The sequence below is a fragment of the Pelobates fuscus genome, chromosome 3, assembly GCF_036172605.1.
Source record: "Pelobates fuscus isolate aPelFus1 chromosome 3, aPelFus1.pri, whole genome shotgun sequence".
Taxonomy (NCBI): Eukaryota; Metazoa; Chordata; class Amphibia; order Anura; family Pelobatidae; genus Pelobates; species Pelobates fuscus.
The window spans coordinates 123,634,081-123,706,169 of NC_086319.1; the positions used below are offsets into that span (position 1 = coordinate 123,634,081).

At 43.2% G+C, this 72,089-nt stretch overlaps 1 long non-coding RNA gene across 1 annotated transcript; it reads left to right on the forward strand.

Moving 5' to 3' along the window:
* The first annotated feature begins 33,926 nt into the window (after positions 1-33,926).
* On the forward strand, positions 33,927-36,829 carry LOC134600884 (uncharacterized). Its single transcript, XR_010090380.1, has 3 exons — positions 33,927-33,989; positions 34,091-34,253; positions 36,774-36,829. It is a non-coding gene; the product is annotated as an uncharacterized LOC134600884 (long non-coding RNA).
* Positions 36,830-72,089: the final 35,260 nt, after the last annotated feature.

Consider the following 72,089-nt stretch of genomic DNA (forward strand, 5'->3'; position numbering starts at 1 on the left):
TTTGGCTTTTGAGGCCTTGTACCTCCAGTTGCAGAGCAGCTATTTGTGAAGCGTGGCCGGTGGATTCTGTCTCCCGGGCTCCGATTCTCCCTGTTAAGCCATGGATGTCAGCCCTGAGGGAAGCTACGTCCGATTGAAGGGTTCGTTGGAGATTGGCAAGCAGTGATTTGAAAACTGCCGTAGTCACTGGCGAGGTGTCTGCCCTCCGGGTCGCTGGCCCAGGCGCTGGCTCCAGGGGGAGATCTACAGCTTCTTCTCCTGAGGAGAAGTCATCTGAGAGTTCAGAGAAGGTCTCCGGGTAAGCGGCCATTTTAAGTGTTTGGCGTAGCAGTTCAGCTATGTTTGGGCCCTGTCTCGGGTTATCCGGCTTGGGCTTCTTTGATTTACATCCCATTATGTTGGTCCGGTATCGGTTGGCCCAGTAAGCCGATATATTGCCGGTTAGGTGGTGCCAAACTTGTGAATTTGGTAAGTTTGAGTCTGATATTGCAGGAGCTCATGAACCATGCAACTTTCCAGCTTGGCTCCGCCCCTTGAAATCTATTTTCATGTCTCAATCGGTTTATTGATTTAGTTGCCAATGAGAACTATTACAATCAATACACAATATTCTGCTTCTGAAGAAATAAGAGAAAAGAAGAGTTAAAATAGCGACTTGTATGATTACTAGATGAATACTGATGCATGGGCCACACAAGTAACTATAACTAGCTGTAAAGGCTAGAAGAACAGCAAGTCATATAATCCTCTTTCAATATAAGGTCCGGTTGGGGTCAGAAATTGTGTTCGCTGGTGGCTACTATCATCAATGAAGTCTAGATGAAGTTGCTGCCAGTAAGGACAGCTGCCTCTTGCCAAAATATAACCAATAGAACCCCTGTGAGGGTAATAGAATGCTAACTTCCCTATATGGCACATTGAGCTTATATGATAACAAGAATTCCTCTAATATGTATTATATGTAGGAGGGAGTGAAAGTTTGGCTGGAAATACTGTTTGGTACTGTTTGGTATGATCTGTGTTCAGTGTTTCATAATATTTATACAGACTGATTTACTTTCCTATAAATCATTCATAATCCATCTCTTTCCTCAAGTTATTTCTTCAGAACAGTTTCAATCTCAGAAGAAAAACTCACTGTGTTTTGGGATTTAAAAAAAAAACCTCACAATTGTTGGTTTGAAAGTCTGCCATTAATTCTTTTAATTTGTTTTTAGGAATCATTACAGTTTATGTCATGTTCAGATTGATGCAGCTGAGAAGCCAGATAAATAACACCAGCTCATCATGTTCCAACAAGATCCTTCTCGTCTTTGGTTGGCTATGGTGCTTTGGGATATTGATTGTTGGGTGTTTTCAGGTGGGTAATAATGTGGCAAAAATGTTCACTGTTCTTGGAGTAAATTCTAAACATGTAATAATTAAGATTTAACCAAATGGCAAGCTCATTGAATTTAAAATTACAACAACACAAACTCACAAGTAATATTTGGTCATTGATCAACTAATGAGGAATTCAGCTCAGTGTGCAATGACTAAGACCAGAAAATATATTTCCCATAGATTTGTTTGATAAAACCTTATTTATTGCAAAAATGTAATCTATTATTGACCAGTGAACTCAATCTTCATAAAAGGCTGAGAAACATCTTGATCAAAAGCCAAAAAAAAAGATAACTACTTTGAGGAACAACTATGAATAAAGATTGTACCATTCTCAAAAATGGCCACAAGGTGTAGCTACAGTATTGAATAGCTGGAGGAATTCAGTCCTACATGTTATACAAAATGGGTTATCACCTGCATATCTCAATTGGACATTGAGTGGTCTTTCCTGGGCACAGAAAATAATATTTCCACAACTACCCAGAGTACTAAGCTTAAGAATTGTAAGAGCTATTTGCGAGTACACTCAGTGTTTTGCTGATGTGAGGTACTATTGAAGAAGAGTCATAGTTCTGAGATATCAGGTTGTTGCAATAACTCCTGGAGGAACTATTTAGCAGGGAGTCAGAATCCCTAAAACTGGGACTAACCACCTGTATTACACACATACTCTGCAATTCGTTTCGATCCGAATATGAATTCAGACGAATTTCGGACAATTCGGACATTCGGGTACTTCCAAATGTCCGAATTGCTGAAGTGCCGAATTGCCGAAGTGCCGAATTGCCGAGGTCCCGAACTTCCGAAATTACCAAATTTCCAAAGTGTCGAAGTTCCGAAGTGCTGAACTGCTGAAGTTCCGAAGTGTCAAAGTAGCGAAGTTCCAAAGCACAGTAAAGGGGGAACCTATTGCCCCCACCCACCGCTCAGGCCCCCACCTCTGAGCGGCATGGGGGCCCTTAAAAATGTCCCCCCCAGGTGACTAGGGGTCCCCAAACCCCTAGTCACCCCTCCCCCCCAATAAAAAATATCCCCCTACCTACCCCCCTCACCCTAAAAATAATGAGGGGGGACCTTTAACTAAATACCTGTAAAACAAAATAAAACTTACCATTCGATGTTTTCTTTCTTCTAAAATCTTCTTTTTTCAGCCCCAAAAAGGCCAAATAAAAAACAAAATAAACGACGCAATTATAAAAAAAATTAAAAAATTTAAAAATGTAAAAAACGAGCGGCAAAAAAATGAATGTTAAGTTTGGTTATGTTTTGGAGATTTGTAAAGGGTCTCTGTCAATCCCTCCACCACACCCAAAATGAGTTTAAAATTCCCAAAGCTAAAATCCATTCCATCTGTAGATACTTTTTCCACAACACAAAATCCATGAGTACTCCACACTGTCATGTTTTGCTCTATATCGCCTTTCTTTTTCCCTGCTTTGGTTTCTTGTACTGTATTGTGCTGTATTCTCAATAATCGTGAATGATTACAAAATTTATTTAAAAAGGTTATAGCAAAATGCACTGGGTGAGCTGCAGGGTGAGGAATTGGAGGAAATGGGATTGGAGTTTCCTTTCAATTTGTAAAAGTTGCATTCTGTAGGTATGACTTCTGGATGTGTGGTTTTGGTATAAGGTGGGACAATTCACTTTTTTCCAGGTTTTCATATATTTTGTTTTGCCTTGTATAAAATGAGAATCTAACCTATATGTTTAATATTTTGTCTTCCAGTCGCATACATACGTAGTGATCCATCTTATTGGAGGGGCACTTGCATACATGTTTGGTACCATGTATATATTTTGCCTCACTTTAATTGAAAAAAAAAATAATCAAGGCATCAGTAATACCATATGTCTAATAAGAATGGGACTATCTGTCTATAGTCTGTTATTGATGCTGCTTTGTATCCTTTTTAACACGGTTTAATTTGTAATTGATTGTATTCTATATACAATTCAACACAGGAGACATAGGTGGCAAAATAAGGTTAATAGGGTTGTGGACTAAATTTAATTAACCCCTTAACGCCGTTACAGGCTTCTATGCCGTCCCACTTTAAATGGGCTTTAAAGCCGTTGTGGCGGCATAGAACGCCGTAATGGCTTTGAGCCCTGGAGCGCCTGGGATACTTACCTTCCTGGCGCTTCGCTTCGGGAGGACTGCCTGACAGCCCAGACAGCCCTCCCAGGGCAATTCAGGCCCCTGGGGGCCATGTGATCGCGCTCAAAGAACGATCACATGGCAGCAATAGCTATATATATATATATATATATATATACATATATATATATATATCTCATGTATATATACTAAGTCATACTTAGTGTATTTTAATGTTAATATAATTACATATATTAGTATTAAAATACACTTGGAATAAAATTACATATATTTATATATAAGATATATATATATATATATATATATATATATATATATATATATATAGATAGATATATAGATATATATATATATATATATATATATATATAGATAGATATATAGATATATATATATATATATATATATATATATACACATCTAAATATAATTACAATAATAAATAAAATAATAAAATAAATAATTTAAATAATAAAAAATAATTTAAACAAATGATATATACATATATATGTAATCTTATTCTAACTGTACTTTGATATTAATATTTATATAGGTAGTAAAAAATACTTAGAATGAAATTCACATAGAATTTAACATATATATATATATATATATATATATATATATATATATATATATAAAAATTCTATGTGTATATTTATGTAATCTTTTAACATAATTATGTGATTTTAGTAATTAAAATTAAAAAGAAAGTCTAGAGAATTTAATTAGCAAGCACTATATTTAACCCTGCAACTTTCCAAGAGACCATAAAACTTCATGGGGGGTACTGTTTTACTCAGGAGACTTCGCTGAACACAAATATTAGTGTTTTAAAACGGTAAATTGTATTACAACGATGATACTATCAGTGAAAGTGAAGTTGTTTGCCTTTTTCACACACAAATGGCACTCTCACGGATGATATTGTTGTAATACATTTTACTGTTTTGAAACACTCATATTTGTGTTCAGTGAAGTCTCCCGAGTATAACAGTACTCCCGATATACAGGTTTTATACTGTATTGGAAAGTCAGAGAGTCAAATATAAGGCTTGTATTCCAGTTTTTTTCACATTGAAATTTGCCAGATTAGTATGACAACCCAAGGTACAGTATTGCAAGTGGGGTAGTCCAGTTTTTTTGTTTAGTAGCCACTGGCCAAAGTTAGCATTTATATTAGTTTTTTTCTTTTTTCACACAAAAACCAATATGAAAGCTAACTTTGCCTAGTGTTTGTGACTAAGTGGCTACTAAAAAAGACTGAACATACCCCATTTGGGTTGTCTTCTTTTGCAAATGGTATGCCATCATGGTGGCAATTCTCATTCCTGGGCTATGATACAGTCTCAAAGGCAACATAACCAGTCTGGCAAATTTCAATGTGTATAAACTGAAATATGTAACGTGCTATGTTTGAAACACCCAAAAACTTGTTCATAGGGGGTACTGTTGTACTCGTTAGACATCGCTGAATACAAATATGTGTATTTTATTGCTGTAAAAGCTAACAGTATTATGACATTCACAGTTGAGTTTTTTTTTTACAATTTTATTCATATTAAATTATATTTCATATAGAAATATTTGATATGATATGAAAGCCCTGTTTCTCCTGAACAAAATGATATATAAGTGTGGGTGAATTTAATATGAAAAAGGTAAATTACAGTTGAACAGACATATAGCGCAAATTCCAGGTTTTGTTTACGTTTTGTTTTGATCAGAACTTGTACAATTGCCTCCGTCTTCAACCCCTTAAGTACACAGCCTCAGAAGCTTGTCTTACCCTTAAAGACACAAGCAATTTTTTCATTGTTTGCTGTTTGTGTTCAACTGCAATTTGCATCTCTCTCATTTATTGTACCAACACATATTATACACTGTTTTTTAGACGACAAACAGGGCTTTACTTTGATGTGACATATACATATATAAATTCTCATTTATTACGAAAACAAAATGAAAATAATGCAGGGAAAAATTAATTCCCCCCTCCCCCCCCTCCCAAGTTTTGGCAATAATAACATGTGCATAATATGTCCAGATTTGCAAAAGCAATTCAACATCAATTCATTTATGTGTCTTGATTTACAAAATACATAATATGTGTAGGATTTCATTTTATTTTGAAAGTTACAGGTCACAAACTACAAGGTCTAAAATAAAATTTCAATGTGAAACAATTTTAGAAGTTGGTATGTTTGTCTTGGAATTTTAATTCCCATCACAGAAAACAAAATTGCCATACAAAAGTATATATTAATTTAAAGTAGACATCACAGGCTATTTATCTAAGGTTATTTTGACACTTTTTACGTAGTAATTTCACTGCCAATCTCTGCTAAATATTGGAGTAAAATTGTGTTTTTTTTCTCTATTTTGGCATATGCACATATAACAAGGTTTTTGTAATGTGTATTTCGTAAAGCTGGTGTTTGCTATTCCTGTACAGAAACTCATATTGTGTTCAGCTACATCTGCTGTTACAACGATACCCCTTTGCCACTATTCTGTGTCAGCTACAATGCCATAAATGAGACCAAGGTATTTCAGTTTCTATAGTTGGAATTTTCATAGATGGTCCTATATCTGATTTTGTGGCATTATAGCAGTTTGACTGTTCAAATCACCCCACAAAGACCTTCCATTTGAGAAAGCAGACACTCCATGGTATCTTTTTAGGCATATATTATACCTTTACTTGCCACCATTTTTTGGCCAATTTATTTCAAATTATGTGGTGAGAAAAAAACAAAAAAAATTTACATTCATGTTGCAGTTTTTCTGGGAATGTCGCACATTTGATAAGTGCCACTGTCATTAATTCCCCCTAAGTATGCTCACAGTATGTTACAGAGCTGTAAAAGAGACCAGTCAATTTCAGATTTTTAAGTGTGAATTTTCATAGATGGTTTTGATGGGTCCCTATTCTATTTTGAAATATTTTAGCAGGCTGCTTATTCCAAGTACCCCAAAAATACATACTATTTCTTAAAGAAGACATCCAAGGGTATTTCAAAAGGCATATTTTAAACCTTAACGTGGGATCATTTGTTTGCTAGCCTGTACCAAGTGTAGAGGTAATATGCATTTTTCCCCTTTTTAAAATGTCATTTTTACTTTTTAAAAGTTTTTTTTTAACTATTAAACTTTTTTAAAACTTTTAACAACTTTTGTTTTACTATTTTAAAACTTTGTTTAAACTTTTTAAAAGTGTTTTTTACTGCCGCAGTTGTGGCAAACTGAGGTTAATTTTAGTATTGGACAGACATTTTCCGTCCTGGGTCCTTATGGGGAGGACTGCAATGATGAAAAATGTAGGTCTAGCGTCTTTAAGGGGTAAAGAGGCTAATGATGGTTTGTTTTGTTTACTAAACAGCAAACTGTGGTCACTTCATAATCAATTTCTACAAGTTAGGCTACAACAGCTACACAAGTTGCAATTAAATATAGATAGATAGATAGATAGATAGAGATATTTTAAATGTCATAGTTGACTTCCTTAAGATAACATGCTTGCAGTGTTTTCATGCGTCATATATGGGCTCGTGAAAGGTGAAATTGGAAACCCAACTGTAGAGGTAACTTTTACTAGTATTTCACTGAGAATCTACTTAACAATATTTATTTTACTTTATGTAATCCCAGATAATTAAAAGCAAGTTTCTTTATTAAAGGGACATTATAGCCACCAGAAAAACTACAGCTTATTTGTTCTCTTCCGTTTGTTCTGATGAATATAACCATTTCCCTTCAGAGAAAGTGCAGAGTTTACATTACAGCCAGAGGCGGCTCTAGACTTTATGAGGCCTTAGGTGAAACTCAAACATGAGGCCCCACTAACAAAAGAGTAAATAAAATAGAGTTGCAATACATGCATGCTGTTACATATACACATTGATGCACAGTTTACCTGTGTATGTGCCTGAGAGTGTGTCTGACAGAGAGTATCATTGTGTGTGTGTGTGTGTGTGTGTGTGTGTGAATGTATGTCTCTGTGAGCATGTTTGCGTTTTTGCCTGTGAGCATGTATGCGTATGGGGTAGCTGCTTGAAGTGTGTTGTATGTATAGGGGTCTGCCTGTAGCCTTTGTGCATTGTAGACTATGGAGGAAACTATATACTCTTAATACTGGACACTATAATTGTATTGAATTTTAACCACTGGCATATTTTTAAACTATGTATCTCTAACCACTATTTCTTTGTCATTGTATCTTAACTGGGTGTGCTTGTTCTTTAATATATGTATATGTGTGTATATATATATATATATATATATATATATATGTATATATATATATATATATATATATATATACATATATATATATATATATATATATATATATATATATAAAATAAAGATTCAGAGCACTCCAAAGGGCTTGGTGAAAAAATACTTTATCTGTGTAGAAAGATCGACGTTTCGACCCGCAGGTCTTTATCAAGATAACATAACATACAAACAAGTGTTCTTAAATAACCATGGTAATTAGCAGGAAATTACTTACCCCAGTGTGACCGTGGTGCCCCATCGCCATGTGTGGCCGTTGTGTAATGATTAAAATGTGGCGTGTAGCGTGCGTAGCCCAGTGATGACGTAAGCGGTGTGTGTCCAATGAGAATTGTGAAGAGGTATCATGTGTCTATGGTAACAATCGTTGCGGGCGCATGCGTAAAAGCGTGAGGCACGGAGAGTCGCGCCGTGATGACGTAGGTTGTATGTGTCCAATAGAAAATGCGAAGAGAGCGTTGTGTATCTATGACAACCACCTTTTACGTGCGCATGCGTGGAACAATAAAGCACGGAACAATTAAAATCAAGGAAGACATTCTAACAATTATTGATAAGTGAACGCGTAGATACAGAAGTTATTGAATAGTCTAAATTTAGACCACAGATGCATGTATAATGAGTTAACGTGGCATATATGCCGCTGCTAAAAGTTATGAAATAGCGTCCTGTGGCCATGGGAACCAGTTTGGCGTGTGCCTGCATAAAGAGATGAGTGAATCTCAGAGGGATCTAGAGAAATATGATGTGTATGTACGGAATATATGCTAGAGATGTATGATCCTAGATGGATCATAGATATGTGTAAGAGTGGTGATAAATCTAGTGAATGTGACCATAACTTTTAGCAGCAGCATATATGCCACGTTAACTCATTATACATGCATCTGTGGTCTAAATTTAGACTATTCAATAACTTCTGTATCTACGCGTTCATTTATCAATAATTGTTAGAATGTCTTCCTTGATTTTAATTGTTCCGTGCTTTATTGTTCCACGCATGCGCACGTAAAAGGTGGTTGTCATAGATACACAACGCTCTCTTCGCATTTTCTATTGGACACATACAACCTACGTCATCACGGCGCGACTCTCCGTGCCTCACGCTTTTACGCATGCGCCCGCAACGATTGTTACCATAGACACATGATACCTCTTCACAATTCTCATTGGACACACACCGCTTACGTCATCACTGGGCTACGCACGCTACACGCCACATTTTAATCATTACACAACGGCCACACATGGTGATGGGGCACCACGGTCACACTGGGGTAAGTAATTTCCTGCTAATTACCATGGTTATTTAAGAACACTTGTTTGTATGTTATGTTATCTTGATAAAGACCTGCGGGTCGAAACGTCGATCTTTCTACACAGATAAAGTATTTTTTCACCAAGCCCTTTGGAGTGCTCTGAATCTTTATTTTCTACATAACAACGCTCTGCAGCACCAAGGCACTTTTTGAAGAGAAAAGCAAGTAAGGTAGAGTGCCAGACTCCGAATTTGTTTATATATATATATATATATATATATGTATATGTGTGTGTGTGTTTGCTCATACATACATGCATATATTCTGCAGTTTGTCTTGTCCTGCATGCTAAGGCTAGTTGCTTCCTGTCCTGCTCATCACTGGTTTGTTAACTTAAATGTTATTCAACATTCTGCTTATCGCTAAAGACTTTCTCTGTTATTTTTGCTCCCCCCCCCCTTATTTTATTGATACCCACCCAAATGTCTTGCTTGACCAATCCTCACCTCTTCTGTGCATCTCCATTCCATAGCTTTTATTGCAGTCCTGTTTTGACCCTATCATCTCTGTCTTCCACAGTCACAGTTTTAAAAGACCACTTCTATCAAACCTGAACAGTGCAATGCTCTATACTCTCCTCCTCTCCTTCTCTCTTATCTCCCTCAGAATCAAAATATCCCATCCCACCTACTTCCCTCAACCTCACACTCACATTTACATTAATCCCTCTTTGCTACACTCCCCCCTTCTCTCATCTCAAGCCCTGCACTCATTTCTCTATTCTCTCTCTCCTGCTCTAACCCAATTTCACCCTAGTCGCCGCCCATATAAAACCCATTCACACCTCCTGTCACTATCTCTCCTCCTACTTCTGGCAGCTGGTGACGTCTCTCCCAACCCAGGGCCCCACACCTCATCTGCTCACACCAAAATAACTAGAAACCATGCAAGCCTCCTCCAAATACCCTGCAGTTTATCCTCCTCTACCAAAATTCAGTGTGCACTCTGGAACGCTCGCTCCATTTGTAGTAACATCAAATCTACAGCTATACATGACCTCATCATCTCTAACTCACTCACAATACTGGCACTCACTGAGACCTGGCTGTCCCCATCCGATACCGCTACTCCTACTTCTTTATGTTTCGGTGGTCTACAGTTCTCCCATACTCCTAGACTCGACTGTAAAGTAGGTGGTGTAGGCATCCTTCTCTCCCCTCAGTGCACATTTCAACCTATCCTCACTGCCCCTGCCCTATCCTTTACTTCTTTTGAAGTTCACACTATATGCCTTTTTAAGCCCACTCCTTTAAGAATTGCCATCATCTATCGCCCCCCCCTCCGGTCACCCTAAACTAATTATTGAACACTTTTCCTCCTGGTTACCCCACTTTCTTTCCTCTAGCACTCCCTCTCTCATACTTGGGGACTTCAATATCCCTATCAACAAGCTCAACTGCCCTGATGCCTCTCGTCTGCTCTCTGTAACCTCCTCCTTTGGACTCACACAGATTTCTTCCTCAGCAACTCACACTGCAGGAAACACTCTTGACCTCATCTTCACCAATCTCTGTACCACCTCTGATCTCTCCACTGTTCCATTTCGTTTGTCTGACCACCATCAACATTTAACATCTGCATACCCCATACCAAAATTTCACCACCATCAACTCTCCAACCTCGCAGAAACCTCAACTCCCTCGATCTCAAGCACTTCTCCACCACACTCCAAACACTCCTTTTACCCATCTCAATCTCAACTGCCCTAACTCTGCAACCTCACTCTACAACTCCACTCTCTCCTCTCAACTTCACATCATGGCACCTCCTACAGTTAAACGCAGCAAGCACCCCCAACTACAACCCTGGCACACTAAGCTGACCCGTTACCTCCAAAAATGTTCCAGAACTGCTGAACGCTGCTGGAGAAAGTCTCACTTTGCATCTGACTTTATCCACTATAAATTTATGCTGCGCTCCTACAGCATGGCTCTTTCCTCTGCAAAGGTAAACTACTTTAAAACCATCATAAGCACACTGTCCCATCAACCCAAACACCTGTTTCACACTTGTGATGCTCTTCTTCGCCCTGTGACTCCCCCTCCTTCCACCACTTTGTCCGCCACAAACTTTGCATCTCATTTCACTGAGAAGATCTCTACAATCAGGAAAGAGATCTCTAATCTCTCTCCTACCCCTATCATTACATCACCCAACCCCACTCCCCCTGCCATCCTATGCACATTTGCACCTGCTACAGCACAAGAGGTTTCTGCTCTGCTCCTGTCCTCCCGCCCCACCACCTGCTCCCTCGATCCTATTCCCTCGCATCTCATCCGCACTTTGTCTCCCTCTCTTGCTCTTCCTCTCGCTAGCATTTTCAATCTCTCCCTTTCCTCTGGCACATTTCCCTCACCCTTCAAACATGCAACCGTAACCCCGATTCTGAAAAAGCCCAACCTTGATCCTAACTCCCCATCCAACTACCGCCCTATCTCGCTACTGCCATTTGCCTCCAAGATCCTCGAGAGAGAGTTGTGTACGCCAGACTGACAGACTTTCTCGAATCCAACTCTCTGCTTGACCCCCTTCAGTCTGGATTCCGCGCTGGTCACTCTGTCGAAACTGCTGTGACCAAAGTATCCAACGATTTAATTGCTGCAAAATCTCACGGCCAATACTCTATCCTAATCCTCCTTGATCTTTCTGCCGCATTTGACACTGTTGATCATCAACAGCTTCTTCCCATTTTTCGTAACTTTGGTCTACGGGATACTGCTCTCTCCTGGTGCTCCTCCTACCTCTCCCAGCACTCTTTCAGTGTTTCTTTCTCTGGTTCTGCCTCTTCTCCCCAACCCCTCTCTGTCGGCGTCCCCCAAGGATCTGTCCTCGGCCCCCTATTGTTCTCTATCTATACTGCCACCCTTGGTAAACTCATCAGCTCCTTTGGTTTCCAATATCATTTATATGCAGATGACACGCAAATCTACCTGTCCTCCCCTGATCTCTCTCCGCCCACCTTGACTCGGGTTTCTGACTGCCTCTCTGCTATTTCCAACTGGATGGCTGCTCACTTCCTTAAACTCAACCTGTTTTTCCTCCCTCATTTATTATTATTTTCCTGTCCAGTCGCACCTTCCACGCCTCCACGCTCTGTCAGTCCCTGCATTGGCTTCCAGTTAGATAAAGTGCCCAATTCAAAATTCTGGCGCTTGCTTACAAATCCCTACATAATGCTGCTCCAACATACCTATCCTCCCTCATACACAAGTATGTCCCGTCGAGACCCCTGCGCTCATCCCAAGACCTACGCCTATCCACTGCCCGGATCCCCACCTCTGACGCTCGCCTTCAAGACTTCTCTAGGGCTGCACCTATTCTGTGGAACTCCCTTCCCTCCTCAATCAGACTTTCACCCAGCCTCCACTCCTTCAAAAAATCTTTGAAAACTCACTTCTTCATTAAAGCGTATCAATTAAACTGTCAGCAGGCTTCTCATCCCCCACCTCATGACTCCTTTCCTGCAACTGTCAAAAATGACCTACCAAGCACTCAATAAACCCTTCTCTAACAAACTATTTAATTCCCCTACTTTAACCCTTTGTGTCACTATACCCCACTCCCTCTAGCATGTAAGCTCATTGAGCAGGGCAAATGCAGGGCCGGCACTATCCGAGCGCCGGCCCCGCTGTATTCCATGGCGGGCCGGTGGGGAGATCAAAGATCTCCCTCACCGGCCCACTTGAATAGATATGCGGCCGCCGGCGGGGAGAGAGGGAGGGAGCCAGCCTGCCCGGAGAGAGGACCCGGCGGAGCTCTAACTTGCAGCTCCGCCGGGTTCCTCTCGCGAGATCCGGAGCGTTGCCATGGCAACGACCGGATCTCGCGAGAGTGAACTCTAGCCCTCAGGCTAGAGTTCACTCACCACGAGGACCACCAGGGAACACTGCCACTCAGCCTCCCAGTCCCAGGTACCAGTCCCCCCCTCCCAGGCTAAAGGTAAGAAGGGAGGGGGGGGACATAATGCCTGTTATTTTATTTGTTTACCCCCCCTACACACAAAATTCATTCTAACATTTATACATCACTCACACCCATCACAATCAGCACTCTCACACCCATCACACTCACACCCATCACACCCAGCACTCTCACACCCATCACACCCAGCACTCTCACACCCATCACACCCAGCACTCTCACACCCATCACACCCAGCACTCTCACACCCATCACACTCAGCACTCTCACACCCATCACACTCAGCACTCTCACACCCATCACACTCAGCACTCTCACACCCATCACACTCAGCACTCTCGCACCCATCACACTCAGCACTCTCGCACCCATCACACTCAGCACTCTCGCACCCATCACACTCAGCACTCTCGCACCCATCACACTCAGCACTCTCGCACTCTCACACCCAGCACTCTCACACCCAGCACTCTCACACCCAGCACTCTCACACTCAGCACTCTCACACTCAGCACTCTCACACTCAGCACTCTCACACCCATCACCCCCAGCACTCTCACCCCCAGCACTCTCACCCCCAGCACTTTCAACCCCAGCACTCTCACCCACAGCACTCTCACCCACAGCACTCTCACCCACAGCACACACAGCACTCTCACACCCATCACACACAGCACTCTCACCCACATCATACACAGCACTCTCACCCACATCACACACAGCACTCTCACACCCATCGCACACAGCACTCTCACACCCATCGCACACAGCACTCTCACACCTCTCACACCCAGCACTCACACCCATCACACTCAGCACTCACACCCATCACACTCAGCAGTCACACCCACATAACACACAGCACTATCACATCATTCTCACACTCAGCACTCTCACACCCATCACACTCAGCACTCTCGCACCCATCACACTCAGCACTCTCGCACCCATCACACTCAGCACTCTCGCACCCATCACACTCAGCACTCTCGCACTCTCACACCCAGCACTCTCACACCCAGCACTCTCACACTCAGCACTCTCACACTCAGCACTCTCACACTCAGCACTCTCACACCCATCACCCCCATCACTCTCACCCCCAGCACTCTCACCCCCAGCACTCTCACCCCCAGCACTCTCACCCACAGCACTCTCACCCACAGCACTCTCACCCACAGCACACACAGCACTCTCACACCCATCACACACATCACTCTCACCCACATCATACACAGCACTCTCACCCACATCACACACAGCACTCTCACACCCATCGCACACAGCACTCTCACACCTCTCACACCCAGCACTCACACCCATCACACTCAGCACTCACACCCATCACACTCAGCACTCACACCCACATAACACACAGCACTATCACATCATTCTCACACACAGCACTCTCACACACAGCACTCTCACACACAGCACTCTCACACACAGCACATTCAGCACTCTCACACACAGCACTATCACACACAGCACAGTCAGCACTCTCACACACAGCACTATCACACACATCACTCTCACACACATCATACACATCACTCTTACACACAGCACTCTCTAACCCATCACACACAGCACTCTCACACACACACAGCACTCTCACACACATCGTACACAGTACTCTTACACACATCACACTCAGCACTCTCACACTCAGCACTCTCACACACAGCACATTCAGCACTCTCACACACAGCACTATCACACTCAGCACTCTCACACCCATCATACACAGCACTATCATACACAGCACTCTCACACACATTAAAAACAGCACTGTCACACACATCACACACAGCACTGTCACACACCACATTCTTACACACATCACACACAGCATTCTCACACACACCACATACCGCACCCTCACATACCGCACCCTCACACACAGCACCCCTCACACACAGCATCCATCACGCACACATACTGCACCCCTCACATACACACAGAACCCCCCCAACACACTGCACCACACACATACACAATAGTTCCAAACACACACACACACATATATATATATATATATATATATATATATATATATATATATATATATATATATATATATATATATATATATATATATATATATATATATATATATACATACATACATACACACACACACACAGCACCCCTCACACACATACTGCACCCCTAAACACATTACATTCCAGACACACACTAGATCCCTTACCTAACTCTGGATCATCTACACACATATACACACTAGATCCCTATATACACTCTGAATCCGTTATAAACACACACTCACTAGATCTCCTACACATTCTGGGTCCTTCAAACACACACTAGACTCCTATACACATACACACACACACACACACACACACTACACTCTTAACATATACACTCTGAATCCCCTATACACACACACACATACTACACCCCTAAACACACACTTTCTACAAACACTACATCACCTATACACACACTCTATAGCCTGTTTGCACACATGCTACATGCCCTTTACATACATTCTCTACAGCCCTAAGCCACATATGCATCACATTACACCACAGACACAACATGTCTAAAACTTACCTTATTACACAATACCACACGCCAATCAGCTCACTCTACACACACGCAATACCACAAGCAGACTCCAAACACATGCACAATACTCTTTCCTGGCATTTTTGTCTCCTGGTATCCAGTTATAGAGACACCAGAGACAAGTTGCAAGGAAACACAGTGCAAGCATGTTATTAAATTTGCTTGCACTGTGCAGAACAAATACAGTTTTTTTTTTTCTCATGCTAGAGCTCTTCAGCAGAGCTCTGCGCATGGTCTGCCCTGGAAGAGCATTGAACCAACATGCTCACTTTGAGAGGGGGCGTGCTTGTCATTAGTGATGACAAAACACACCTCCTCTGACCCGCCCCCTTCTTAGTGGGCCGCTGGGATAAAAAAATGCCCGGGCCGAATTTTTCTCCTAGTCCGGCCTTGAGCAGGGCCCTCAACCCCCTCTGTTCCTGTACGTCCAGTGGTCTGATCTCAATTATGTGTCTGTTAGTCCACCCATTGTACAGCGCTACGGAATTTGTTGGCGCTATATAAATAATAAAATAATAATAATAATAATAATTGTGTTTATGGCAAAGCTATGTTTCTTGACTGTGTGTATAATGAATATCTTCAACTGGTGACTATGACAAGGTGAGTAAAGGGGTACCAGTGGCAGGGAGAGCGTGACAGGGCGAAGGGGTTAAATGGACAGGGGGGTTGTGAGAGAGTATTAGAGGGGTAATGGTGAGAGGGAGGGGGATGATGTGAGAGGGAGGGGGTGATGTGAGAGGGAGGAGGTGATGGTGAGAGGGAGGGGGGTGATGTGAGAGAGGGTGTGATGGTGTTAAGGAGGGGGGTGATTTGAGAGGGAGAGGATGGTGTGAGAGGGAAGGGGTGATGGTGAGGGAGTGGGGTGATGGTGAGAGGGAGTGGGGGTGATGTGAGGGAGGGAATGATGTGAGAGGGAGGGGGCTGATGGTGAGAGGGAGGGGGTGATGTGAGATAGGGGGTGATGGTGTGAAGAAGGGGGGTGATTTGAGAGGGAGATGATGATGTGAGAGGGAGGGGGTGATGGTGAGGGAGTGGGGGTGATGTGGGTCTGAGGGGGGATGATGTGAGAGGGAGGGGGTGATGTTGAGGGAGGGGATGTGATGTTGAGGGAGGGGGTGATGCTGAGGGTGGGGGTGATGCTGAGGGGGGTGATGCTGAAGGAGGGGGGGTGATGCTGAGGGAGGGAGGGTTTGATGGTGAGGGGACTGCATACCTTAATTTATTCCCTGGTGGTCCAGTGGGTTCCCTGGTGGTCCAGTGTGGGCTGCCTGGTGGTCAAGTGGGCTCCCTGGTGGTCCAGTGTGGGCTGCGTGGTGGTCCAGTGGGATCCCTGGTGGTCTGGTCGCCATTACTTCCGGTCTGCAGCTCCACAAAGCTGCAGACCCTGTATCTTGCGAGACCTGTCAGAGTGTTGCCATAGTAACCCGTGGCAACGCTCTGATCAGCCAGTTTTCGAGACACATGGTCTGCAGCTCTGCTCATTGCGGAGCTGCAGACCTGTGTCTGCAATGGCTGGCCGGGCAGGCAGGAGGGGCCTTGCACCCGGCGGCATACCAGGCAAGCCACCGGGCCCCCTCCTGTTGTTGGCTCCTCAGTCACTGACCGAGGAACCAACACAGTCTGCCCTCAGGAGGTTTAGGCGGCCACGAGGCCCCAGCCAGTGCGAGGCCTTAGGCAGCCGCCTAAACCACCTAATTAGAGAGCCGGCTCTGAATACAGCCTAGGGACACCTCCCCAGCCACTATCTTTCTGGGGAAGTGCTGCACAGTGTGCAGCATTGCCATTCGATGTTTAACACAGTAAAGGAGTTTAAGCATGCGTGGGATAGGCATAAGGCTATCCTAACTATAAGATAAGGCCAGGGACTAATGAAAGTATTTAGAAAATTGGGCAGACTAGATGGGTCGAATGGTTCTTATCTGCCGTCACATTCTATGTTTCTATGTTTACCCTCTGCATGGAGACACTGAACTTTCCTCATAGAGACGCATTGATTCGATGCAATTCTATGAGGAGATGCTGATTGGCGAGGGCTGTGTTCCTCCTTGACAGTCTCAGTCAATCCAATGCTTTCCTGTGAAATCATGGTGATTGGTTCAGATCACCACTTCTGATGATGTAAGCAAAGCAGGCAGATCAGGGGCAGAGCCAGCAGCAGCAGACTGAAATAAAAAGTAAGATTGTGCTATATTTAGAGGGGCAAGAGGGGACCATGGGGGGTAAATGTTGGTTTTAACACTATAGGGTTAGGAATACATGTTTGTGTTTCTGACCCTATAGTGTTCCTCTAAAGTGAGAATTGTGAGGAGTTTAAACACACCTTGCATTTATGCAGTTATGTATCGTCATATGTCTCTGAGTCTGTTTCATGTAATCTCTGTACTTATCTTGGTCTGGGGATCCATGTGTCTCTGGGGTTTTATTGTCATGGTGGGGAGGAAGTATGGTCCCAGCTTTAGATCTGGGCCCAACGTATCTCTTGGGAGTGTAAGCCCTGGCAGGAAATCCTGAAAAGGCCAGAAAGATGGGCTAGGGGCAGGAACAGGCCAAAGACCAGCTTCAAGCTCAAGCTTAGCCCCTAGGTAGAGTAAATCTAGACTTATATTGAGTGTCTAAGGGGTGCCATTGTCTTTTTTGGGTTATGGGTTGGTTTGAATTTGAAAGTTGAATTTTAACTGTGGAAAAGATTTGGAGATTAGAATTTTGGAGCATTTCATCTATTTAAAATCATAATAAAATGCTCGTATTTACTCCATTATATCCAAAAATATAGGAAGCTATATAGATAACAATAAAAGTGTATTTTCTCTTTAGGTTATATTCCTGTTTCATGACTTCTTATAGATTTAGTCTTCCAAATAAATAAATAAAAAGTGAAAATTAGTCCTGATCTAATTCTACTGAAAACCATACATGTCTTGTGTGCTCTCTCCTAGAATGTCCACTTAGCAGGGGCCATGTTTGAGTGGCTTACGACATTTGGACTGTTTAGTTTCCTGTTAACACTCTTTCCAGATTTCCAGGTTTGTATGTAAATGTAAATCTTAGGAACACAATGTACATATAACCTTGTTATGCCTTGTTCTGTGATTCATTCTCTAGTTATTTGCTATCCACTTGCTATTTCCTTTAAGGATGACTCGAGATTTCTGCATGCTGGAGTGTTTTATTAATTCTTTGCTTTCTACTCTCAAAACTCCCAACAAATGGGAAGGGAGAATTAGGATGGGGTAGGCCGGAGCTCTGAGGGGGCATCATAAGTTACACAACTCATGTTATTTGTAATGCCCACAATGGACGGCTCACAGGTATTCTGCCTACTGGGCACCCAGTATTTAGGACCATATGGGAAGCGGTGCTGAAGTGCTAGTCCTAGTGTCTGCTGCACAGCATGAGCACATCAAGTGAGGCACTTGTGGTGTGGTGCCCTTGGTGTCCCCAGATATGGGATGCCAGGGATCTGAAGAACAGGACTGCAAAATCATGACTGTCCCACCGAAATCGAGACTGTTGGAATGCATGTACTTTTTATACATTATTTGTTATGTGTGCAGTCCTTAAGGAGACATGTAAACATAAGCACTTCATTCACTGTCTTCTCTGCAGTTTGAATCTTAAAAATGCATGATTTGCTGGGGCGGAGCTTAGCTTCCTAGCAGGGTGGACGTGCTTCACGACAGCTCCTGCACACCAACTACTAAAACGGGGGATATACCCCGATCCATCGCACGCACACTGCTGGGAAGGTGTTTACAGAGTGGGGGAGACCCTGGGAATCATTTTGGTATGAAACATATGCCAGCAACTCACCGGGTCCCCACAATTCCAGCTTGAGCCTAACCGTGATCAAGCCAGGGAGAGGCGGCCGCTCTCCTGGATGGCAACCTCGCGGATGATTCCCTCACAGTACTCACCTTTAAACCCCCCCCCTGTGGACCGGCGGGGGTCATCCCGGTCCTCGCTGGGGACGATTACCCCCACACCACGACCAGCACGAGAAGCAACACCAAAAGCGAGACGAAACAGCCAAGTCCCAAACAAGATGGCGGCACAGGCACAGTCTGCCAGGAACCGCACACTCCACATGCCACCCCAGCGCATAGAGGAGTTCTACGGCAGGCTGTGTGCCAGTCTGTGGACTACACTTCACACCCAGAGACAGGCCTTCACGAGGGCGCTGAAGGAGGTAGCGGCATGGATCCGCCCGGCAACACGACGGCAAATAGGCGGGAATCCCCCTCGCAAACACAAGCCGAAAACAGCTCAGTCACCAGATGAGTATTCAAGTCGGGCGCCATCTGCGCGACACCACCACAGAACGGCAGTCCCTCACATGACGTCAGCCACGAGATGGTGCCGACAGCGGCGATCTCTCCAGCCTACGAGTTACACCACCAAGCAAACGACACGGAAAGCGGCTCCTACCCATCGCAAAGATCACGCTGCACACCAAGACAGTGCACAAGAGAAAGCCTCGCTGACGACCGTAAGAGCTGGAATCAGGCCCAGGGACTCCATCGGCAGGGCCAGCTATGCTGGCATTCGAGACATTCCCACACAGGGCATAGGCTGAAGTGCCTTCCACCCTGCCCCACAGCCGACAGACCTTGAACTGATCCGTGTGGGCATTTTCCTCGGCTGCCCCAGCTACTGCCAGAACACCGTGATACCTTGTCGGGTTTGTAACCCATTTACCACCGAACTCTCCTATCTCTGGCAGGGGGGGACTTTCGCCAATGTTACAGTATATTATTTAGTTAAACTGAAATGATCTCCCTCACTAGCACAGCTATTGATTATAGTGTTTCCTTTTTGACAAGAATTGCTGCTAGTGATCCCACAATCTGTTATGTCTTGCTACAGCATACTCACCTAGTTAAGACTGGTCATGACAAGGATGAAACACTTTAGCAACTGGGCACACTCCCTAAGCACGACATGTTCACTGGAAGAGTTGCAGGATTAGCCAGATACTACAATACTAGAAGCAGGCAAGCCTCACACACGAGGGATGCTATCCTGCCGTTTTTACATTGTTAGAGGGTTTTTTTGTTTTTTGTTTTTTTTTATTTAGTTTAGTTCTCTCATCTTGATTTTTGTAAGGGGATACCAGTATACTTCATTCATGTTAACGAATAGGCTATATCTCTCACTTAGCAGATACACACATGAGCTGATGAATAGGATGTTATACCAAACACACAGATGTAACACTCTTAATATGTCAAGCTATGTGCAAAGCCATTATATTACTGTTTACTAGATAGGAGCAGGAATTAAGCTACGAAGGTTTAAGCAGATATAGTACCTTTAGTATGCCAAGCTAGGTGCCAAACCATTTGCACAGATCCTCCTGACTGCTGCCCTTCAAAGCCCCGCAGTTTAAGCAGTTTAAGTGGGTACAGTGCAACAGGTCTGTAACTAGCCCAGCAGGTCCTACACGGGTAGGACTCACGATCAGTCTATTATCACAAATGAAAGCACTGTACTGTAGAAAAGCAGCTACCTGGCCTGTTTAACTTGTGACTGGTTATGTTGTCATTCTCGTTTGTTTTTGTTCTGTTTTTTCTCCTTTGTTCTCGCTTTTTAACACAGGGAGGGAGAAAGAAGGAGAAAGGCAACCTTAGTTAAGCGTGTGATCCTATAAATCTATGACCGTCAGTATGACAACCCGAAATAGTATATTGTCTGCCTTCTCGTATAACTGACATGTTAACCTAATCCTTGACGTATCTACACAAAACTATAAAAAAGTGAAAACACACTAGCATAAGTAATTTTGCAATGTAAACCATACTATTAGCACAAACCGTACTATTAATATAATTAATCTAGAACTGTTAAGCGTAGACCGTCCTACTTTATTTTATTTTTACTATTGCTAATTTCACTGTTTAGCTATACTTAAAATTGTAAAAAATGTGCAATTCCTCATGCCACTGTCAAACTCCAGTACATCTTTTAACACGCTGATGTGGCGTATGTCGCTACCATGTAACACCCTGCACAACAAAAATAAAGAATTAAAAAAAAAAAAATGCAAGATTTGCAATGCGCACTGAATCTATAAGCCCAATCCAACATAAATAAAATTCTATCCACTTTGTACTTTTACAAACATCTATAAAATAAGGTGTAGTTATACCTTAATAGGGTTTATCAGCCAGCAATACCATGAAGTTTAAAGATAAATATACCCGTCACAATAGTGTATTCCTGTTTGACAACACATTATACAATGTAAAATATTGTGTATGTTTTATTTAATACACTTGATTAAAGAACCACTATAGTGCCAGGAAAACATACTCGTTTTCCTGGCACTATAGTGCCCTGAGGGTGCACCCACCCTCAGGGCCTCCCTCCCGCCGGGCTCTAGGGGGAGTGGAAGTGGTTAAATTTACCTCTTTCAACAGCGCCGGGCGGGAGACTCTCCTCCAGCCACGCACGCATTCAGCCAGTCCATAGGAAAGCATTCACAATGTCAATGAGACAGCCGCTAGAGGCTGGATTAACCCTATTATAAGAATAAGGGTTAAACCTAGCTGGACCTGGCACCCAGACCACTTCATTAAGCTGAAGTGGTTTGGGTGCCTATAGTGGTCCTTTAACTCTTTGTTCATGGGTATAGTGACCTGAGATTTATTTTCTTTTAACAGCAAATTACTATAAAAAGGCCAGAAGATTGGAGGGAACACTGGTTCGTCATGAGGGAGACGATACAGACTATGGAAGAATTCCCGTAAATGAACAGCTATGGTATAATGTATGTCGCCTTTCTTTTTTCCCTGCTTTGGTTTCATATACTGTGTTGTGATGTATTCTCAATAAACGCTGAATAATTAAAAAAACAAGAAATTGAAAAGGGGTATCGCAAAATGCCGTGGGTGAGCTGCAGGGTGATGAATTGGAGGAAAAGGGATTGGAGAGTTACCTTTTAATTTATAAAAGGTATATTCTGTAAGTGTCAATGAAAGGGTTAAAAATATACCCGTCACAATAGTGTATTCCTGTTTGACAACACATTATACAATGTAAAATATTGTGTATGTTTTATTTAATACACTTGATTAAAGGACCACTATAGTGCCAGGAAAACATACTCGTTTTCCTGGCACTATAGTGCCCTGAGTGTGCCCCCACCCTCAGGGCCTCCCTCCCGTCGGGCTCTAGGGGGTGGAAGTGGTTACATTTACCTCTTTCAACAGTGCCGGGCGGGAGACTCTCCTCCAGCCAAGCGCGCATTCAGCCAGTCCATAGGAGAGCATTCACAATGCCAATGAGACAGCCACTAGAGGCTGGATTAACCCTATTATAAGAATACGGGTTAAACCTAGCTGGACCTGGCATCCAGACCACTTCATTAAGCTGAAGTGGTCTGGGTGCCTATAGTGGTCCTTTAACTCTTTGTTCATGGGTATAGTGACCTGAGATTTATTTTCTATTAACAGTAAATTACTATAAAAAGGTCAGAAGATCGGAGGGACAACTGGTTCGTCATGAGGGAGACGATACAGACTATGGAAGAATTCCCGTAAATGAACAGCTATGGTATAATGTATGTCGCCTTTCTTTTTTCCCTGCTTTGGTTTCATATACTGTGTTGTGCTGTATTCTCAATAAACGCTGAATAATTAAAAAAACAAGAAATTGAAAAAAGCTTAGCCCCTAGGTAGAGTAAATCTAGACTTATATTGAGTGTCTAAGGGGTGCCATTGTCTTTTTTGGGTTATGGGTTGGTTTGAATTTGAAAGTTGAATTTTAACTGTGGAAAAGATTTGGAGATTAGAATTTTGGAACATTTCATCTATATAAAATCATAATAAAATGCTCGTATTTACTCCATTATATCCAAAAATATAGGAAGCTATATAGATAACAATAAAAGTGTATTTTCTCTTTAGGTTATATTCCTGTTTCATGACTTCTTATAGATTTAGTCTTCCAAATAAATAAATAAAAAGTGAAAATTAGTCCTGATCTAATTCTACTGAAAACCATACATGTCTTGTGTTCTCTCTCCTAGAATGTCCACTTAGCAGGGGCCGTGTTTGAGTGGCTTACAACATTTGGACTGTTTAGTTTCCTGTTAACACTCATTCCAGATTTCCAGGTTTGTATGTAAATGTAAATCTTAGGAACACAATGTACATATAACTTTGTTATGCCTTGTTCTGTGATTCATTCTCTAGTTATTTGCTATCCACTTGCTATTTCCTTTAAGGATGACTCGAGATTTCTGCATGCTGGAGTGTTTTATTAATTCTTTGCTTTCTACTCTCAAAACTCCCGACAAATGGGAAGGGAGAATTAGGATGGGGTAGGCCAGAGCTCTGAGGGGGCATCATAAGTTACACAACTCATGTTATTTGTGACGCCCACAATGGACGGCTCACAGGTATTCTGCCTACTGGGCACCCAGTATTTAGGACCATATGGGAAGCGGTGCTGAAGTGCTAGTCCTAGTGTCTGCTGCACAGCATGAGCACATCAAGTGAGGCACTTGTGGTGTGGTGCCCTTGGTGTCCCCAGATATGGGATGCCAGGGATCTGAAGAACAGGACTGCAAAACCATGACTGTCCCATCGAAATCGAGACTGTTGGAATGCATGTACTTTTTTTTTTTAAATCTTTATTTTTGTTGTGCATATGCATATAACAATCGCCCACGAGGTACCCCAAAGGCAATCCTCTGGCGCAATACAACATTCAAAACGGAGGTACATAACAGAAAAAGCACATTTATGTAGATAAAGCTTTCGACAAGTATAATAATACAGAAGTGACGAGGAACCTGGTGGCCGTCTCATTAATACATATGGATTCATTTTTATTTGTTGGTTCCGTGTGTCCTCTGTCCTACTAGTTCTTATAATCCTATTTGTCTAGGTGCTGTATTTTATAGCGCTTAACTGTTCTACTACTTCTCAATGGCTATATTGATATAACTGTGTAAACAAAAAACTAACAACTAAAAAATAATCAGGAAAATAAAAACACTTTTGGATGATGCTCATGGAAGCTATTGGTGTTGTCAACCCCTCTGGTCAGGCTTGGAGTTCGCATTGTCCCCCCCTTCCCGCTGATACTGCCGGGTTGGGGCAGGTCCCGTCTAAAGTATATATGTGGCGTTTAGTGTCGGCCTGTGGGCGTTCGCCCTACCAGAAGGGTGCAGAAGAGAGAGAGAAAGAGAATGGAAAAGAGAAGAGAAGAGAGAAGATGGGAGGGGATGGGGGATGTTTCACCGAGCTGGATGGCGGCGCTGTCTTTACATGGGTTGTGTGTGGTCCCGTTGGGGTTGGGATCTTGTGTGGGCTTATCCCATGGTGGGATGGCGTGGGGTAAAGCGTTATCTATCCGTAAAGATATACCTCATGCTAGATCGCTCGAGGTCCAAGAATGCATGTACTTTTTATACATTATTTGTTATGTGTGCAGTCCTTAAGGAGACATGTAAACATAAGCACTTCATTCACTGTCTTCTCTGCAGTTTGAATCTTAAAAATGCATGATTTGCAATGCACACTGAATCTATAAGCCCAATCCAACATAAATAAAATTCTATCCACTTTGTACTTTTACAAACATCTATAAAATAAGGTGTAGTTATACCTTAATAGGGTTTATCAGCCAGCAATACCATGAAGTTTACAGATAAATATACCCGTCACAATAGTGTATTCCTGTTTGACAACACATTATACAATGTAAAATATTGTGTATGTTTTATTTAATACACTTGATTAAAGAACCACTATAGTGCCAGGAAAACATACTCGTTTTCCTGACACTATAGTGCCCTGAGGGTGCACCCACCCTCAGGGCCTCCCTCCCGCCGGGCTCTAGGGGGGGGTGGAAGTGGTTAAATTTACCTCTTTCAACAGCGCCGGGCGGGAGACTCTCCTCCAGCCACGCGCGCATTCAGCCAGTCCATAGGAAAGCATTCACAATGTCAATGAGACAGCCACTAGAGGCTGGATTAACCCTATTATAAGAATAAGGGTTAAACCTAGCTGGACCTGAAGTGGTCTGGGTGCCTATAGTGGTCCTTTAACTCTTTGTTCAAGGGTATAGTGACCTGAGATTTATTTTCTTTTAACAGCAAATTACTATAAAAAGGCCAGAAGATTGGAGGGAACACTGGTTCGTCATGAGGGAGACGATACAGACTATGGAAGAATTCCCGTAAATTAACAGCTATGGTATAATGTATGTCGCCTTTCTTTTTTCCCTGCTTTGGTTTCATATACTGTGTTGTGATGTATTCTCAATAAACGCTGAATAATTAAAAAAACAAGAAATTGAAAAGGGGTATCGCAAAATGCCGTGGGTGAGCTGCAGGGTGATGAATTGGAGGAAAAGGAATTGGAGGAAAAGGGATTGGAGAGTTACCTTTTAATTTATAAAAGGTATATTCTGTAAGTGTCGATTAAAGGGTTAAAAATGAAGTACGTAAATGGACAGACTATTTTAGAAATAGCAATTCTTAAATGTCAGCTTAAAAGTAAACCCTGTTGCAGACCATCAAAGAGATAACCTTTTAACCTCGCTACCAGAAATACATGTTGTTGGCTGCTAAATAAACAATATCGTGTTTAGCTGATGTAATCTTGTCATGTTACTTTTGCTGTAACTTCTGTCTATAAATATGTTTGCCTAACTCTTTGTACACTGGCAGTAGCCCAATTTGAAACACGTTGTCTTTGTATCACTGAAAGGCTCTCTCCGAATGTTCGGTCCAAAAACAGCAATTTTACTTACCGTAAATTCCTTTTTTCTTTGTATAGTGGCAGTACTTACAGTTGGGATGTTCCTTCCAATCTGGGACAAGAAGCTCCCCCTTCTTCCGGTTTTTATGCCTGTGCTCCGCCTGCTGCCTCCATAAATCCTGTATGCCCTGTACACACGCCAGTAATAAAAAAGAACCCAAACGGAGACTGAATCATGCAAAATTCATTTAATCTATACAAAAAAGTGGAGGGAAAGCCAGTACTGCCACTATACAAAGAAAAAAGGAATTTACGGTAAGTAAAATTGCTGTTTTTCCCTTCGTATAGTGGCAGTACTTACAGTTGGGATATATCAAGATCCCGGTAAAAAAACAAAGGGTGGGGACTCAGCAGGCCACAGCTTGCAACACCTTACGCCCAAATTCAGCCTCAGATGATGAGAATATGTCCAGCCTATAATGCTTGATAAAGGTATGCAATGAAGACCAAGTAGCCGCTTTGCAGATGTCTTCAGGCGAAGCCGCGGCTCTTTCAGCCCATGAGGTAGCCATAGCCCTAGTTGAATGAGCCCTTAATGGGAATTTTAGGGGAATCCCTTTGGAGCGATAGGCCAACCTGATGGTATTTGTCAGCCATCTAGCTAATGAGGGACCAGAGACAGCATTACCCGCACATTTGCCTTGAAAGTAAATGAAAAGATGATCTGAGGATCTAAACTCCTGAGTTTTATGAAGGTAGCATTTCAGGGATCTCCTAACATCAAGAAGATGCCATTTCTTTTCTAGCTCAGATGTGGGTGATTGACAAAAGGCTGGCAGAACAATAGGCTGGTTGATCGTAGCCCTTGAAATAACCTTAGGCAAAAATGAAGGTCTGGGATGTAGAACTACTTTTTCTTGATGAAAAATGGTGAATTCCGGTGAAGATGATAGAGCTCGGATTTCACCAATTCTCCTAGCGGAGGTAACCGCCACCAGGAAGGCCGTCTTGAAGGTAAGGAATTTGATGGAGACTTGAAACAAAGGTTCAAATGGTGGTTCACAAAGGGCCTGAAGAACCAGAGACAAATCCCATGTAGGAAAGGAAACCAGCCTGGGAGGCCTCTTCAACCGTATGGACTTAATAAACCTTCGAACAAGAGGGTTAGATGCAATATCCTGAACCAGGAAGTGACTAAGCGCAGAAATTTGGCCCTTGAGTGTAGATACCCCTAGGCCGGCTTCAAACCCATCTTGCAAAAAAGAAAGAATTGTCGGAACTGAGGCTTTGGCCGGATCAGAATTCCGGAGATAACACCAGGTTCTGAACTTCATCCAAACCCTGAAATAGATTCTTGAAGTGGACGAGCGGACAGATGACAGCAAAACGTCACATAGACGGTCAGAAAGACCCTGACCCTGGAGTATCATCCTTGCAGCAACCATGCCGTCAGGTGAAACATTGCTAGGGTTTCTTCTGGAAGCTTCACGTTCTCTAAAATGTGAGAAGAGACCGGGAGGTGCCAACGAGAGATGGCCATGTTTTCCACTTCCGAAAACCAACTTCTGTTCGGCCAGAAGGGCAGGACTGCCAGAATTCTTGCCTTCTCCCATCTTATTTTCTGAACAATTCGTGGTATAAGGGCTATAGGAGGGAAGACATAAGCCAGATCGAAAACCCAAGGGAACGATAGACCGTCTAGGACAGGGGTAGGCAACCTTTTAGCAGCACTGTGCCGATATAGGATTGTGATGTCCCGTAGCGTGCCGATCCTCAGGCCCGTCACTACCAGGCAAGCTAACCAAGCAATTGCTTGGGGCCCCAAGCTGGCCTGGGCCCCCAAGCAGGGCCGGCCATTTCTATAAGGCTGCAGCCGCCTGAGCGCTCTATAGAGAGCCTCAGACGGCTGCAGCACTGCCTCTCTCGTCATCTCCCCTTCCCTGTAGCGTGGTTGAGCTCCTCTTCCTCTTGTCAGTCCGGCTGGGTACCACGCGGTACAGGGGATTTAGTTTCCTGTTCCCGGCCAGGCTGACAGGAAGTGCACCCTGAGCTCGGCCACGCTACAGGGAAGGGGAGGTGAGAAGAACATAGGGAGGGAGGGAGGGAGGGGGAGTAAAAAGAACATAGGCGGGGGAGTAAAAAGGACACGGGGGAGGGGAGTAAGAAGGACACAGGGGGAGGGGAGTAAGAAGGACACAGGGGGAGGGGAATAAGAAAGACACAGGGGGAGGGGAATAAGAAGGACACAGGGAGGGTGGGAGGGGAGTAAGAAGGACATAGGGAGGGGAGTAAGAAGAACATGGGGAGGGGGGAGAGTAGTAAGAAGAACATAGGGGGAGTAGTAAGAAGAACATAGGGAGGGGGAGGAGTAAGAAGAACATGGGGCAGAAAGAAGAACATAGGGAGGGGGAAGGAGTAAGAAGAACACGGAGGGGGGAGGAGTATAAGAACACGGGGGTGAGGAGATGAGGAGAACACAGGGAGGGGGGAGGTGAGGAGAAGGGGAGATTACGAGAACACAGGGAGGGGGAGGTGAGGAGAAGGGGAGATTAGGAGAACACAGGGAGGGGGATGGTGAGGAGAAGGGGAGATTAAGAGAACACAGGGAGGGGGTGAGGAGAAGGGGAGATTAGGAGAACACAGGGAGGGGGGTGAGGAGAAGGGGCGATGAGGAGAACACAGGGAGGGGGTGAGGAGAAGGGGAGTTGAGGAGAACACAGGGAGGGGGTGGAGAAGGGGAGATGAGGAGAACACAGGGAGGGGGGTGAGGAGAAGGGGAGATGAGGAGAACACAGGGAGGGGGTGAGGAGAAGGGGAGATGAGGAGAACACAGGGAGGGGGGTGAGGAGAAGGGGAGATGAGGAGAACACAGGGAGGGGGTGAGGAGAAGGGGAGATGAGGAGAACACAGGGAGGGGGGTGAGGAGAAGGTGAGATGAAGAGAACACAGGGAGGGGGTGAGGAGAAGGGGAGATGATGAGAACACAGGGAGGGGGTGAGGAGAAGGGGAGATGAGGAGAACACAGGGAGGGGGGTGAGGAGAAGGGGAGATGAGGAGAACACAGGGAGGGGGTGAGGAGAAGGGGAGATGAGGAGAACACAGGGAATTTTCAATTGAAAAGTTTTATGCACATTATATGCAACAGCAGTATTAGCACTGTAAACCTTTTTTATTTATATAAAGTGTGGGTGAACTTAAACTGTATGGCTATGTTGTGGTTCCTGTAGGCTTTGCGTGGGGGGGCACCATGTCCATTCTGCTTGGGGCCCCCAAATTCCTTCAAACGGCCCTGCCAATCCTATTTTTTTAAATTGACGTGTGTGTGCTGCCGTATTCTGCTTGTGTTATGTATACTGTAATTGCTTTGTATCGTTGTATTTGTGCGTATATGAGCTATTATATTGTATTTGTTCATTAGTAGTTTATGGTATCGTGTATGATACATATGAATGTGGGCTGTGTATGAGGGCTGCTTGTGGAATTGTGTGTGGATGGATATGTCACATTGTGTGTTAGGTAGTGTATGGGGGCTGTTTTGGGTTTTGCACGTGAGAGGCTGCATGTGGGATTGTGTGCATGTATGTAGATTGTTAGTGGTGTTGCGTTTGTGGGGATTGTGTGTATGTTTGTGTGTGGGCTGTTCGTATTATTTGTATGAGGGGAGGCTTATTCTGCAGGTCTGTGTATATCTAGCAGTGTGGGTGGCTTCCCTGGGTTCCAGTGGGGACCAGCCTGGGCAGGTACAGGTCAAGGACAGGAGCTGCAACATCAGCTGTGGGCTGCTCTACCACAGTGTGGATTCCCATTCACAAGTGCTGGGAGGAAGTGATCTAAGTGCTGCAATGCAAAAATTGAGGATTGTCATTCACTACCTCTTTGTATTAGCAGATATCTGAAGTTTCACTGAGACTCCTGATAGGCCAGACCCTGTTTGGCTCTAGCAGCCTGGAGTGCCGTGGAAAGACACCTCGAGTGCCGTGCATGGCACTAGTGCCGTAGGTTGCCTACCCCTGGTCTAGGACATCTGGGTAATCTTTTGAATGAAGTGACGCAAATCTCTGCACCTTTCTGTTCCTCCTTGTTGCCAACAAGTCCATCTCTGGCCTGCCGAAGCGTGCAACCAGCTCCAGAAAAACTTTGTTTGATAGAGCCCAGTCTGCTTGAGACCAATGGCTTCTGCTGAGGTCGTCTGCAATAACGTTTAGAGACCCTTTGATATGGGTAGCTGATATTGCGCGAAGATTCGCTTGGGCCCAAGCCATTATGTGGTAGCAAAGATCTTGAAGAGCTTTTACCTTTGTGCCCCCTTGGCGATTCAAGTAGGCCACCGTAGTGGCGTTGTCCGACTGAATCCTTACCGACTGATTGGTGATGAGAGAACTGAAGGAAATCAGGGCTTCCCAAACCGCTTTTAATTCCCTGAAATTCGAGGAAGCGCATGCCTCTTCCTTGTTCCAAAGCCCTTGATGGAAATGAGAGCCTAGATGAGCGCCCCAACCCGTCTGGGAGGCATCTGTGGTTATCGTAATCCACCGTTTTAGTGCGAACGACAGGCCCTTTGAAATGTTGTCTCTTACTTTCCACCAGTTCAGTTGTCTTTTCACCGTGTCGGATAGACGGAAGGGAGAGTCCAGATCTTCCTGTTTCCGCGTCCACTGGGACAGAATGTCCCACTGTAACGGTTTGGATTCCGCTTTTGCCCAGGCGACGGCCGGTATTGTAGCCGTTAGGAGGCCTAGCAACCTCATAGCATCTCTGATTGAGCTTAAGTTTCTTTGCAGCTTTGATACTGCTTTGAAAATCCCCACTTGTTTCTTTTCTGGAAGAAAAAGAGATAGGGACTGGGAATCTATCCGAAGCCCCAAGAATACTAAACTCCGAGACGGAGTTAATTCGGACTTTTTCAGGTTCAGGATCCAACCGTGATCTTTTAAAACCTGCCTTGCAATCTTGAGATGAAGTTCTAGCAGTTGTCCTGACTGTGCTTTTAGGAACCAGTCGTCCAGATATGGAACAATCGCAATACCTTTCAGACGTAAAACTGCTGCCACGGGTGCCAGAATTTTTGTAAAAACTCGAGGAGCTGAAGCTAGGCCAAAGGGAAGAGCCTTGAACTGCAAATGGAGAATCCTTCGCCTTCTCGTTAGAACTGCAAATCTGAGAAACTTCCGGGAAGATTCTGCCACTGGAACATGCAGATAGGCGTCTTTTAAATCCAACTTTGCCATGAAATCTCCCTTTTGTAAGATGTGTGTTACAGACAGAATGCTCTCCATACGGAACTTCTGGTATGGTATGCAGGTGTTGACCTGCTTTAGGTCTAGGATCGGACGAAAGGATCCATCTGGTTTTTGTACCAGGAAAAGGCGTGAGTAGACTCCTTGAAATTCCCAACCTTTGGGTACCTTCTCCACCACATTTTTTCTTAAAAGGATGAGTGCTTCCGTAAGCAGGGCCTCTGTTTTTACCTTTGAAGGATAGCTTGACAGAAGGAAGGATGGCCGAGGACTTGATGAAAACTTTATCCTGTAACCTTCTGAAACGGTTCTTAAAATCCACCCATTTGAAGTGCTCTTTCTCCATTCGTGGGTGAAGAACCGAAGGCGTCCTCCCACTCTTTTGGCGTCAAAACTTCCTCTTTTTGTCTTGTCTGTTGGATTCATGCCTAGACCACTGGCTGTTGTTGCCACCCTGTTTGTGGAACCTGCGAAACCGCCCTTGGTAACGAAAGGACCGCTGGCCCTTGTACTGGAATCTCTTATATCCCTGGGCTCTTGGTTCCAGTGGAAGGGCTTTCTTTGTATCTGACATTTGTTTAATAATGTCTTCCAACGGGGTACCAAACAACTTGTTCCTCTCGAAGGGTAATTCACATAAAGCTGCTTTCGATGCTGAATCAGCTGTCCATGTTCGAAGCCAAAGAGCCCTCCTGGCTACTGAAGATAAACCCATAATTCTTGCTGATAAACGAAGAAACTCCTCAGCAGCATCCGAAAGGAATTCATTGGATAGCTTCAGTAGGAACATGAGATGGGAAGGGTCCGTATCGGATTTTCCCATAAGGGAATCTTCCAGTGCTTGAAGCCAAACACTCTGGGCTCTGAGCACTGCTGTACCCGCAACTTCAGCTCTGCACTGAAAACCTGCGGCCTGGTATATTCTTCTACATGAAGTTTCGGCTCTTTTGTCCATAGGATCTTTGAGGCCTGAGACTTCGCCAATGGGTATAGTGGTTTTCTTAGATAGTTGGGCAATCTGAATATCTACTTTAGGAAGATCTTCCCACTTTTCCTCAGACTGTAGTTTGAACAGTAGTTTAAAATGTTTTGAAATGAACGCCCGTCTTTCAGGATTCTTCCATTCCCTGTGAAGGAGATCCAATATTTTTGGAGACATAGGGAAACCTTTAACCTTCACATTGGTAGGTTCCGTCTCTTGAAAAGCCGCACTCACTTCTTTAATGAATCTTCTCAACTCTTCTGGTGGAAAACCCTCCTCCACACTAGAAGTTAGGCTGGAAATATCCGAAGGGGAAGAAAAGGAACATTCTCCAGAAGAGACGTCAGACTCAGAAGGGGATCTATTCCTCCTACGTTTTTTAGGCAATTTCTCCTGAATTGCAGGGTCTTTCTTCATCGTATCCTTAAAAGACTCAAATGTCTGGGACAAATTTTCCTGAAACCAGCCCAGGAAGGATGCCATATCCGACTGTTTTGTTTTTTCCAGTAATTCCGAAGCGCACTGGTTACATGTCTTTTTGCGACATCCGTCAGGTAGAGGAACAGCACATTCCAGACAACTTAAGTGCTTAGACTTGCTTGTGGCTTTTTTGGGCACAGAAGTAGACATCTTGTCCTTATCTGCCTTGTCCGGAGCTATAGGGCTGGACATATCTGCGAATCAGAATAAGGAATGAAATTAATACAATTTTTAAAGAAAATAAACGCATGCAAAATAATAGGTGATAAAGAGGAGAGTTTAAATAGTTAAACCTCACCTTTAGCCACCTGAGGTCCGTGTAGGAGGGCTGGTGACACGGAAAAACCGAACTGCACACCCACCCTTGGGGTCAGAAGGGTTCAGCACAGCTTAAATACCGTTATTTGAATTTTTGCGCCAAAACTCCGGATCGCGCATGCGCAGTAGCGCGATACCGGGTTTGGTGGAACGCAACGTCACCCGGGCGTGCGTTCCACTGCTGTGCGCATGCGTAAAGTCCCACGAGGAGGACCGCCCGGGAACTCCTGTGGAAGAGCCACATAAATTGCCCTACCTGGTCGCGTTCCGTAACGCTAGACCGGAAACACTCTGCCACTCAGCTCCCGCCCGGGGAGCTATCGGGCGCACACCTCCCCGATCAGCAGCCTGTGCTGATCGCACCTTCTCCACCAGACTGGGGAACCTGTCCGTCCCGTTTGCCGGGACAAGAAGAACTGGCGTGTGTACAGGGCATACAGGATTTATGGAGGCAGCAGGCGGAGCACAGGCATAAAAACCGGAAGAAGGGGGAGCTTCTTGTCCCAGATTGGAAGGAACATCCCAACTGTAAGTACTGCCACTATACGAAGGGAAAAGTGAGGTGCATGGAACGTTTTGCCCAGCAGTGTAATATGACCCCAACAGTGACTTCTGGAGGTGTGCTTTTGTTTTGTTTGTTTTTATCAGGTTTTCATATTTTTGTTTTGCCTTGTATAAAATGAGAGTCTAATCTATGTATTTAATATTTTGTCTTCCAGGAGCATAAGTACGTAGTGATCCATCTTAGCGGAGGGGCATTTGCATACACATTTGGTGCCATGTGTAAATTTTGCATCAAATTAATCGAAAACCCAAAACAATCAATGCATCAGTAACACAGTGTTCTTGCTGATGGAGTCCTCTATCTATACTCTGATATAGGTGCTGCTTTGTATCCTTTTTAACACAGTCTAATTTTCAATTGTATTCTGTATTTAATTGTGCAGTTAACATGGGTGACATTGGGTGGCTAAATAAGGTTAATGTGTTTAGCCAGGAAAGGTACATTCAGATATACTCTGGTTTTCAAGTACAACCTGGGGATGTTATTTCTGCCCAACAATAATGGTTTGTTTTGTTTACTAAAAAGCAAACAGTGGTCACTTGATAATCGACTTGTACAATTTAGCCTACAACAGTTAAGTTGAAATTACACTTAGATGATAAATATATAGATAGATAAATAGATAGATATTTTAATTCCATAGTTGACTTCCTTAAGATCCATGTTTGCAGTGATTTAAGGCATCATATATGGACTAGTGAAAAGTGAACGTGGAAACCTGACTGTAGAGGTAAATTTAATTAGTATTTTGCTATTATTCTGCTTAACAGTTTTTATTTTACTTTATGCAATCCCAAATAATCACAAGCAAGTTTACTTATTAAAGTGGGAATTGTGGGGAGTTTAAAACACACTTTGTTTGGTTTTCAGGTTTGTATGTAAATGTGTGGTGGATTCCTCTGTAAAGCACATAGCCTTCTTACCAGGTAAACCAGTTGGGCTGTTGATAAAGTCCTCCATTCACTTCCAGTGCAAATAGAAGGAGGTGTATGTGGAAAGTTCAATCTCAGCAACTGTTGTCTGCACATAGATGATGAAGGGCAGGCAGTGGCTGATCTCACAAGCCACATGGCTAAACTGACGCATGTACCGACTTAAGCCTGGAACGGGTACAATTCTAGTAGTTGGTTTGGAAGTAGGTACGAGCAGCTTGGAGGGATCAAGACATTGGTAGGAGGAGTCATGTTGATTATAGTGTGTCTCTTTCTACCATGTTTGGTTCCATTGGTAATTAGGTCCATACAGAGTGTCATAGAGAGCACGACAGAAAGGAAACCAGCTGCGCATGTAATGGCTGTTTGCAAGTATGAACCCTTAGCCCAGAGAGAATATATTCAGAATGAGGAGTGCTGAAGGAATTTGTAAGGATGCTAAGATGCTTACGAGGTCTGTTCTGATTCATGACAACCTGAGGTGTAAGCAAACTATGGTTAAGTGATGCATCTGGAATTGTGAAATATCAGAAGCATCAAAGGGGGGAATGTGGTGGAATCTCAGTAAAAAATAAATTTACTAGGACAAGATTGCCATGTGGCATATGTGTAAATGTTGTATCAGTTAGTTAGTTACACGTAGCTAAGATACAATCAACACTGTATTGAGCAAATGCAGGAATGAAGAAACTGAAAACACTTCCCCTCCTCCATTGTTCTGGGTGAGCCATGTGGTCTAACAGGTAAGGGAAGTTAGGCTTTGTTCAGCTGATTGTGTAAAGAGTATATGTGGGTAGAGTTAACTATAGGAGGAGCTATATGTCTATATCATGCATTTACACAGTCAGTTCTGGGCTCAGATCTTGCTGTATTTTGGTGACATTAGTCCCTCTGAGCCCCGGTCGGTGAATCGAATAAAGAATCTCTTCCTTCCTGAAGAAACCTGTGTCCATCTCTCTGTGCTTGGCTTCCGTCAGTTTCTCCGGTATCAAATGTACATCGTTAGGAACACAATGTACATATAACTCTGTTATGATGTTCTGTGATTCATTCTCTAGTTATCTGCTATCCACTTGCTATTTCTGTTAGTTATGACTTGAGATTTTATTTCAGTCTCCCTTCCTCAGCTGCATGCTGGAGTGTTGTATTCATTTTTTACTTTCTACTCTTGTAACTCCTGACAATTGCGATGGGGGAATTGGGAAGGCGTGGGCAGGGCCCTGAGGGGACATCATCAGGTACGCAACCCACGTTACTTGTGACACCCATAATGGCGGTTCACAGGTAGGCTGCGTGGTCGGCATTTAGGACCATATGAGGAGCGGTGGGGATATGCTCCCTGCGTGGCCATAGTGCCTGTTGCACAGCACAAGCACATCACATGAGGCACTTACGGTTTGGTGCCCGAGGACAGTTCCTTGGTGTCCCCAAATATGAGATGCCAGGATCTGAAGAAAAACAGGACCCCAAAATAGTGACTGTCCCACTGAAATCGAGACTGTTAGGATGCTTGTACTTTTTATACATTATTTGCCATGTCTGCAGTCCTTAAGGAGACATGCAAACATAAGCACCTTTCACTGTCTTCTTTGCATTTTGAATCTTGTAAATGCATGGTTTGCAATTCACACTGAACCTATAAGCTCAAACCAACACATAAAATGCTAGCCACTTTGTAATTTTGTAAACATCCATAGAAGGTGTAGAGTTATACCTTAATGGGGTTAATTTGCCAGCAATACCAGAAATTTTACAGGTGGATATCCCAGTCACAATAATGTATCAATAACGTATTGATGTTTGACAGCACATTATACAAGGTAAAATATGTATGTTTTATTTAATACACTTGACTAACTGCATGTAAATGGGTGTAATGACCTGAGATTTATTTCCCTTTAATAGCAAATTACTGTAAGAAGGCCAGAAGACTAGAAGAACAATAGATTCTTAATGCGGGACACGAAACAAACTACAGAAGAATTCCTGTAAAATGAACAGCTCGCAGCTGAAGGTGGCTTTGTTGACAAAAATAAACTTTACCTAATCTGCTTCTATATAGTCTGTCTGAATGTCTTTTTTTTTTCACCGAACACTGGTTTTAGAAGGAAAAGTAATATATTCTTTATTCCTTATATAAATAACATGTTCAGAGATGTGTCAATATAAAAATATATGAAGCTATCAAAAAAATATAAAAACATTTCTAAATATTAAACCATTTTAAAAGTTTACCCCGAAATATTACATCAAGGCCTAATTCAGCCAAATTTACAAAAGCAAATTTTATACTTAGGGTTAATCACTTAACTAGAAGTCTCAATTCTCTCATGACTTGCTAGCCAACCAAGAAGATGGATTATTTTTTATTGTGGCCTGCATTCATTTTTTTTCTCCAGCATTTATTTATTTTCCAAATTCTTTCCCGTGTCCTTTCTTTTGACTCAGCCCTTCATCCTTTCGAAGTAAATAAAATGAGTACCATTAAATTGAGTAATAGTAACAACCCCTGGATGTTGGGCTAAGGTTAACATCCCCAGGACGTACTTAAAAACCAGAGTAATATGAATGTGCCTTTCCTGGTTAAATACTTGCTTGTTATTATTATTATTATTTTAATTAAAGGCTTCGCTGATTATGGATTTTTTTTTTTTTTTTGTCCATCTTTCTTTTATTGAGGCATATATATGACGGGGTACAGAATAAAGAGTAGGGAATGCACATTTTTGTACAGGTTGGGAGCAGGATAACACAATATAGCATCTCCTGTGAGTATCAGCCTCATTTTATATGAATAAGGTGTAGCATAGTTATACCAACAAGTTGAACGATCAGTAGTAAAAGTAACGAAGCATCGTAACCACAGGCTTAATACATATCTGAACATTTTAGTCGTGAAGTAGGTGTTTGCAGCAGCTTTTCAGTCTAGCACAGATAGGGTGACTGGGAAATTAATGCTAAACTGTGGGCCCACACGGCATGTTCGTGGGCTTAATGTGCTTGTCGTTAACAGGCTATGTTTCGAGGGTCAGTTTATGTGAGTGTGATAAAATAATAAAATAACATACTCCACCTATACCCGTGGTGCTAGGCCTAACCAACAATAAAACAACATTAAAACTTAAAGCATAACTGCACGTGGTATTCCGTCTCCCGGCACATGAGCTTTATGTGGCTGTAAATTTATGCCCTTGGGCAGCATGTTTCTTCGGGCTGAGCTGGTGTCAGGCGGGGGGGAGGGGGGGGGGTGGGATACTGCGGTCTGTAGACCGTCTACTTATGTGTGTAGCGGGTAGCTACCTGTGACATGTGTTGGCACTCTTATGTTGAAAACAACAATAAATATTCTCCTTAGCGGGGCATTCTTTAAACAATGCTGTCTAGTATCTATCGATCAAGACAGAGGCTGTGTACATAACGTTTCGTGGCTTGTAGTCTTAGCTAACTTTGGGTAAGGTTGCATTTTCGCGGTTATGCTTTATGTAGCAAAAACATTTAAGCCTCAGCTGCAAAAACAAGGAAGTACCTATTATGATAATTAGTACATATAAGCTCAGGTGCAGCGTGAGTGAGGAGAGCAACTAATAACACACTAACAAACATAGATAAACTATACGTGAATGCGGAAAGTCCACAGAACCACCAAACAAGTAACCCCAACAGGATTTCAAGTACTGTTCTGCGGTCTGTCCATTACTCGCCCCCTATGTTGTGCATGGTTCTCTGCTGAACGTCCATAGCTATAGGGGTCTTCCATGTTTGCATGTAGCAGTCAGCCGACTCCCATCGTTGGAACCCTAACATTAAGTCCCCTTCTCGAGGTGTTTCTTCTGATGCCTTGTTGGGGTGGATGTGTTCCCCTCGCGCTGACAGTTGCTGCTCTGATGTGTACCGCATTCCCCTCGGACTGGCGGTGTGTGGGTAGATATGCTGCTCGCTCCGGTCATTGCCAGAAATCCGTGCTGAGTCTCCATGGAGCTTGCCCTTAGGAGCAGTGCTTGTAGTTATGCTTGTGGTCCGCTGTCAGCTCTGCTGCGTGAGTGTCTTCTGGGTGCTCGAAGTGCTTGTGCAAATGTGTCTCTGTCTGAGGCGCCGTGTGAAGGTGCGCCGGAGCGACGGGATCCTCCCACCTTGCCGCCATTTTGGGGCCTTCGTCTTCTCTGGAGTTGCAGGCGTCTTTCGCTTGGTTAGGAGTGGAGGGGAGCAATTCTTAGGCTGCTGTTGGGCAGCGAGATGCATTCTCTCCTCGAGGTTGCGCCAGAACTTTGCAAAAGCTCTGTCCAGCCTAACCAAGATGTCTGGCTGGTCTTCAGTTGTGTCTAAGTGCCTCATGGCATCCGCCATATTTGTTGAGTCGGAAGGAGTGCCCGTCGCTGTAGCGCTCTCAGATGCTTGGGGACGGCCCGGGATAACCCCCACCAGGCCACAGGGGGGGGAACGAGGGCCCCAGATCAGGTCTCCAGTCGTGTTGGGGAGCAGGAGAGCGGCCGCCTCTCTCGCGTCCACCATGCTGGTAGGCCTTGCCAGGGTACCGGGTGCGTATCTCTTTTTTTGCCTCTTAACTGGTATCTGCGTGTGCACCTCGGTGTCCCTTTGTGCTGGGAGACCTTTATTTGCCGCTTAATCATCGTTTTCTTTTCTTAAATTCGCTTTAACTGTATGAAGTAGCCGGAGCCCCTGAGACAAGCGTCCTCTCGGCTCTGTGGTCAGGCCCCGCCCCCCTGATTATGGATTTTTTTTTATCTATTGCCAATCAGTCAGATAGGTATGTCCTTAAAAGGTGTTCCGGCCGGCTTCACTGGAATGCAAATACGTTCCACCAACCCGGAAGTGATAGATCTCGGGCAGCGATCGATGATGACATCAGCAATGTGGGTCTGGAACGCAAATGCGTTTCATATGGTCCGTTGGTTTCCTCCATACTTCTGATAGATTTCTCTTCACATAAAATCCATCATTTGGACAATGCATGTCCATATCAATGTAAAAATACAAAAAATAAGAATGAAAGGCACATTAGTAAGAACTCAAAGACTTATTAGTAAAAAAAATACAGAGAATTATTGGATCGAAACATCCCAAGGTACTATATTGGTAGTTATACAATAGATATGTAGTGTAAAGGTATAAGAATAAGGGGTGAATCAAAATATAGGAATAAGAGGTGAGTAAAAAAGATAAGGGGGTGATATATACAAGAGAGAATTGGAAGAACAGATTGAATGCAAAGAAATATAAAATATACTACATACTGAAAAAAGTGCGTCTAAATTGTATACACTATTCCATAGAAAATGTAAAGTAATAAAAATGAAAATATAAAAAATATACATATATGTACATATGCATATACACATATATTTATATATATATATATATATATATATATATATATATATATATATATATATATATATATATATATATATATATATATATATAGAAGGCTTGGCCTGTAATTGTGGGAGGCACTATCATCCCTATTTAAACCCGGTGAGCCCCTGCTTACCTGTCGACGATCTCGGAAGTGATTCGTTCTACTTCCGGTTCACGTAATCCAGACGCGGCAGCAAGCGAGATAGGGTCATCATATCGAGGTCGGGCCGGTAAATGGAAGCCTAAACCGCTGTACAAGGCTGTCCCACGGGTAAAACAGTGAGTGACTGCACGGGCGCATCCAGCGCCACGAGCAGCATTAGTTAGGGATCCCCTTCGTCCCTCAGGCTCCCCGGCAACGTGCTAGCCTCAAAGGGACCCCCCACGTACTCACAGGGGCACGGCACATAAAGGGTGCATACTCGCTTGCATGCCGCGTACCGGCTTCGTTTTACCATTCAGACGCTGCAATACTGTTTTGTAGCTACCTCTTACATATGTTTATCTTGCTGTTAATGTTTTCGCAACATTGGACAGACGTTCATTGCATTTTAGAAAATGTACAAATACATTGATTTTATGAAGCTGTTATTTCTTTTATAGATTGTGCCCCAGCTAGCAATTGTTTAATTTTTCATAAGCAACCTGTTTAAAAAATAATTATTTGTAGCGATATAGAGAACACCTCAGAATGCCTCTCTAGAGGTGTGTATAATACTTCTTTGTATAATTTATCTACGCTGTTTTGGTTTAAAAAAGTAAAAGGTTTTAACTGTCAGAATGTCGTTTACTCAGTAGGTGGGGCTAAATATCGCCACCTTGTGGCTATGGTCAATATATATGGGTTTCATTCATTTAAAGGTTTGTATAAACTTTCATATACTTTTTCACATTTTACACTGTGTCAAAAAACTGAATTTAATTATCAGATGGGTCTAGGTCCTGCTGGTGTCGGGTGCCTAACGGCTCCACACGCTCTGTATACATTAAAAGTTAAGTTTATGGTATTTATACGGTTCTGGTTAAATTTCGTTTTTTTATGGTGTGGCAATTATTTGCAACTGTATTCCCCTGACAATTTAGTTGTGGTAATGAAAGCATGCACACACGCTCTCCATGCTCTTATGTACATTTATACAGCAGCAGCTGTCTACTTTTGATATTATCTTATAGTATATAATTGCCAAAGATTCTTCATTTGGCCGTCAATAAGCTTTGTACTATTGTTGTCATCTACTGTGTTTTTCTTAGTACAGTTATATGTATACGCCCTTTTATATACACTAATCTGTCTGAGGAGTATCACTAAACAGCCAGCAATCGTACGGCTACACCGTTAGTTATACTCTGTCATTCGCACGTTTCCCTGTACTTATCTTCATTCACATCTTCGCCTAAACTTTCATTCAATTCTATAACACTCACGTTAATCGGTCATTATGTACCACGGCATTTCGCGTGGTCTGGCTTTCGGTTAACTGTCGTCAGCTCAGTACCATTTATGAATGTTTAGTTGTCCGTTTGCCTAAATTACTATTCCTGTACATATGAGTCTTTCTTTAAAATCAGCCTTTTCATTGTATTTATGTCTAAATTAAAAACGAACATCAATATCCTAATCAGGATGTTTTAGGGCAATTAAGGTCATATATTCACGGTGTATTAATTTTCTTAAACCATAGTTAAGGTGTTTTGGTATATGTAAGCTTGTTAAATAAGATTATTTTACGCCCACTTCTGTCTCCTGCATCTCATGTTCCTAATTACACTAGGCTGTATTTAAATTAGATGTCAAGTTAAGTTAGTTTATCTTCCCTCTGGTTAAAGTTCATACAATTACCATCTCTGATTACAACGGTGCCTTCTTGCTTAAATACGCCACTTCATTTTAAGAGGTCTCAGCTTATTTATTATACTACATTGGGCGCTCAGTTATAGTTGACTTCTTCTAAAAGCAGTAATGATTAGGGTGCCTATTAAGCTTACCGTGTTCCCATTTTTAGCATTTGCCGGGCAGCCAGTCTATCGTTGGCCCTTTATAGCATGTTGTTATACATTTTCATGAACATTTCTGATTAAGCGCTAAGGTGGTTACCCCAGCACACATTACAAGTTACAGGGAGTACCGGCAGTTACATTCTTTCTACGTCTAGTGTCCGTTCACTTAAAGTCATATGTTTAACCATTTGTATGCTTACAGCGGCCGGTAATGGAGACACTCTCATACAATCTTTTTCGTTTATTTTATGCAAACTGTCGTTTATTTTTAAATGAACCTTCATCGTTATATTTCTTATGGTATCATATAAACTATCAAGTAGTACCACGCTGGTTTTTCGCTCCGTCATAGCAGTAATAGTTCATTCCGTTTAAACAGCACTGATATAATCCTTCATTATTATGTTCTTTTCCTGTACCTTTGTCCATATACATACACAAATGTAACGTGTACAATGACAGGATCATTAATTTACTAAAGTATTTTCCTTAAAGCAATTGTGTGTTTTGAGTATATAAGCATGTTATACTATGGTTAATATCATGCTCAGCTTCTGTCTGGGGCATTACTTATTGCTAACTAAGCTACGCTAAGTAATTAAGATGACAATTAATTATGTTTTATTTTCTCCTGTTATAAGATATTCCATCCTTCTTGGTTAAAACGCAAATGCAGCAGTTAAAGAGTTCTAGTTATCACCCTATCAACACAAGTCAAATCTTCGTAACATTAGTCTACATGTACGGGTCATGTAGGTTCATTTACCGCCATACCTACATGTATCAAAGATACTAATACTCTGATAGCGGACCTCAAAGAAATCAAAGAATTTGATGGGGTATTAATAACAATGGATGTCAACAGTTTATATACAGTGATACCGCACCAGGAGGGTATTGAGGCGATGAGACAACTACTATCTACGTCTACACAGTACTGTGGTCCACCTATTGAATTTACTTTGGAATTATTATCTCTGGCGTTGTATAATAATTATTTTAGGTTTGAAAAGCAATGGTTCTTACAAGTCTCTGGTACGTCCATGGGGGCCGCGATGGCCCCAATGTATGCTAATACATTTATGTTCGACTTTGAACAAAAACATATATTGACACAATATCGAGAGCAAATAGTCAGATACTATCGCTTCATTGACGATATTTTAATTCTCTGGAGGGGCACAGATGAGGAAGCGAGGACATTCGTACAACATATCAATGACCTGCCTACGCCAATAAGAGTGACCTCACACATCGATCACAATAATGTCCAATTCCTTGACCTTGAAATATCAGTCATCAATCATCAGTTGGAGTATAAGTTATATACAAAACCCACTGACAGGAACACCATTCTACACTATGATAGTTTTCACCCCCAACATCTGAAGAAAGCCCTGCCACTATCTCAGTTCCTAAGGGTCTATAGAAACAATTCCCAGGAGGAACAACGCAAAGAACAATTGAAGATGATGTATTCTAAATTCAAAAAGAGGGGATACAAACGACCGATTCTTGAAAAAGCATTGACACAAGCAGGAGAACAATATCAGAAAGGAAATAATGTAAAAAAGGAACCTAACAATCGAATAATTTTTCCAGTAATGTTACACACTGCAAGCCAGGAAATCTCTGAAATTGTCACTCGCAACTGGAACATCTTGCGACAAGACACAACACTGCCGAAGGAACTGACGAATAAGCCCATGTTCTGCTATAAGAAGAATAAAAACTTGAGAGACCTGTTAGTTAAAACAGATCCCATTCATTGTTATAACATCACAAAGAAAGGAACTATGAACAATGGTTGTGTCAGATGCTTAGGGTGTGTGACCTGTGGGCATATAATTCCTTCCAAGGTAGTTACCCACCCCCATAGTGGTAAAGTCTACAAAATAGCCCACAGGATACACTGTCGCACGGAATTTGTCATATATAAACTCACATGCCCTTGTGGGCTGAGTTATATAGGAAAGACAGAAACAGCACTGTGCGAGAGAATTAGGGGCCACAGATCAAGTATCCGCCTTGCCTATCGTGATGGCAAGTCGGACAAACCTGTGGCCCGACATTTTCTGGAAAAACAACACCCACTCTCTGCCTTGCGCTGCGTGGCATTTGACCATGTGCCAGTGGCGGCTAGAGGTGGGGATAGAGGGAGACTTCTCTTACAAAGAGAAACTTACTGGATAACAGAACTCGATACGATCTCCCCTAGAGGTCTCAATGAAAAATGTTCATTCTTTCCTTTTCTTTAACCGGTCCTTAGGTGTATGTTTAACAAGACTTACGGTTTAAGTATGTGCCCATGCCCTCTCCACTGAAATGTATGGAAATGGAACAATTCTGAGAGCTACCCTGGGGAGTAAGCTACAGGATTAGTTCCATGTGTTAATAATATACGATATATATTATTTTATTGAAGATATCCCCTAGAGGGAGAATTACTCTGGTCAAACTGGAATTTTAAAATGTACTTATTAATGTTTAGATTGTAACCATAGACACTGACCAAAAATTACTTACATAAATATCTTAGCCTGAAGAAATTTATAATATAGACAATGCGTCTTATATTTTCTTGTTTTCCTTTTCTTACCTCACCACTAATCAGAGACAGATTATTAATGTTTTAGCACGTATGATACGCACATATAAGTACATCGAGGCACACACACAGTCTCAAATATTTGTAATATAACATAGTACATTCACTAAGGATCCTATACTTTATAAGCAAATCACTAGAACAAATATTGTTCATATAACACATTTATGATAGTGTACCAATACCTTACTGATGATATATATTGACTTGTGTTTATATATAAATTGACACATGTTTATCACTTGTATAGATTTTTTTGAGCAAGCATATATTTTTTTCTTTCCCTTTAGTTTTAAACTACTAGCTAACAGAATGTGAGTAATATAATCTACTTCTTGAATATGAATAATGAACATCTAAAGATGAATAGCAATAATAACAGTGTGAATCCATTGGGATGCTCGGCGAGCACCAAGGTTGGATCCAAATAGTCCGTAATCACTGAGAGACTGGCTCTGTATTAGTAGGGAGAATATTCCTAACGATGGCTGTAAACATAGTAGCATCCTTGCTGGTTAAACCAGCGGTTGCTTGGTTACTATGACGCTATCGGATCAGAGTTCCGGCCTCCCGATCATGTGATGCGGAAGTCCACACCAACGCTAGACATGCGCAATGGGACTGAGTGAACGCCGAGCATCGGAGCTAATGGAGCACAGCTGATAAGGTCAGTGTTTATTGGTTAAATGTGATTTATTTGTCCTATATATGTTTGTTTTATGCCATGTAATGTGCCTTTGGTGTCCTGATGAAAGCTCCGATCGGGAGCTGAAACGTTGACCTGACTATCTTCACCTATTAATAAATTGGATGAAAGAAGCCCATGAGTGCCGGTAATTTTTTGATTTTTTATGAATTTGGGACTTGGCACCTGGCAGTATCATTAGTAAAAGTTGGAGTGCAGGGGTTTTCTCATTTGTTTTGTATATATATATATATATATATATATATATATACACATATACATAAAAAGTCTGAAAAAAATAAATTATAGAAAACAAATGTAATCAAAATCCACATTAAGTCCTAATGGTTGTAGTGTTTTCAATCTGTGTATCCAGAATCCCTCCCTTTGTCGAAGTTTCATTGTTATTCTTATATGATTTTAGCATGCACATGGTCAGATATGATTATATTACTTTCTTTTGTATTATTCTGTTCATGCTGACCAGTTACTGAAGTTTACGAAGACTCCTCCACTGGTACTTTACTCATATTAGTTTCCCCAGTTTTATTGTATAGCATTGATCCTGCTGTCATAATCAGTTAGAACTGTATTCTGGATGGCATTTACAAATTTAAAAATATGTGCAGCCTGTCAATTGTTGTTATATAAGCAATATGTGTCCATCTTTTATAGTCGTCCTACTGTCTTTAAATTTTCATGCTGTATCACTGCACTTCAAAAATAACGAATAATATATATATATATATATATATATATATATATATCCACAGACATCAGGTGGAAGGGGTTTTCAATCATAATGTTTCCCCACCATAACCTATTTGGATCAGGGCCGGACTGGCCCACCGGGATACTAGGAAATTTCCCGGTGGGCCGGCACACTATGGGACCGGTGCGCGGCCGCCTAGCGTGCACCAGCCTGGGCCGCAATTAGAGGGTGACCGGAAGGAGGGGATGCGCTCCCCTCCTGCCAGTCACAGAATGTAGCGTGGCCGAGCAGGCAGACCACAGATGGGGAGCTTCCACACACACAGAACCCCTACACACATAACCCCTTCACACACACAGAACCCCTCCACACACACAGAACCCCTTCACACACACAGAACCCCTCCACACACACAGAACCCCTTCACACACAGAACCCCTCCACACACAGAACCCCTTCACACACACAGAACCCCTCCACACACACAGAGCCCCTGCACACACACAGAACCCCTGCACACACACACAGAACCCCTCCACACACCCTGCACCCCCAACCACACATATCACCCCCACACACACTGCACCCCCCACACACACTGCACCCCTCACTGCAGTCTGTGTGTGTGTATTCAGCAGTCTGTGTGCGTATTCACCAGTCTGTGTGCATGTTCAGCAGTCTGTGTGCGTATTCAGCAGTCTGTGTGCGTATTTAGCAGTCTGTGTGCGTGTTCAGCAGGCTCTATATGTGTATGTAGCAGCCTGTGTGTGTGTAGTCACCAGTCTCTGTGTGCGTGTACAGCAGTCTGTATGTGTGTGTATTTAGCAACCTGTGTATATATACAGCAGTCTCTATATATGTGTATTCAGCAGTCTGTGTGTGTTTTTTGCGGTTTGTGTGTATTCAGCAGTGTGTGTGTGTGTGTATTCAGCAGTCTATCTGTGTGTGTAAGTATTGTATTCAGTGGCGTACACACAACCCATGGGGCCCCGGTGCAAAAACTGACCCGTGGCCCCCTCCCCACCCCCCGCGCGCTTACTCTGTGCAGGTTGGGGCCGCAACACATGGCGGCGGGCACCTGGTCGCAGGGGTCGCATGGCTGCGACCGCGGTATGTACGCCAGTGCATGCAGATACACATACACTTAAAGGACCACTACAGACACCCAGATCACATCAGCTCAATGAAGTGGTCTGGTTGCCAGGTCCCTCTAGTTTTATCCCTGCAGCTGAAAACATAGCAGTTTGAGAGAAACTGCTATGTTTCACTGAGGGTTAATCCAGCCTCTAGTGGTTGTCTCATTGACAGCCGCTAGAGGAGCTTCCGCGATTCTCACTGTGAAAATCACAGCGAGAAGATGCTGAACGTCCATAGAAAAGCATTGAGTAATGCTTTCCTATGGGCGGTTTGAATGTGCGCGCGGGTCTTGCCACGCGTGCGCATTTGGAGCTGAGAGGCGGATCGGGGCGGAGAGATCCCCAGCGCCAAGGGAGTCCGGTGCTGGAGAAAGGTAAGTGCTTAAGGCACACACACACTCTCATGAACAGACGCATACACACTAGCTAACAGACACACACACACTCTCCCGAACAAACGTATACACACTAGTTAACAGACACACACATTTACTGACAGACACACACTCAGTGACAGACATACATACACACTCACTGACAGGCAGACACATACACACTCACTTACAAAACACACACTCACTAACAGACGCACACATATTAACACACTCAGTAACAGACACACACAGTAACACACTCACTGACACACTCTAACACTAACACACACACTCTAACACTAACACTCTAACACTAACTCACACACACACTCTAACACACACAGACTCTAACACTAACACACACACACTCTAACACTAACACACTTTCTAACACACACACTCTAACACACACACTAACACACACACTCTAACACTAACACACACACTCTAACACACACACACACTCTAACACACACATGTTTTTTGTAAAATTTAATCCCCCAGCCTCCTTACCTTTTGGAGGGCTGAGGGGGTTCCCTGGGGTCCAGTGGTGTTGCTGGCCCTGCTGTAACCAGGTGACACCGGTGTAACCCGGTGACACCAGGGCCAGCCTCGGGGGACCCTGAGGTGGCTAGCTCCTGGGCCCCCCAGGAGAAGAGGCTGGCCGCACTGGCATACATTACGGGTCGCCACTGGTATGTACGCCACTGATTGTATTTGTTGGAGGTACCAATAAATATAAGCCTCAGTTTATTGATAATTTATATTTTTATTCCTTTGAGTGGTTGCGTAGTCAGGGCCCCAGTGCATTGGTTTGCCCATTATGCTGTTACGATGGCACTGGTCTAATGTGTGTGCTCTGATGATCATGCTCCTACAAAATGTAAATGAAATTACTAATTTGAGTACCAGAAAGGGGATGAGCTGTAACAGTCATTTTTGGCCAAGAAGAGGTTAAAGACTTCTAGTGTGTATGTATTTCTCTGTTTTGTTTTTCTTTTAGCGATTTTTGTATCGCTAATGGGTGTCCCATTTTTATTTTTTTTCAAAATCTGGTCACCCTAGACACATGGAGGGTTGGGAGGGGGCTATAGGGACACATGGAGGGCTGAGAGAACTATAGGGACACATGGAGTACTAGGAGAGAGGGCTAATAGGACACCTGAAGGGCTGGGGGGCTACTGAGACACATGGAGGGCTGTGGGGTAATGAGACACATGAAGGGGTTGGGGAGTAAAAAGACACACGTCGAACACGACACACTACAGGGTATAACCACAGTCTCCCAATAAATGCTTAGCCACAGCGGCTACCATATACTGCACTCAACTATGGATGGTATACACTAAAGTGGTTTGCAAAACTTGAAGTCTCCTAAGGGAGCGGAGCAAGGCCCTCGCGTAGGATGTAAAGTAGATAAGCTAACTGTTATATTGAGATTGGAAAAGAAGACTAAGTGCTGATGCACAAAAATTAATGTACACCGTGACCCGTATATGTGGCTGACATACATACCCATGTAATGTGATCTCTATAATGTGGACCTTGTACTGTTTGTACATGTTACCCCCCCCCTTTTTTCATTCTGTACCCCCAAAGTCAAATGTTATGTTCTTCTGAAAAAACAATAAAAAACAGATATTAAAAAAAAAAAAAGACACACGGAGGTGTGTGGGGAGAAAGAGACAGACGGGTTGGAAAAGGGGAACAGGAGACACACACAGAGGAGCTGGGGAAGACGAACACGAGACACACAGAGGGAGTGGGGAAGGAGAGAATGAGACACACAGAGGAGCTGTGGGGAAAGATACACATAGAGTTGCTGGGGCCGGGGAAAGAGACAAAGGGGCTGGGGCTGAGAGACACGTGAAAGGGGTTTGGTGAAGAAAGACAAACAAACTTCACTTGTGTCTCCTGCTCTCCCTGAAAGTCGGCTGGTGAGAGAAAGATGTGATATTAAAGGGACACTATAGTCACCAGAACTACTACAGTTGATGTAGTGGTTCTGGTGTCTATTGTCTGTTCCTGTAGGCTGAGCACTGTAAATGCTACCTTTTCAGAAAAAAGGCAATGTTTACATTGTTGCCTAGGCACATCTCTAGTGACAGTCACTCAGACGGCCACTAGAGATGCTTCCTAGTCCAGTGCTACACAGTGTGCAGCACCTATGTTTAGCATCTCCACGCACTGCATGGACGCTCCCCATAGAGATGCTTTGATGCAATGCATCTCTATGAGAAGATTCCGATTGGTGCGGTGATGCGCAGCATATTGCCAAACATGCGCAATAGCCCCCCAATGCTTTCCTATGCAAATTTAATTGCCGTTGACTGAAATCATCCAGTTGTCAGCCAAAATGAAGAGTACACTCTTATTACTTAAAACAAAAAACAAGATTTTTTTTACTGCTGTGCATTAGCATACAATTTCAGTCCAAATTACCAAACATGTCTTAATATATCAAGGTAGTTGGACTGAAACATTGGACTGAAACAAATGCACGTTTGCATCTGCTTACAATAAATCTGATCTGCTTTATTTTGAAGCCCTATGAGTGCTATTTTTCATGTTTGAGTGATAGTTTTTAGTTTTAAGTGGACTGGGGTGCGTTCTGGGTTGCCCTCGGTGGCTACACCTGGCGTCACCGTCATAGCCTGTTTGAGGTTGGACCCCCGCGGTTTTGAGAGCTGTTGACCCACTGTGTCTAGGAGTGAGTCACTGAGGTTTGCGCTGCCCTGTGTCCTGTAGGGAGGCGTGAGGTGTGCATGGGCTGGGTGATACGCTATTGTTTGTGACATTTGTTATGTGTGAAGCACAGCTAGTATATATAGTCTGGGGGAAGTGGGGCCTGTGTGAGCGGTTGTGGTCCGACTATGTGATCTGCAGGTTGCAGAGTCGTGTGTGGACAGACCAGTAGTAGGCTCACGTAGGGAGGCTCCATGGAGTGTAGCGCCCCTGTACCTTGGGGCCAAAGGGGGGGGGTGTGTGCAATATCATGCACCGGAGCACAGAAACCCAATCTCTGGGTGTAACAATCATTTCCTAATGGTCTGGTGGGTAGGTTAAGGCAATTATCTCGCTTGAAATATGCCCAGCTGTCGGTATGTGGAGGCTAAATAAAAGTAAATCAGTAACATAGCATAACATAAAGTGTCCCGGAGTTAAAACAGAACTTTGTGGCGGTAGACTTGTGGTCAGGTCGCGTTGCCTCGTTTCCCTCTGGGTGTGGGGACGTCTTTGTCCTCCGTGGGCGTCATTCGAGGGTGGATGGTGGCGGCTACAGGTTGGTCAGCTAGGCCCAGTGTGGCCAACAGGGCCGAGCCCTCCTTGGGATCTGAGGCCTTATAGTTTTGTCCTTCCTTAGAAACCCAGATGGTTTTTGGCGTTGCACTTTGGAATATTTTTAATAGGTTGTGTTTTCCAATTACTTCACAAAGCATACCAATTCCTAAAGAAGACACCCCAGGGTGTTTCAAAAGGCATATTTTAAACCTTAGCGTGGTATCATTTTTTCGCTAGCCTGTACGAAGTGTAGCGGTAATACACATTTTTTTTACTTTGAAATTTTTTTTTTGTTTAGCTTTTAACAGCTTATTTTACTATTTTAAAAAGTTTCAAAGGTTTTTTTCACTTTTTATTTGTAACTTTTAACCCCTAACTAGCCTAACAGTAAATTCCCCAATCTCCCCACTAACTTCTACCCACCCTAGCTAAATAAATAAATGTTTTACAAATATTTAAGTAACTAACTAAATAAATGTAACCCCTGAGGAGTAAATAAAAAAAAAATTAATCCTCAGGGTTAAAAGAAAAATCAGATTGCAGTGAAATACCGTGATCTGCATTTTGATCACTGCAGACAGTGATCAAAGGGCGGGGAAGGGGTTAAATTGTATTTGAAAAGGTTGAGGGGGGTGGGATTTTATTACTAACAATTTTCTTTTACAGCCAGAGACAGATCAGCACCATCTGTCTCCCTGCACTTCACAGGAGCTACAGGGAAACAGATCGGGTTTCACTGCAGCACGTGTGATCACATGGGCTGTGAAAGTGAAACTGACCATAGTAGTGTGCCTCCGACACGGAGACACACTACAGGAACATTAAGCCCACGATTGCCGCAATCTGGGGTTAATATTAGTTTTTGGCGGAAATTTTCCGTCCAGCGTCCTTAAGGGGATTGCTGCAATGACGTAAAATTTCCGTCCAGCGTCCTTAAGGGGTTATGGGTGCTGGGACACTGCACCCAGACCACAACAATGAGCTGAAGTGGTCTGAGTGCCTATAGTGTCCCTGTAAAATGTAATATTTAAAGTAATACAACAAAACCCTCTATTTTAAAATGGTAAAATTAGTTAAACAATACTTTTTTGGCGAACAGCTGGACTGAAGCTTGGGTAATGGTCAAGAAAACGGTTCACTCTATTAATCTGCAAGAAACTTACTACAAATTATTGTACAGCTGGTGTCTTGTGCTTTCTCATATTGTTAAGCTTGATAAAAATATTTCTGATAGGTGTTGGAGATGTAATCAGGATAAGGGTGCTTTGTACCACATATGGTTTTAAGCTAAAATACTCCAAATCTTAAATTATATATTTTAAGCAAAAATCTCCTTAAATTCTACTATGTGGTTATCTCATATGGAATATCTAAGGGGTAATAAAGCAAATTATCTCTTGGAAATTAACATGTTACTTGCCACCACAATCTGTATTGCAAGAGAGTGGCAAACATCTGATCTTCGTTCTTGGGCTGCTACTAATAATCAAATCTCATTTCAGGGGGAAATGGAACGTTGTTTCTTCTCGCATAATTAGTAAACTACTTTGTATAGTGAGATATGGACTCCTTGGTTTAAATTCATCAAAAACTAGGAATCCAAAATGCAGTAGTGCTTAAACCTTTGTTACATAACCGCCGTGGTCTAAGACCTCCAAAGATTGCTGATGTGTTTTGTCGAATGTTGGATGTATGTTGTTAATTTCTTAGTTGTTTTATATGGTGAAAGATACCTGTTGTATATAACTGAAATAGATTTTATTAGGGATCTCAAAAAAAAAGTATAAAACTTTTCCCCCTTTTTTGATCAATTGATGTCTGGAATTGTATGCTTTGTTAATGCTGCTGCTTTGTCTGTACTTTTCATATACTCAATAAAAATATTTGTGATAAAAAACAAAAAATCTTGCTGAAACAACTGATAAACATGCACCCATTTTATACTCATACATTACTATGGATGTTAAGATAATAATAGACTTAACCTGCTCTCAAAGTTTTAGGGTAAGTTTAGTTTAAGGCACATCTTAAGCAAGACCGATTTCATACAGTCTGGCAGCCATAAGAGATAATGTACTTCCTTTTTGATAGTCCAGTAGGATTCTATTTCCTCCCATTGAGGTGGATAGGTGAGCTGAAACCATGTTGCCCACCATAGCCGCCCTATAATAGACACGGTTTTAAAGACCTCCCAAATTGACTGGGTGTTGAAGAAGTCTCGTAGCTACCCAAATCATTTTATTCTGCCAAGGAAATTGTGTGAATAGCTTTTGTAAACCAGATAATTAATTGTAGTTTGGGTAGGAGGCACATTTTTTTGCAGCTGTAGATTATAACCAGGGAGGGAATACACTTTACTTCACATGAATTAAGTATCATTACAAATTCTTGCACTAATTTTATATAATTATGATTCGAGACAAAACCTGCATTTAAGATTCGGGCAGATGGACTCTTATATAAGGCCCTTCCTGCCGCGGAAAACCAAACTGCCTCAAGACGGCCCCCAGAAACCCTCGATGGAGACGGTGAAAAGCTTTCTCTGCAACAAGAGATGCTAACAATCCCCTCAGAGGAGTTTGTCTTAGGCTATATAATAATTCCAGCACCTTCCTTTTAATCTCTGAGCCCTGCCTTCCTTTCACAAAACCCACTTGATCATCTTGAACAATTTCAGGAAGTATAGGGCCCAGCCAAGCCACATATATTTTTTGCCTCTACCTTTTAAACCCCTGCCCTTGTTATTCTCCCTATTGCCTCTCCCTATATAACATTGCCTCCTTGTGTCTGTTCCCAACTCACAATCCTCCCCTTTCCTCTCTCGAGTGTCAGCCCTATTCTCCCCCTTGTGCCTTTCGTCATTGCTCCAGCTTGTGTGTCTCCCCATCCCCTACTCTTCTCCCTATAATAAAATAAATGATTTACATATTAATTACAAACTAATTGTATTAAAATAAATGCTCGTTTTCTTGATGTGAGTCCATTTGGTCTGATTAACCCGTGGTGTTGGATTTCCACATATTTCTTAACAGAAGGATTGGTTGACCCTGCAAATCCAAAATCACCTATAAAAAAAAAAAATATAATGCAATTATTTAAATGTTTCAAAATTCCTCAGTTCCTCATTTACATATGTATGATTATGTAAATAATTCACACACACACACACACACAAATAAATATATATATATATATATATATATATATATATATATATATATATATAAAAACTTAAGAAAATCTACCTTGTTACATTATTGCCCCTGAACCATTCTTGTTGAAACTTAAGCACCAGCTTCAATAACATGTGTCATCAAACTGTGAAATGGTAATATTATGGTAATTCTAACTCATTTTGGATTTTTTCCCTCATTACGATCCAGTTTTCTTTCCAGATTTCTGGCTTTTTTATAATTAGTTGCTGTTAAAAGAAAAGACATTAGAGGTTGCATTAAACATTTTTGTCAAGTGGAGCAAAAACTGAGATAAATTAACCCCTACTGTGTGTCAGTATATGTTTTGAAAGGGTTGGAATTTCAGCGAGATTCAATCTTTATGAAATACATACATGTTTCATATGGCTGTGCTAGAGCTGTTTTAAGTAAAAAAACATCATATAACATATTTAACAATGTAAACATGGTTGTATGTGTGTATCGAGAGGTTATGGGTTTGAAAGTGGGGTAGGGACCATCTTACCATTAGTGCCTCTTGGGAGACGGGCCAGCAAACAACGTTCCTCCCTCCCACCAACTCTCTTTTCTGTTTATTTTCTATGTCACAGCTACCGGGGGTCGTGTCCTTGCCAGTAGGTGTTGGGGAGCTATCACATGATATGTCAGGAGATGGAGAACGAGGGGCTCAACTGCCCCTGCTCTGTAGGGTAAACTTTTCAGTTACCGAAAAGCTAGAAGCCGGCTGGTGATAAGCATTAAAAGGAAAAGGGAATTTGGTTTGGGCGAGGGGGGAGGCGAGAACACAGTAGGCACGTTGTCTCGTTCATTAGCAAGGACGTTTATGTAAAGTCTGTAGGGCCTAGGTGTTAATTTATATGTGAAGTTATGGATTATTTATGTATTATCTCTGGTTATAATAAAATGATAACGTTAATACACCCTGTTCCAAATTATTATGCAAATTATATATATTTTTTTTAATTCTTTATTTTTTAATTTTGAATGATGTACGTTTTTGTGGTGGGGGTACAGAAAGAAAGTAGGGAATTAGAGTTTGTGGTACAGGTTTGCATTACATTGGACTGTTTTTCATAGTATTCTAACTTTCCACGTGCAACTGGAAGTTGTTCGTCAGTAGTTTTAGCATACATACATAGCAAGTATATATTTTCTACGCTCATGTCAACATGTATTTTCCTTTCTTCTTGGGTATGGGGTGGGGTACAGAAGTAAGAGGGGTGGGGGTAGGGGTACCTTCCATTTTGCGGTGTGTTATATACATTTTGAGGTGTATTGTGTGACTCGTTCCTGTCTCGCGTTCTATTTGCCGTGTACCTCTCGAATGTGGGCTTTGATAGTTGGGTTAATTGCATGTTTGGTGTCTTTTCTGTTTGAGGTAGTAGGGTGAATGGGAGTAAGGGGCGGGGGTCGGTATGTGTCGTCTTAGGTTTTCTTCCTGGCGTGGTTTTCCGTGTAGTGTGCTTTTCTTGTTCTGAGAGTGTTTTTTGCTTATGTCGTGGTCCATGTGTGGGTATGAGTGTTGTCTTAAGGTCGTTCCTTAGTTGGGTGGGTGTCTTTGGTCTTAGATGTTTGCGTTTCTAGTAGTTTTTGCATGGTCTTGATGTTGGAAAGCAGTGTGGGTTTGGGAGGGAAAAAAGGGGGGGGAGAAGGGTGGCCATTCTGGTAGGTGGGGTGCCCCATTGGGGGAGGGTGGCGGGGTTCGTGTGCCCCAGTTCGAAGTGTCTTGAGTGTGTGGCTTGCTCAGTGTGTGCTGGCGAGGGTCGGGAATTCGTAAAACCATGGGTCCCATATTTTATGGACGTGCTTGGTGGTGTCGTGCACTATTGCGGACAATTCGTCCATTTTAATTGCATGCAAATTATATTTAAGTGTCACAAAGATTAAATATTTCGTTTTTCAGTTTAACTCATGGATGGCATTGTGTCTGAGGGCTCTTTTGAGCACTGAAAACAATCTCGGACACCTGTGATAATTAGATTGCCAGGTGAGCCCAATTTAAGGAAAAACTACCAAAGGAGGGTGTTCCAGATTATTAAAGGACCACTATAGGCTCCCAAACCACTTTAGCTTAATGAAGTGGTCTGGGTGCCAGGTCCATCTAGGATTAACCCTACCTGCTGTAAACATAGCAGTTTCAGAGAAACTGCTATGTTTACATAGGGGTTAATCCAGCTTCTAGTGGCTGTCTCATTGACAGCCGCTAGAGGCGCTTCCGCACTTCTCACTGTGATTGTCACAGTGAGAAGATGCCAGCGTCCATAGGAAAGCATTGAGAATGCTTTCCTATGGTCTGGCTGAATGCGCGTGCAGCTCTTGCCGCGCATGCGCATTCAGCCGATGATCTCAGAAGAGGGGGGAGAGTCCCTAGCATCGAGGGAGCCCAGCGCTGGAGAAAGGTGAGTGTTTGACCCCCTTCCTCCCCCTTCAGCCCGGCGGGAGTGGGAGCCTGGGGGTGGGGGCACCCTCGGGGCACTATAGTGCCAGGAAAATGAGTTTGTTTTCCTGGCACTATAGTGGTCCTTTAAGCAGAGCACCATTTTCATGCAATATGGGGAAGCAAAAGGATCTCTCTGCTGCCAAAAAGAGTGAAATAGTTCAATGCCTTGGACGAGGTATGAAAACATTAGATGTTTCACGAAAACTTAAGCGTGATCATCGCACTATTAAGAGATTTGTGGCTGATTCAGAACACAGACGGGGTCGTGCAGATAAAGACACATTGAGGATTTCTGCCAGATCCATGCATTGGATCAAGAGAGCAGCTGCTAAAATACCATTACATAGCAGCAAACAGATATTTGAATCTGCTGGTGCCTCTGGAGTCCCACGGTCATCAAGGTGGAGAGTCCTCCAGAGTCTTGCAACTGTGCATAAACCTTCTATTCGGCCACCACTAACCAATGCTCACAAGCAAAAACGGCTTCATTGTGCAGAAAAATACATGAAGACTAATTTTCAAACAGTCCTGTTCACTGATGAGTGCCGTGCAACCCTGGATGGTCCAGATGGATGGAGTAGTGGATGGTTGGTGGACGGCCACCCTGTTCCAACAAGGCTGCAACGTCAGCAAGGCGGTGGTGGAGTCATGTTTTGGGCCGGAATCATGGGAAGAGAGCTTGTCGGCCCCTTTAGGGTCCCTGAAGGTATAAAGATGACCTCTGCAAAGTATGTGGAGTTTCTGACTGACCACTTTCTTCCCTGGTACAGAAGGAAGAACTATGCTTTCCATAATAAAATCTCATGCTGCAAAGAATACCTCTACATCAATGGCTGCTATGGGGATATAAGGAGAAAAAGCCATGGTGGGGCCTCCATCCTCCCCTGACCTCAATCCTATTGAGAACCTTTGGAGCATCCTCAAGCAAATGATCTATGAGGGTGGGAGGCAGTTTACATCCAAACAAAAGCTCTGGGACCCTATTCTGACATCTTGCAAACAAATTAAGCAGAAACTGTCCAAAAACTCACAAGTTCAATGGATGCAAGACTTGTGAAGCTCCTATCAAATAAGGGGTTCTATGTTAAAATGTAACGTGACCTGTTAAAATGTTTAAAACGTTAAAATGTTGTTATAAGTTTGATTGAAATAACTTTTGAGTTCAGTAAATCTGCTGCAAACACAACAAATGTAGATTTTCAGTTCTTTACAACCTATGAAGTGTTTTGAAACTTACTGTGCGTAATAATTTGGAACAGTGCATTGTAAGTTTTTTATGTTTTAAAAAAAATACTGTTATCAGTAGGAGGCTTGTTCAATAGAATTTGAATTGTACTCTTCATACTTGATAACATGAGAATTATGCTGACTGTTATTTACACCAAATATTTAGGTAAATGAGAAAAATATAATTTGCATAATAATTTGGAACAGGGTGTAAAGGTTGGGTGAGTCCTACAGTCTAATGTTTAATAAATGCTATGGCCTGTTTCATCCAAATTCGGTGTCTGACGTTATTGGGGAATATTTGCGGTAGGCTATTTATTCTTATTTGCATCAAATTCTCCCCTACGTCCATACATAAGTAAAACCCTCCAGTATGTAGACTAAGACGGTAGATTGGAAGAAGCATATCTATCTGGAATAGTGAATGAAACAATGTGCAATGCATGACAGAGTTTTTTTTTTTTTTATTTAAGATTTTTATTGTGCATATGGAATATAGAACAATACAATGTGTCACATTATGCATTTTCATAGAATGAGCACGTTACAATAGATGACATAGTAATTGATTTCACAATATGCATTTTCGTAGAATTAATACATTACAGTAGACGACACAGTAGTTAAAATTAGTAGTTGGTTTCAAAACAAAGTAGGTGAGTAAGCTTATTGCTAAACTGTTATGGCAAGGTAGTTACTCAATGGATAGTCAGGTTGGTCGAGTATAAACCTAGAACAATACTCATAATTCAACCAAGTAGAATTAACAAGAATTAACATAACTAAGAGGAGAAGCGTAGCTGTTGCAGTGTTGCTAGTTAAAGCAGGGATTAAATAGGAAATTCAATGAAGTCGTATGGACACGAACAGTGGGTAGTTTCGAGCATTATATTGAAAGTGTATGTAGTCTTGATGAGCTAGTAGATTGATGAGTGATTGTATTTAGAGTGGGCATTAGGATGGTGGATAACATGGGTTACGTGGGGGGGGAGGGGGAGAGGGAGAGGGGGGATGGGAGGAGGGTTAGATGTCAGGAAGTGAAGCCAAGGCTTCCAAATTTTGGTAAAGGTTTGAAAATATATACTTTAAATATAATACAAAACTAAACAAATATAGAACTGAGCATAGAACAATTGAAAACGCAATGTTACCTAATTAGAAGATACAGACACACTGCTAGAGGTGGGCTGTGAGGCTAGATCCAAGAATTTGGGTGGATGTGGAGTTGGCATTTCTGAGCTCCCTGCCTTGACTTTCTTTCTAACAGGATTATTCTCCAAAGTGAGCATTCAAAGTGAATTTAAAGAGAATTGCAAATTTAAGGCCAAAGTAGCCACACTGAAGAAAGTTTTTTTTCCAATTTGATTATTTTTACCTTAACGTTGAAAATCACTTTCAGTTCTCCCTTTAGTAATAGCTCTGTAAGAGCTCTATTAAGTAAAGTCTGAATGGCCCCTAGTGAACAGTTTGAAACCATCCAGCTGCGTACAAGGTAATTCATATTGTAAAATCCAGACATGTCTCACACCTACCGCATGGGAGGAGGCTGGGGAAAAATATTTAGTGCCCCCTCACCATTTGTATTTAGAGACCCTCCTGCAGCAGTGGAGTGTAGAGGGTGGGAGGCCATATGCTTTGTCATCAGCGGCGTACATAACGCGGTCGCAGGGGTCGCAGCTGCAACCGGGCCCGCCACTCGAGGGGGCCCGGCCGCCCTGCAAACCCTGTGACCGGGTATCCGCCGCCATCATCTTCTGTGGCCCCGACCCACGCGGCAAACCGCCGGGGCCGCCGTCCAAGGGGTCCATCGGGTGGCCCATGCTGTCAGGGCCACCCGATGGATGTGGATTGTCAGGGGGCCAGGTCAGTGCTGGGCGCTTTAACAGCGCGACCAGGCCCCCTGTGATGACATCACAAGCTGGGAGGAAGTGACCGCATGTCACTCCTCCCAGCTAACACTGAGAGCCGCGCAGGAGGAAGCATCCACCTGAGCCACCACTGGACCCCAGGAAAAGTCACCCTCCTGCACCTTAAAGGTAGGAAACAGGAGGGTGACTTAAACATTTTGTGTGTGTGTGTTTGTATGTATGTGTGTCTGTCTGTCTGTATGTGTGTCTATCTGTTTGTATGTATGTCTTTGTATGTATGTGTGTGTGCCTGTGTGTATGTATGTGTGTCTGTCTGTTTGTGTGTCTGCCTGTATGTGTGTGTGCTTGTCTGTTTGTATGTATGTATGTGCATCTTGTGTGTGTGTGTCTCTCTGTATGTGTGTCTGTCTGTATGTGTCTGCCTGTGTGTATGTGTGCCTGTCTGTTTTTTTATGTATGTGCCTTTGTATGTGTGTGTCTGTCTGTCTGTATGTGTGCCTGTCTGTTTGTATGTATGTGTCTGTGTGTCGGTCTGTATGTGTCTGTTTGTGTATCTATGTATGTGTGTGTGTGTGTCTGGCAGGGGGGGGAGGGTGGGGGGAGGGCACAGATCATTTTCGCACCGAGGCCCCATGGTTTGTGTGTACCCCACTGTTTGTCATGTTTTATTATAAAGCCCCCTGTCACTGGCAATGTGTGGGGGCAGGTGGAGCCAGGGCCGGTCTTAAGCCTTTAGGCGCCCTGTGCGAAAAATCTTCACAGCGCCCCCTCCCTCCCCACCCCCTGTCTTCCATGTATTGTGTGTGTGTATAGGAGTGTAGTGATTGTATAGGGGGTTTATTAAATTAAAAATGATTTAAATACAAATATTCCTTTCTCCTTTCCTGTTGTTACCTAGTTGAGAGAGGGGCATGCTGATCTAAATCGGGTCTGCCCCTCCACTGGGTACAGACCATGCGTAACTGTCTCGCAAGCTCAGGGACTTGCAGTGTCCTGTGGTAATCTGCGGCAGCACTCTGATTATCCCGAGCTAGGAAGACAGCTACAGCCGACAGAAGTGCAGGCCAGAAGTGCCAGCCTGCCTCCCTTATATTACAGAGGAGCAGACTAAATATGTCACATAATACTATGAATGATTTTGCTTTGGAGCTCTGGATTATACTTATTTACCTTGACCTCTTTGGAATAAAAATTTGTAGTAATGTGCTGCTTCTCCATTTATCACAGAGCTCCACAACAATAAAACTCCCAGTAATGTGGAGCTCTGTGACAAGATCATACACTACACAACAATACAACTCTAAATAATGTGTCTATTAGTGCATCCCTAACTATAAAACACAGAGTAATGTGCTCCACTGCAATACATCTCACTATAATATGATGTTATGTTTGTGTTGTCTGTGTATGTGAGAGGTGTGATGACTATTTGTGATATGTATGCTATGTGTTGGCTGTGTGTGATATTTGTAAGGGGTGTATTAACTGTGTGATATGCGTGTATTGGTTGTATGTGATATTTGTGCTGGGTTTATTGGCTGTGTGTGATGGGTATTTAATTCAGATAAAAATATGCATTTAGGACTATGTGTGAATGCAGGTGTATATTTTTGCAGAGTTATGTGCACACAGTCCCACAGTCAGATGCACACAATTATACATATACAATGTCAAATCCACCACATGCATACAGTCGCAGGCAAATAGTCACAGGATCAGGCAGAAACACAGGTACAGGCAGTCACACACATACACAGTTACAGACAGATAAACACTCACACACAATTACAGGCAGACAGTCACACACACAGGTACAGACAGACAGTAACATACATTTAGCCACTCATTCAGTCTTACACACACACACACTTACATGCAGACAGACAGCCACACACACACACAGGCAGGGAGTCACATACAGACAGCCACACACAGGCAGACAGTAGACCGAAATTTTCGGCCAAAAATGGGCCTATCATGTTTTGGCCGAAAACGGGTCAAATTTGCTGAAATTAAAAAAAAAAGAAATGTAACTATGTAAAAACAAAAAATGTTTTTTTTTTAGAATTTTCATTTTTGTAGTGCATAGATTAACAGACATGCTTGCATTAACAATTCAGATAATTATATATCACAATGAAAGATAGTAATGATTACATGAAAAGTCAAGAATACTGCACTTGGAACAAGTGAGGTGAAAGAACACTAGAACACTGTGGGACAGGGTAGGGGGGGGAACACTATGGGACAGGGGAGGTGGAAATAACACTGGGACAGGGGAGGGGGTGAAGAACACTATGGGACATAGGATGGGGGAAAGAACACTGGGACAGGGGAGGGGAAAAAAGAACACTATGGGACAAGGGAGGGGAGAAAATAACACTATTGGACAGGGGAGGGGGGAACACTATGGGACTGGGGAGGAGGGGGGAAGAACACTATGTGACAGGGAGGTGGTGAAGAACACCATGGGACAGAGGATGGGGTGAAAGAACACTATGGGACAGGGGAGGGGGGAACACTATAGGACTGGGGAGGAGCGGGGGAAGAACACTAAAAAAGACGGAGGGCAGAGGAACACTAGAGGGCGGAGAGAGGAATATTAAGCGGGGGGGACCACTAAATACAAGGGAGAAGGGAAGTGTTTCATATTAGATTAATTAAATTTATTAATAAGTTTAATATTATTCAAATTATAGGAAAAACATTTTTTTTACATTATTTGGGGAAAAAAAGGATTTTTCGGTTTCGGTTTTCGGCCAAGGGCATCCCGAATTTTCAGTTTTGGTTTCGGCCCAGAATTTTCATTTCAGTGCATCCCTAAAACACACTCCTGCATTCAAACTCCCAAAAAAATATACAAGCACACCCCTTCACTCAAATACTTCACGCAAATGTACATCTGCATTAAAAAGTGAACATTACATTCAAACACACCCCTGCAATCAAACTCAAACATTAGGGAGCGGGGCCTAACCAGCATGGCCGACGGACGTGTGTGAGATGAGCTCCTCACACAAAACGAGACTTACACGGCTTAAATGGAGGTATAACCCCTAAAATCAAAACCAACGAAATAACACACTATACAAAACCTTTGGGGAACCCTCCCAAGCGACCTTGGAGACTCATCCCGCATCCTGACGCCGAAACCAGATTCTGCATGACGGATCCCAAGGGAGAGGGAAACGGCCGATCCTCCACCCGGGAGCTGCCAGACCACTACTACAGACCCGTTCCCCCCCTCTTTGGACCGGCGGGGGTCATCCCAGTACCAACTGGAGGACAGGCAGCTAAGTTCACCTCAGAAATGCATACCGTCTCCTCTTGCCCCAGGGCCACGACCAAGATGGCGGCCAGAGCGGAGAAACTCGGTACAACAGACTGGGAAGCCAACTTCAAAACCAAATTTGACCTGGTGTGCCATTCTGGCGCCGGATCGAAGCCCGTGCTAAGCAGACGCAGCCACCCATCACTTGGACTTTAAAGACCCTGACAGAAGCCTTCTCAACACACCGATAAGCCCAGCCACAGGCCAAGGACACTCAGCATGCAGACCGCGCAAACCTGTGCAAGGCTGGAAACAAATGCCGATAAGAGCAACGAAGCGACTACCTGAACCGGGAAAACACTCGGAAGGAATACGGGAGACTATCACTACCAAACGAGGCAGACAAAGACCCACTCCGCGACCCTGGCTGAAAGCCCCTCACGCATCCAGCTACCAGCGGGCTCGACCACAACAGCCGTGGACGGCATGTTGCCTCCCCTTGTGTGGAGCCCAAACCCCTCCACAGGCATTTTATCAGGCATACCCCGGAGTGGCATAGTCCCGCACCCTGCTCCCCGACCCTTGCTGTCACGGAACTGTAGGTCCAGTTTCGGGAACCCCAGACCGGAGGGTCCCTCACAGAACGCCAGCAGGACTCTGGCAATTATGCCCTGGCAGCCTCACACCGTGGTGCATCGGCTAAACAGCCAACAGACATTAACCCAACTTACCTCACACCCTCTTACATCTCCACCCCATGACCCATGAGAGACAGAACTGGTAGTGCAGGGCCATAGACACAACACAAAAACACAAGTCCTCTCAATATGCTCCTACAGAGCCACACCACTTGCAGCTGAGACCTGGTCAGTGCAACACTGCACCCACACCTAAGCTTTAAAATGTCTGGACCTACCAACCTTGACTAACCTAGCAGGTATCACACACGTAGGGCTTAGACTCACACCAACATCACGGACGATTGACAAAGCTTGTACTCCACAAAACGCTCCATATACTACTCGAGCCTGAAATGTGAATCTTGCTATTCTTCCTGCTCACCGCATGTACAGTCCATACATGACAACGCTCGCATAAACGCAGGCCACCCAGAGGCCATTAACGCGACTCACTTAAGCGGACCCCCAACTTGAATGTGTAGAGGGTCATCTGCACTGCCCTATACTAACAACGCCACCAGAAATCTACTCTTGACGCACCCTCCAGCTCATAGCAGCCTGTCCTCCCATTACCCAACATGACACACAGCAATCAACCTATCTATTTGACTAATACCCGCACGTTAAGTTTTAACTACATGTAAAATGAGCAGACCCACAGTCACAATGTTTTCAATGTTATCATATGCTCTAACTACTTGTAAAAAAATGTTCTCATGCATGCTTATGCTGTTGTGGCAAGGCTTGCCTGTAATGTTCTTTGTGCACAACAAAAATAAAGAATATCTAAAAAAAAAAAAAAAAAGGGAACATTACTGTGGCAAATCCAGCCACTGTTCATTGTCCTTTATGTATATGTAATGTTATGCATACGTGTATACACCTTTAAGAACCAAGCGTATGTATTCTGTGTAACATGGTTCAAGGAAATCCTAGCGTTCATATGCTGCCGGCATACGAAAACCGCCAGCATTCATGTAATCGTTTCACGAACGGTGAATTTCAACACCCTTCGTGAAACGAACAAACTACCAAATGGAGACTGTGGCAAAACCAACTTCGCCACTGTGAACTGGAGAAGCCTGGTTGCTAGCCTCCTGCCCTGCGACTATGGCCCTGGACATATTGTACTGTAAAAACTATATTTGGACATGTAATAATGTATATGGCTGCTACTGGCCCTTTAAAATCATCTATGAACAGATTGGGACTTTTGGGACTACTGTCCCTTTAAGACTGTGAAGCATATTCTAGTGTACTGCCTGTAATATTGTATATGTATTCATGTGTTAAGTTTAACCTGGGTGATATGTATGCAGCATTCATCTGATTGTTCGGTAGAATCAATCCATTCATTATATTGAGTGAAACTACCGAACAACCAGACCACCCAGGAATAAGTGTGCCTCCAATTACAGTTTGCAACAATGTTGCAAACGGGTAATTGGCAATCAGTGTAATGTATTCTTTGTCCTCTGGGTGGCCGCCATTCGGGAAACAAACACGTGGCGGCGGCCATCTTAAACTACCGAACAGCGGTGTTTTGCCGTCGAGTGTCTGGAACTAAAATCGGACACTTGACTAGGCAAACACCGCTGAGACCTCCATACTTCCAGAAATTCGTATGGAAACTACCGAATGACCCGCCGTTCGGTAGAAAGAACCCCACAAACAAGGGAATTCATTCAAACCCTCTCCAGGCTCTATAACACAGGCAATTCGTCTGTTTTCATTCCCTTGTTTGTGACCGACCGCAGGGCCAAAATGCATGGAACTGTTTTCGGATACTTTACCCATGCGGTCGGTCAAATCTTTGGAAACCCATATCTGCCAAACTGTTCATCCGAATGACTTGAATTTTGGATATGTTTCCCCCCTGAATAAGGGCTATTCAGCGATGCTGGATGTAAAGGTGTACCCCCTGTTTTTGGGGTACATCCAGAACTTGGCTGGAAAAGTGTACCGGATAATTGGGTTTAATTTTATCTGAGGGGAGGGGATGTGTGGGCTGAACCATGTATGTGATTGGTTATTTTATGCCTCCCCCTGGGTGTGGCCTGTATGTGGATTATTGTAATAAAAGCCAGGCTGGATGAGCCAGTCCGGAGTTCCTGTTTAACCCTCAAAATGAAGTGTCGTCTCGTTCTTGGGGGGAATTGGATTGTAAGCTGACTGCCAGGAGTGTAAGCGGATTGTATGCTTTTCTTGTTCAGCTGTTCCAGTTCGGAGTGTTATCTTGTATCCAGTTTGGGAGTTTGGTGTTCTGCAGTAGCTGTGCCTGTCTCTCAAAAAGGGGATTATCGCCTAAACTGGGTTTTATCCTCTTGTAAGGGAAACGGTCCGCAACAGAGACCACACACAGGAGGTCGTGTGGCGCCCATTAAGGATTGCAACATTGTTGCAATCGGCAATTAAGAGGATTCAGGGTGGCCGTCGTTCGGCTACCGACCACGCGGCGGTCGGCCATCTTGGATCCTTTGTTAAGTTCAGCGGTATTTGGTCGTCGAGCGCCTGGAACTAAAATCGGCTACTCGATGGCACGAATACCGCTGGACTTCCAAGCCGTTCGGGACCCCCGGTCCTTCGGTAATGTGTTTCTATATAGTCATTCGGTAGTTTGAAGGTAACTTAGAAATAATGTGTATTTCGTGCGGCGTTCGGTTATTTAAGCTGGGATCTAAGCGGTACTTTCACGAAACGTGCGCTCAGACCCCAGCTATCTACCGAATGTTCATTCGTTTAAATCAGACGAATATTGTATAAGTTATAGATTTTTGTGTGAAATATTGGTTCTGCTGCACGAGGGGATAATCCACTTAACTGTTTATTCTGGTGGGAGTGTCCCTCTCGTGCAGCAGTGTATTATGGGAGAAATGTCCAGGTTGCTAAGTTCCCCATGTAGTCCCCTACTGTACAACCCCTGCAATATCAGTAGGGAAACCCCTTGCATGGGGAATTGCATAAATACTGTGACCTGTGAATAAAGCACTCAGTTGACTCCCAGCCTATGTTTCGTCTAGTTCTTGGGAGGGAAGGATTCTTATTACGCTACCTGGAATATTGTATGCTGTACCTGCCTATGCTGATTATTGCCTGTGTTCCTGTCTACCAGCGGAGATCTTGTGGATTATACTGCCCCTCCGCTACAATTGGTGGCAAGCAACAGGATTTCAACTACCCAGCAAAGCAGCGTTCGGCAGAATCCTAACGAACAGAGAAAAGAAACCAACAATTCGTGAGTTTATTCATTCGGTGGAAACCGGAACCCGGGAACACGGGGAAACTCACGAACGGCCGTTAAATGAACACGGAGGTACCCAGTCGGGTTGCCCGTCGATCCGTTACAAGTACATTCAGACACACCCCTGCAATCAAACTCAAACATTGCCCTGTCTTAAAACGCAAACTACATACAAGCACCCCTTCAAACACCAATACTGTACATTACACTACAGTGACAATAAATGCCACAGCGCTGTACAGATATACAACATAGAAATTTTGACTTAGGGTGCCTTGAAAAACTATTGAAATATTAAGGGCGACTTGAATATAAAAAGTTTGGGAACCACTGATTTAACTGATTTGGGGAAATCCTTAGTCTGCCTGTTCTCCTTTTTCATGTCTTACATGGGTGATGGTGGAACAGGAGCCACTAATCAGCACAATCCTACCGGATTTGAGACAGCTGGGAGGCACACTCCATAAAAATATATCAATGGTTCACACCACACAAACACATCCTGCATCCACGTGCAGATACACCTTACATACGTATATCCTATTATCACACACGCCCCACAGAAAAGCTCACATTCTTTCCCAAACACACACTCCACACAAAACCAACTCTGCAAGCTAGGAACATGATAACAAAATACAAAAATGTTCACAATTTGTTGCTTCCTATTTAGCAGGGACATATGGGCCCAAATCCATTTCTCCCACTTTTGTATCCTAATGTCCACCGTTTTTGGACAAGGTCAATATTCTCAGTGTGTCTAAATTTGTACCAGAACTCCACAGTAAATTCGTTCAGAGTAATTTGTCTTTAAATAACAATGTGTTTAGAAACCACACTGTGTTTATAACATACATTGTTCTTCCTCTAAATTACATTTTAAGAGGGCGGAGCCTGACCTCGGAGCTGAGCGGATGCGTGCTGCTCGAGCTCCCGACCGCCGGACTGGCTTTTTGGGGAAAAAACCCAGCTGTCGCACAACGACTGAGGCCACATTGGGCCACTACAACTGGGCACGCGCCGACAAACCGGCAGACACCTTTCCCCAGGGCCTACGGTACCGCAAACCGCGGCAGCAATCTGAGGCCTGCAGACGACTAGGAGGGGGAAGTGCGGCCGACTTTCATACCGACTGGTACGTCCAGCAGACCCACTCCACTCCTACCCCCCCCCTCTGGACCGGTGGGGGTCATCCCGGTCCCTGCTGGCCGGCGCCCCGGAGTATCTCTGGGAACAGAGCGACCGCACGAGGAGGAACCGCACCCAAGATGGCGGCCCAGCAGCAATCCACGGCAATGGACACAAGCATTGAGTCGGGCGCAGGGCCCCTGGAGGCCTTTGATCAGCAGTGCAAGCGCTTTTGGGAGATACTGTGCAATCAGGGCCTGACCCGCAGAAGAGCGGTGAAAGTGGTGGCACACTGGATCCGACCGGTAACCCGGCGCCGCTACTATGGGCCCCTACCGCGAACCCCTAAAACGACTGCACAGCAAGGCAGGCGACAGCGACCAACTAAACAGGCAGGGGAGCCGCATGGTATCTCTGCCGACGCTCGCTCCCGTGTTCACAGGAGCTGGAGTGTCAGGAGAGCCCAACCCACGTGTAACCCTCACGACGCCAGAACCTGGTACCAGCATGGAGCACCCCCACATTCCACAAACCCAGCGACATACAGGGGCCTAACCTGGAGGTCCAGCCCGGGGTCTAGCGGCGGAGCTGCACCCCGAAAGAGGGGCACCCTTAAGGACACAAAACTAGAGGCCCTGCAGAAGAGCTGGAAGGAACGTAGTCTTAACAAGCCAAGAACCGGCCGAAGCAACGCTAGCAAACCGCGGGGCGACATCGGAGCATGCCTGAAACTTCCGCCTGCTAGCATCCCCCCCTCCCTGGGTATTGGCTGAACTTTTTATCGCTTGGACTGCATCTGAGCCAGTGGTGTATTTTGGATGTGTGCTGCCCTAGGCACGACTAACTTTGGACACCCCCAAAATCTTAATTTGCCCCCCGAATTAATGTCAAAGCCATTTTTTTGACTGACAGACACATGGCATCATTGATACATGCACTGACATACACTCACTGACAGATACACAGTCATTGGCACACACATTCCGTCATTAGCACACACACTGTTTAACCAACACACACTTTCACTGACAGACACACACTGACACACCCACTGACTGACAGGCACACACTCTCAGATACACATAAATGGCATACACACACTGACACACACTCACAGGCACACCCATTCTCACTGACAGACACACACTGACAGCTACACTCACTCACTCACAGTAAGGTGGACAGCCCCAGAACACGAGGCAAACAAGACATTTGTCTGGGAGCTTAGGGTGGCATTTTTTGGCGCCCCCCCTGAAAGTGCCGCCCTAGGCAAATGCCTTGTTTGCCTTGTGGTAAATACATCCCTGATCTGAGCTACAGGTTCACTACCAATTGTTTGGACATATGTTATAAAAATGGTAACCCTGCAGCCACTATGCCTCTCAGACCCTGCACGTTATACCTTTTATTTTGCAAATCAGCTCAATGTTTAGTATTTTTCTTCTATAAGCCTTTGCCTTACTTAATCATCTCATATTAGATTGCATACCTCCCACGGGCATTATCTACCTATAAAATGCGCAACTACACTGTTAGATAAACGTAGTTAAAAGAAAAAACAAATTGTGTTGTTTAACCTAACGTTGGCAGCAACTGATAACTCTATAGCAAAGCTATCTTCCTGTATTTTAACCTGATGTTGACAGAGTCTCAATCTATAAAATGCCTAAACAGCATGATTTAAGCTTATTCATATATAATTTGTATTTTTATGCAACTGCCTACATCTTGTTCTTTTCATGTTCTAAAATATAAAAATTGTGCTGTATAACAAGCCACATGTTGAAATGATGACAAACCGCTTGCAGCAGCTGTTGTGGCGCTGTACGCTTTACTGTTACTCCATGCACGAATAAAAATAAAGAATTTAAAAAAAAAAAATTACATTTTAATTGCATTAAATGTTCATAGTAAGTCATCTACAATTTCTCAAGACAGCCACACTGCTGAACACCCCACTATCACCTCTGATGTGTCCCTCTTTGTCTATTTGAAATATTGGGAGGCATAATTTTGGTTTGCCGTAAGGAAATGTGATAGGTGACATTGTATCTGAAAGCCTTTATGAGGGCTTTTCCTTCTATGAGAGCTCAGTCGTGTTGTGTCGTGGTTTTGAATGTTTCTGTTTCTTTTTGAAATCCTTGATTTTGATATACTCTTTTATGAGGATGAATAAAGAAGAGTTAGAAGAAAGAAGACTTTGGATGTCAGTATACTTGTTTTAATTTTTACACACAACTCTTAATTTTACTGGATTCCTTTAGTTGTATTACTGTGAGTAGATAGGATTCTTTATTTTAAATGTGGGGTGGCTAGGGTAATGGGGAGCCCTAATCACCCAGGGGACATGCTTGTATTTGCAAAGGCGGAAAATTGCATGCCCACCCTCTATTTTTTAATTATTTGGGTGGGTACTGGGGGAGATACTATGTCTCCCTTGATATTATTTTAATAGCCATTAGGATTCTTCCCCCCCTCCCATTTTCTTTTATTAAATAGTCACCACTCACTGTCCATGCGTCCAGTGCTCTGTATAAACCCCATTATTTATTTTAAAGGGACACTATAGTCACCAAAACAACTTTAGCTTAATGAAGCAGTTTTGGTGTAAAGATCATGTCTCTGCAGTCTCACTGCTCAATTCTCTGCCATTTAGGAAAAATCACTTTGTTTATGAACCCTAGTCACACCTCCCTGCATGTGACTTGCACAGCCTTCCTAAACGCTTCCTGTATAGAGTCATCTAAAGTTTATCCTTCCTTTATTGCAAGTTCTGTTTAATTTAGATTTTCTTATCCCCTGTTATGTTAATAGCTTCCTAGACGCTACAAGGGCCTCCTGTATGTGATTAAAGTTCAATTTACAGAGAAAGATATACAAATGTTTAAAGTAAATTACATTTGATTGAAAGTGAAACCATTTTTTTTTCATGCAGGCTGTGTCATCAGAGTCAGGGAGATGTGACAAGGGCTGCATAAACAGAAACAAAGTGATTTAACTCCTAAATGGCAGTGAATTGAGCAGTGAAACCTGAAAAGCATGATCTATACACTAAAACTGCTTCATTAAGCTAAAGTTGTTTAGGTGACTATAGTGTTCCTTTAAAGGAACGCTATAGGGTCAGGAGCATCTGACCCTATAGTGTTAAAACCACAATTAAGTTGCCTTGATCCCCCACCCGCCTCCTTAGAATGGGTTAAAACTTACCTTATTTCCAGCGCTGCTCGGGTCTGCCCCTGATCCTGATCCGCCTCTTTAGCTGAAATCATCAAAATTGATAATCACAGCCAATTCACGATTGCCAAGGAGGCGGGGCAGGGCCAAACGCTGGCCTGTCCAATCAGCATCTCTTCATAGAGATACATTGAATCAAAGCACCTCAATGAGGAAAGTTCAGTGTCTCCATGCAGAGCGTGAAGAGGCTGAACGTCAGTGCTGCACACTGCAGCACTGCCCCGGGAACCATCTCCAGTGGCCATCTGAGGAGTGGCCACTGGAGGTTTCCTTAGGTTTTACTGTAAACACTGTGTTTTCTATGAAAAGACAGTGTTGCATGAAAATGCCTGCAAGGACTGTCTACACTAACCAGAACAACTACAATGAACTATAGTTGTTCTGGTGACTATAGTGTCCCTATTTTGGCTCGATAACAATAGCTTGTTCCACATCTTGTTCAACTCTATGGTGATACAGATTATTTTTAACTTAGAATGCGTTCATGTTATATTGAATCTAAATATAATATGAATCTAAATATAATTATGAAATTATATTTGAATTTTGTAATTATTTTTTGTACTTTCTAGACAGATGAAAATCATGAGTAAGATGGTAACTCACACATATTTCGTTTTTAAATTGCTGTAATGTGTCCAAGACATCCTATATTTGTAGATTTTTTTACTATTTTACTTCATATAACATTTCACTCAATTATACATTTTCTAAATTTTCTCTTCTGCTGTTTTTTTTTTCCTAAAGTGTAAATTACCAGAAATTTG